This window comes from Phaseolus vulgaris, chromosome 5 (genome assembly GCF_051622355.1).
Source record: "Phaseolus vulgaris cultivar YP4 chromosome 5, ASM5162235v1, whole genome shotgun sequence".
Taxonomy (NCBI): Eukaryota; Viridiplantae; Streptophyta; class Magnoliopsida; order Fabales; family Fabaceae; genus Phaseolus; species Phaseolus vulgaris.
In genome coordinates, this window is record NC_143502.1 from 10,239,698 (window position 1) to 10,311,786 (window position 72,089).

Consider the following 72,089-nt stretch of genomic DNA (forward strand, 5'->3'; position numbering starts at 1 on the left):
ATAAAAAAAATTTGAAAGTTGTTATGATGACAATTATTAATAAGAATACAAGTCAAAGAGTTTGTTGTTTCAATTGGAATAGTAAGGATTGGGTTTGATCTTTCTCACTCTTTTGTATTTTTGATTAGCATGAAAATATTATGCTCTTTGATTGATATTGATACCCGTATAAAAATCATTTATATCGATTTCTTGCATATAAAATTATTAATATGCTTCCTAAATATCGATTCCTCACATATTTATAAAAACAACTTATCCTTAAGATCATACATTGATAGCAATTAACATTTAAAATTTATTAGCATTCAAATATGTTAAGCATTATCATTTAGGTTAAAATCTTAGAAGTACTTTCCAGTCAAATCCAAGATTCTAGATCATGGTAAACCAAGCATTACAAAAAAAAAAAAAAATACCAATTATCAATCAAGAATAGAATATTGTGTTTAGATATCACCTCAATACATAAGAGTTTGAATAGATTACTCTCAATCCCAAATGGTAGAATTAGCCACACATGATGACTATTACAAGCAAGGAGAGCAAAAAAAGAAGATCTAGGATGTTTCTCCTTGACAAATGTCTCCTCTGATGTTTCTCACACCTCCTATTCTCTCAATTGGGTTACAAGTCACTCAATGGTGTTTTCCTCTCAATCTTGCACACTAGGGTTGTGCCTTAAGGCCCCTATTTAACCTAAATTTTTTGGGCTTAATTGGATTCTCGCTCAAGCGAGATTGAGCTCGCTTGAGCGAGTAAAACATTGAAATTAACCAATATGTTGGAGCATTCTTGCTCAAGAGAGAATGGGCTCGCTTGAGTGAGATGCTCTGATGCTCAGTTGGGGTTTTGTGTGCTTTGGTGCATTTCGAGGTCTTCTAGCTTTCCTCTTTTAGCTTATATTATTCTCCTTTTGCCCAATCATCTCCATTCTCCCCTAGAACCCTGAAATTAACCCAAAATTTGGGAAAAAATTGTTCTTATTCAAATAAAAAACACAAAATATGTAAAAAGGTATAAATTCATAAATTAGGGGTTATTTTATACTTATTTTAACAATTAATACTCATAAGTGTCTATATTTTAATATGAAATATTATTGAAATTTGGCACTTATCAAATATAATGTATTGTTTTAAATTGGGTAATTGTTATATGTTGAACGTCTTGGTATTGGGTCTAGGGGTGATCGACCCTCGGCAATGTTGAACGCTTTCGTATTGGGTTCGAGGTTTAGTATGTGACTCTGAAGCATATATAATACAGGTTGGGATCCATAACTGGTGTTATATGTCCCTTCTAGAGCACATATTTTTGAATATTTTATTCAGATTTTGTTACATATTACACCGATTTTTACAAGCAGTGTTATATGTAATTGACATTTTACCTCGGTGATGAAACTGATGTTATATGTCTCCTAGAACAGAAGTTATGTGTGTTTTCTGCACTACTGGTTGTGTTTCCAATAATCTTCTTAGAGAAAAAAATGTGAAGTGTATTAGCAGACTAGGAAAGGCTTAGTATTTGAGTGATCCCCAATGATCCATCTCCCTTTCTTGTGAACCTATATATCTAGTGCATTTAGCTAAGTTTTTCTCTTTGGAAATTGTTCTAACACAAGCTTTCAACATGTCTAGTCATTCTTCTCACCATAGTTGTAGTGACTCTAGTTCCTCTAAAAACATTTTGAAACAAATTTCAAAGGATCTACAATCACTACAATTATGGAGACTACAAGATGAGAGACGTAGAGGAGAAGGAAAACATGAAAAAGACTCACATCTTGCAGTCCTAGAGGAGGAGTTGAGAATGTTGAAAGAGAAAGATGACATCATAAATCAAAAATTTAAAAAGAGTCATTCTCATAGGAGTTCTAGGTTAGGTGACTCCCCCTCTAAAGAAGGGAGTCTTAGGATTAATGATTATTATCAACAAACACTTAGAAAACCTAGAAAAGAGAATAGAAAATATGAAGCCATAGTTGACTTACCTCACTTTCATGGTAAGGAAAACGTTGAAGTCTACCTTGATTAGGAAATGAAGGTAGAACAACTATTTGTCAATCACCAAGTAAGTGAGGAAAGAAAGTACCACTCTATGCTTTCAGAGTAATGCAATGTATTGGTAGACCTCCCTTAAGAGAGAAAGACACCTCCATAATGAACCTCCAATTTTTGGAATGATTTTAGGAGTGCATTGAGGCATCACCATATCCTTTAATACTATAATGGGGAGCTTATGGATAAACTCCAAAGACTCCATCAAAAGAATATGAGTGTGGAAGAATATAGGAAAAGGATGGAGTTATACATGACGAGGGCTGGAATAAGGGAGGAAGAAAGCATAACACTTTTTAAGTTCTTAAAGTAGACTTAGTCTTGAAATTAAAGATAAAGGGGAATTGTTTCCTTACAAAGATTTGAATGATTTAGTCCAATTGTGTATCAAAATTGAACAACAAAATTTAAGGAAAGGATTAAGTCATAGAGACAGTTCTTACTCTAACTCTTATTACAAGAAAGAGTCCAAGAGGGAGGGGGTATAAAAAAGAAACACCAAAAGAAAACCTTCCTAAGGATCTAGTTTAAGGAAAATAAAATTTTGAGCCTAATTCATACATTCAATCTAGGGATATTGAGTACTTTAAATGTCTTGGTCGGGGTCACATAACATCTCAATGCCCCAATAAAAGAGTCATGATCTTAAAGGGTATAGATGAATATAGCATCTAGGATGAGGAAATTAATTAGTATGTTGCATTTATTGATGAGAGAAGTGAGGCTTCGTATCCATGTGAGGGAGATTTATTGATGATTCATAGAACCCTTAGCAATCAACCCAATGCTCAAAAGGAATCACAAAGAGAGAACATTTTTCATACTCATTGTAAAGTTTTATAAAGTACATGTTCTCTCATTGTTGATTGTGGCTCTTGTTGCAACTATTGTAGCACCAAGATGATTGAGAAACATAATTTGACAGTCATTCCCCACCCTAAACCTTATAAACTGCATTGGTTGAATGAAGATGGGGATTTGACTGTGAATAAGTAGGTGAAAGTCAAGCTTTTCATGGGCAACTATAATGACAATGTTTTATGTGATGTAGTTTACATGGAAGCTTGCCATGTCTTATTGGGGAGACCTTGTCAATTTGACAAGAAAACCATACACAATGATCTAACCAACGAGATTACTTTCACTCATAAAGAGAATAAGTTTGTACTTCTTACTCTAACACCTTCTAAGGTACTGGATAATCAAGTACAAAGGAAAATTAAAATAGAAAATTCAAAAAAAATCTAAAAATCTAAAAGTTGTCCTTAGGGATGAATTTGAGGCGTGTGAGAAGAGTGCTCATTCCGACAAGGTCATTCAGATGGAGACAAATTTGTTGAAAAAAGAAATAAAAAGAGTCATCTTATCTTATCTGAACAACCTCATAACCTCATTCTTTGTAAATGATCCTTTACATGCATTGCCACTTTGTCTGAACCTAGTATTCTACGTTCTCAAGTCCAAAATCTTTTAAAAGAATTTGATGATGTATTCCCTAAAGAAGGGCCCATTGGGCTTTCTCCTTTTAGGGGTATAGAACATCAAGCCTAGAGGACTAGAGAACAATTTGAGGTACCAAGGTCATCTCGAAACCATGCTTCTTGGAAACTTTCCAAAATTCGACATAGTCACAACACCTCGGCACCTCGATTGTCAGAACAACGCATGCATGAGATGAAACCAGATCTTGACAATGTAACTAATTAATGAGTAATGCATACTAAGCACTTTTCATAACACAATTAGCAACACTTGGGCCTTACTGGACCACACCTAATCATCCATACTAAGGCCAAAGACAGCCACTATAAATAGGTAGCATCCCCTCAAAGTGAAAGGTAATGAAACTCTAATATCTTAAGACCCTTAACTCGTGCTAATATTGACCTGAGCATCGGAGTGTAATCGCAGATACTATAACCATGTTAAGACTTGAAGATTTTTGAAGACCTGAATATCTGAAAGTTTGAGAAGTCGAGGATCAAGAAGGACACATGTAAGAAAAATCAGGCTCCATAAGAACACTTAGCAAAGGTGATGGCATTTTCATGTGTTCTTCTTGAATCAAAGTAGTGAAAATGATGCGGAAGCAATGGATGAGTGAAACAAAGCCCTCCTAGGAGTTGTGATGGCTTTGAAGGTGCATGATGAGTATGGTTTAGAGAGGTTCGGCCAGCTCTATGGAGAAAGGTGAAAGGAGTGAAGTTTATAGCCTAGATTTCTAGGAGAAGTAAAGCTAGTGCACAAAATGGGCAGCATAACAATACTCAATTAAACTTGAAAATACAAGGTGTAGGCTCCTCCTTTTATAGGCTAAGGAGGACCATAATGCAACCCTAATGCTAGCCAAATGAAATGTAAATGTGAAGCACATGGGTGCACATGGCACATGGGTGCACATGGGGAGGGGTGTGTCTAGTTTTCATGCTCACCCCCTCCATGGTCTTTCTAGAATGTTTCACACAAATATGCTTTCTACACTACTCTAATTACTAAGCACCCCTAATGGGCCTTTATGTAACAATTACAAAGGTCTTCTCTTCCCAAAACCGTAGCTTTGACCCATGTGTATGTGAAGCTAGACGGTCTAGAAGGAATCCTCATCATGGCCTAGACGCTCCTTATGTAGCCGCTCCTCATCATGGCCTAGACGCTCCTCTTCATGGGCTAGACGCTCCTTTTTGAGTCTAGACGTTCCTCATTATAGGCTAGACCGTCTAGTCTTGGAGGCTTGGCTTTCATCGTGTGGTGAGCTTGGGCCCTCCTCCATCAAAAGGGGTGAAAAAAAAACATACTAGACTAATTTTGAACCGTATTGGCATGAAAAAAACATGAACTATTTTTAAGAAAAATTTAAATGGTGTATTCAAATCAAACTATTTTGATAAGGTGGTTCAGTTTGATTAGTTAAAAGATTTGTTTTTCAAGCTTATAACGGTTTGGCTAAAGCAAATTGTAAAGTAGATTTTCATGTTAAGAAACTCTTTGGAAGAAGCTGCAATATAATGAGATATTACTTGCTGATATGGCTCAATGGACAAGGCGATCTAAATAATTTTGTTGATCATGGTTAAGAGAGTTAAGTGACAAAAGCTGAATTATACAGGTTTCACCTCAAACAAAGAAAAAACCTCACATTGGAGACAACGGAAAAAGAGAATTTTCTTTGTTTTGATCCAATTACTTCTAGGTAATTTACTTTGCTTTCAATGTTCTTTTTTGCTAAATATCGAACCATGTTGTCCTTAAGTTAGTGGAATCTTACGAATTTGTCTTTCAATATTTAGCTGCAGCATCTTACTCTCACGTTGATATTTTTGGTATATTCAAAAGCTTTTAACTTTTGTTAGGTAAAGGGCTAGAAAAAGTTGTTGGTTTTTAAGCAGAAAAATAATTTTAACAGAATGCCAAATGTAATAGAAAATTTAAATATTAATAACGTTCCAAACTTTAAAACAATCGATAACATCCTTGAGTCTAAATAAAATAAGATCGATGTCCTTGCTTCAATAACATTCTAAAGATTAGAAATATAATTAACAAATTCATAAAAACTAAATTACCCATTTTGAAGCAACAAATATTAAGGCATATATTCAAATATTTTGATAGAGTGTTAGGAATCAAATTTTCCGTAATTTGAAAAAATTATCTAGAGAATCAATATGATCCAAGTGTGTGACCTACCAAAGAACTGTATTTTGTATTGAAAGTTTCTCAGCTGACAAGTCCTTTTACTGTAACAAAATTTATTTTGCATACACTATATATATATTGCAACAACACAATTTCATAGACAAAATACATGAAATTATAAATGGCCTAATCTTGATTCCACATGATTAGAACATTTTCACTTTGGTGTCAAAAAGTGCATTTTACAAGTTGGTGGTCTCTACTTCAGCTTCTGATTCAGCCACCACAGGAACCTTTTCATAAACCTTAAACCCTTTGAGTTTTTGAGGCAGAATACAATGAGCACCCAAACGTTGCTGGAAGTAGATAATGACAGCAAAAATGATACCTCCCAATGGAATGGCAATATCCCAAGAAGTGGAGTAAAAATCTGCACTTGGATCTGCATAGATGTATGATCCATTATCTAGTTGAGCATAATTATGAGTCCGGTAAAGATCATAGGCATGTGGCAACAGCCTCACAAAAGTAGTTCCAAAGTAAAAAAAACATGAAAGAACATTCTCCCTCGTGTTAGAGAACAGATTCAGAATGATCTGTGGCAAGAGAAAGCCATCCAACACCAAACCACCATAAGATTTTAAGTTCTCCCAAGATGAATGATGTTGGTTCACTGAAGTAATCACAGGAACCTCCCCATCTGTCTTCAACTTCAACAGCAATGCAATCAATAAGCCAGCAGCATACAAGGGTAGAGTGACATAAGAAGCCTTCCTCTCAGCAATCCAGAGGCTTTTATTGCTTTCATCACTCTTTCTTGATGACCAAGTTAATTGAAGGAGTCGGAATTGCAACAAGAAAGCTACCATGGTGATTAGCCTTACAGCTATTTCATTCACTTCAAGCCACCCAACAATTCCAAACACAAAGTTTTTGTTGTTAGGATTTTGAGCAAGAAGTGCTTCAAAGTTAAGAACAAGGAGTACCATGTGGCCCAAAGTAAGCAGTGTCATCATAACAAGTGAGAGCAAAGGGAGCACATTGGGGTGTTTCTTCACATGGTAGATCTGCAAGCCCACAAAAACACATGCTAGAGTAGTAGATATCAGAACCATGATGGTCTCCATATCCAGTCTCCAAACTGCCTTTGCAGCTGCTTCACTGTAAAATGCAGCTGAAGATAACTCCAAAGTTTTGAAGTAAAGAGGATCTGAATTTTTGCGTGTGCTTCCAATGCTTCCCTTAATGAAGATTCCATTGTTTGCATCCAATGGTGGTAGCTGAAACTTCACTACAATCTCACAATCCACAGAATGAGCTGTTGGTATGAGAGGGTTTGAGAGAAGATCACGGCAACCTACCATACACAAGTTTCCTGCTCCAGCATCATAAATTCCTTCAGCTGAAATCCTCCCTGAAAAAGAGGACTGATTAAGCAGGGAATTCTTGACATTGGTTGAATTAAACCACAGTGAGATTTTGTAGCTGATATTAAACAAGCCACCACTGCTGAGTTTAACCTCAGTAGCGTCTATCATGGAGCTTGAGACATTGTTGACAGAGGAAGAGACCTCATCACCAACAGCCAAGGGAATTGAATAACCCCAGGCTACTCTTTTGTTGGACTCAATAACTGCCATGTCAAATCTCAAGTCATAAGAATAGACATCTGGATATCTTTTCCCCTTGTTCTTCACAGGCTTGTGTGTTGGGCATGACTTCTTAACTCTTTCTAGTTGGCTATACTCATACTTAGTAGCTTGAAAAATTCCCACCCTACCATCCTCTTCATTTCTAAATGTTATCCTCTTGAAGTAGCTTGTATCGTCAGAACTCTTGTTGCTCCAAATTTGGCCAACTAAGCTACTAGTGCTGTTGATTGACCAAGTTGAGGGGAATCTCAATCTTAGTCTTATTGAGCAATCACCCACATGAGAACCACCCAAGGATGATTCCTTGGCCATGATATGACAAGCCACTACACACAACATGCCTTTCTTCTCATCCCACCATCCCTCCCCTACCAACATAGCTTTGGGATTGAAACTTTGGCCAATCCAATAATCACTAGTATTCAAAAACCTCACTATAACCCGCAACCTATGTTTGTTGTCGTCAGCAAGAGAACATTCAATGCCTTTTAAAGACATCAGAGATGGCAGTTGACCAGAACTCTCACTAAAAGGAGTGCAGTTCTTTGAAGAATTGCACTCAGGAGAGAACTCTAATTGAAGCCGTCTAATTTCCCTTGAAAGGGGACGTGAACAAAAACTCAATGAATTCAATGAGAAACTGTCCTTTGCAGCATCACTCCCAGAAGAGAATTCATTGGCAACTTCTGTGGAATCCAAGGTATAACTGTAATTCCCTTTTGGAAACAGCAGCACAGAAATGGGTTCAAAGTAGCTGTCATCCTTTTGAGAACTCAAGCTCTCCAAACTTCCACTAACCAAGCTAGTGATATTGCTTACACTCAACACATTATCAAGCTTAAACACAATATCCAGATTAAGATGCTTACCTTCCTTTGAATAACCACTTCCTGTCCCTACCATGCAAACCTTCCCTGAAGACTCAGACCAGAACCCTTCAAGCCTGAAGCTTACATGCCTTCTACGGTAGCGATGTTGACGCCCATACCTTAATCTGTCACCATAACTGAAGTTCCCTGCAGGGTAGTAGTAACCCATGCTGGAGGCGAGTGATACAGAGCATTCAACTTTGAACAAGTCAGAGGACTGAGTGGCACGTATGTGAATTGGTTGGAGGGTCAAGTATTGGTACAAGGAACTTCCACCATCGATGATGCTACCACCTCCTGTGAAGTAACCTGTGTGATGATCATCAAAAGGGAAAGAGTTGCGGGTGAGTTCAGTGGCAGTTGACTCTTGAACTATGGAACCACAGTGGTCTTTGTAAGGCGGCTGTGAAGCAAAGGAGGAGACATGGCTGAAGGAAGACACGATAAGAAGAAAGAAGAGGGTGGAGAGAAGAGAATCCATGAACATGATCGAAGGTAGAGGAACAAAGCGGAAATTCAGTTCAGTGTTACATATAACAAGTTAAACTGTTCCTTTAGTTCAGTTGTTCTTTTGGTTCTAATATCAAAAACCAGTCACAATTTTTCCTTGAAAATTATAAACTATAAACTGACAAAAAAATTGTTCAGTAGTTAAAGTTACTGTTCTAGTATAAATACTAAAACTTAAAACAAAAACAAAAACAAAATCAAAAAGAATATAAAGTCATACAAGTTTTTTCCTTTTTCTTTGAAAAGTTCTAGGAAGTTTCTGAGTTTGGACATTTAACAAAACGTATTAATTGTTCATAATGGCTTGGATGGACCCACTTTCGCAGTGTTGTGTGGAGCATTCATGGTCAATGGAGATATGATGATTTATTTTCATTTAAGAAGGTAGATTCCCACTTGATTTTTACTTTTTTTAAAGGAGGGTTTGGGTGGAATTCTAAACTCTTGTCAAAAGATCAATGATGTAGTAATCTCTTGAAATAGATAAAAATCATGTAAATTCTTTTAACCATATTATTATTTAAAATTTATTAAAAAAATATAAGAAAAATTGTGAATCTTATATATTATTCAAAGAACTTCTCAAGTAATTTTATATTTTTTAATAAAAAATTGTGTTGCTGGCCAATTTTTCTTATAATTATTATTTCTTTGGTGCCGCACCATTCCAATATATGTTGTCTCTCTCTCACTAGAAGGCATTTTTTGTGCTCAAGCATTGACTTGTCTAATGCCCTCTTAAACCACTATTAATTGATTGATTGATTCTTTTAAACATGTTCCTTTCCTAATAAAAGTTAACTAATATAGTTTAAATTAATTTTGTGAGTTTAAATCAAGTTTAACATATTATAAGACTCATTCATGGTATAATCCACTTACCAAATTCAATTCAACAATATTATGTGATAGAGTATATAAAAAAGTCCTAATTTTACATTAACTAATAATAGTATTAATATAGAGAGAGATAATATTTATATATCTACATTTGATTTTTTAAGATTAGGTTTGAACTTATATTAGTGGATAGAATGGACCAATGGATTAAATTTGGAAATTTTGTTTCTTGTTTTGTGACCAATTGTGAAGTAAGAGGACAAAGGTGTTGCCGGCAATTTCCATAAGTGACAATGAAGTGATGATGTTATTGGATATTTTATAATATTTATTTCTGGATATTTAGGAAAGGAAGTCTTCTTGTTCAACCCCACAAAGACTTGGAACAATTCGTTGGATTTGTTTGGAAAAAAAATTATATGAGAATAAAAAGAATTATTTTATAAATTTAATTAATTTATGCTTTTTACCACTTCTTTAAAATTTTATCTTTTCAATTTAGGCATAGTCTAATTTTAATTTATAAAAGAATTCTTTTTATCTTCTTTTTTGCGAAAATTCTTATGAAAAATTTTCTAAATAAATTTTTAATGTAATCCAAAAGAGGGTCACATGTAGCTTTAATATTTTTTTGAATAAATTTGTAGTGCTAAATACCTTTATAGTCCATAAAATATTTAACAAATAAAGACTATTATCAAGAAATATTGTGTTACATATTTTGATGGTTAATTTTTTTTTACATATTTTATTTTTTCTATCTTTTTGGATTCTAAAAAAAATTTACCAGTCTTTTATGTATCTTATTTTTATCCATCAAAATAAACTTTTGTTGACTTAAATCTACTGTATATTTCACTTTTTTTATTCTTTTTTCATGTTTATTTCTTCTACGGTTTTATCCTCCATCCAACTATGACTATTTATATGATTATTATGGACTCATTATTATTGGGTTGGATTAGCGTTTAGATCATAAATAATAACACATTACCTATTGTTTATTCATTGGTTAGGCTTTTTAATCTTCTTCTGATCTTTAATACATTTTTAACAAGTTGGTCGACACAAATCGAGTACCGAAGCCTCTAGTATTCGTTTGGTTTTGATCGATACACTTGCTCCCCAAGCTCAAGAGGTTTAACCTGAAAAGTCTAGATGTAACCATTGCGCTTTTCGAGGTGGGATGTGACGTTGGCTAGTGGTGAACTACATTCCAAACTTAGTCAACAAAGTTTTGAAGCAGTCAATAGAGTGTGGTGGGGGAGTCTTGTAAGCCAACTCAAGGCTCCTATCTTCAACGATGTTGGGAACACTCGGCAAAAAACAACGTCGTCTGAGGTATACAAACTCATCTGAGTTGTGTAGACGTCCATAAGCTCATCAAGGTCGGTTGTCCCATCGTAATTATCGATGTTCAGCCTTTCCACATGAGTGGAAGTTGTGCTCCCATTATATAATTGGTAAAAGGATGTCTTCTGGTGACCTCTTGAGTCCCGGTCGTGTAAAAGGACTTGTTGAATCGAGACTCCTCCACTCTCTCTTGGGACGAGTGGATGAAGGATCCACCAAAGTCTTAACATAAGGAGGACTAGCACGAGATGTTCCAGCCTGATGGTCAGGCTTTAAGGATGGGGTAACCTCGGTCAGTTGCTTCTTCATTTCTTCATTCTTCTTTCGGAAAGCTTGAATCTCTTCTTCATTCTTGCGTTTCATCTCCACCATCTCTCTGTGCAAAGACATCAACAATGTCATCTTTTCAGCATCTGACATCTTCTCACTGACCATGTTCCTTATTGACACCATTTGTTCTTCTCTTCTTTCAAATTCTCTCGGCCCGGCTATGGGTGCCAATTGTTCTCCTCTAAAAGGAGATTGAGAGAACTATTACCTTCTACCTTCGATCGGTCGGTCACTCTTTCTCCTTCACTCAACTCACCAATTTCTCCTCCACCTGGTCAACCTTTGATCCTTCACTTCAGTCAACTCCTTCCTTTGTGTAGGCTCTCAGTCAAGATGACACCTGCAAAAGGTGCTCCAAAGATCAAGAAAGTATTTACTATTCAGTGTTCGGTATAATTAATGTGCGATAATGACGTACCTCTTCTCGAAACTTGTGACTATTTATATGATTATTACGGAACCATTATTATTGGATCAGATTAGCATTTGGATCATAATTAATAACACATTACTTAATATTTATTCATTATTTAGGCTTGTTAATCTTCTTCTGATCTTTAATACATTTTTAACATTTCGGTCAACACAAACTAGGTACTAAAGCCTTTGATATTCGTCCGGTTTTAACCAGTATAGTTTCCAGTTCTATAATCTGAAGAAAAAAAAAACACTAAAGTCTAATTTCTAGTAAGGGAAGCAAACATTCCAAATTTCAAAAATTTTAAATTTTACTGTTTTAATGATTTTAGGTTTTGCCTTTAGCCACATCAGTTCCTCCCTACCATATCACGGTTGTCAAGTGGTGTATATTACTGTACATGTTGGTTTCAAGATACAAGGACAAAATCATAAAACGTTACAAATTTACCAATAACAAACAAACAAGAAAAAAAAAAGTACAATACATAGACATTGTTGGTTGTCTCTGTTGATTTTGCCTTAATCCCAAGTCCCACATCGGTGAGAATTATTTGAGGAGGGAGTTTGAGGGTTATAAATTAACTTCTCCTCCTTCATTGTTAATATCCCAAATTTGTAATATCTTTTCCCACGTTAGTAAAAGCGGTTTGTTTCAGGTGTGTTCGAAGATTAGGCTAAATTGGCCGAAAGATGTATCCAGAGTTTCGGGCTCCTCGTCATCAGGTCGAGGTTCCTGGTATCCATTTTGAAATTGGCGGTGGAAATATTTGATGGCACTGGACATTTCAGCATGTGGCAAGGAGAGGTCTTGGACTCTCTTTTTCAGCAGGGACTTGATATTGCTATTGAAGAAGAGAAACCAGAAGAGGTAGAGGAGAAAGACTGGAGCATCATAAACCGGTTGGCATGCGAAACTATTCGATCCTGTCTGTCCAGAGAGCAGAAGTATGCTGTAAAAAACGAGACTTCTGCACACAAACTGTGGAAGGCATTAGAGGACAAGTTTCTGAAGAAGAGTGGTCAGAACAAGCTTTTGATGAAGAAAAGGTTGTTCCGATTTGACTACCAACAAGGTAGTACTATGAATGCACACATCATTATGTTTAATCAATTAGTAGCAAACCTGTTGAATTTAGATTTGAAGTTTGAGGATGAGGATTTGGCTTTGATGTTGTTATCATCTCTTCCTGATGAAGTTGAACATTTGGAGACTACGCTCCTTCACAGGAAGGAAAATGTGTCATTAGATGTTGTTTGTTCTGCTTTATATAGTCATGAATTGAGAAAGCAGGATAAGATGAAAACCAAATCAACGACATCAGAAGAAGCATTGGTGGCAAGAGGTCATCAGCAAAGCCAAACAAAGGGGATAAGAGGGAGGTCTAAGTCTAAAGGTTGAGCCGTTGCCAAAGATGAGTGTGCTTTCTGTCATGAGAAAGGACACTGGAAGAAAGACTGTCCAAAACTGAAGAAGAAAGGGAAGGCTCCGCAAGATGCAAATGTTGCAAAATGAAAAAGTGATATGGAATCAGATATCTCTTTAATTGTCTCACTTTCAGCATCATCGTATCTAGATGAGTGGATATTAGACTCAGGTTGTACCTATCATATGTGTCCCATTCGGGAATAGTTCTCTGAATTTCAAGAACTTGATGACGAGGTTGTTTACATGGGTAATGATAATCCATGTAAGACAGCTGGGATAGGTTCAATCAAGCTGCGGAATCATGATGGATCCACCAGAATTTTGCGGGATGTACGGTACGTGCCAAAGTTGAAGAAGAATCTCATCTCATTGGGGGATTTAGAATCTAAAGGCCTAGTTGTGACGATGCGAGATGGAATTCTTAAAGCAACTTCAGGAGCACTGGTGATGTTGAAAGGCGTGAGGAAGAACAATTTGTATTACTATCAAGGTAGTACAATGGTGGTGATGGAAACCAAGTAGAGGATGCTCAAGCCCATGAATCCCAAGCCCAACAAGGGGCCCAAGCCCATCAAGGGGTCCAAACCCAACAAGGGGCCCAAGCCCAACGAATTACTAGGAGCATGGCAAGAACTTTGGGTCAATTATTGAGATGCTTTATTTCCGGAAATCCAAGGGCTTGGGAGGATTTACTACCTCATGTTGAATTTGCCTATAATAGAGTAGTAAATTCCACCACTAACCATTCTCCTTTTGAGGTTGTTTATGGGTTTAATCCCCTCACACCTCTAGATCTTCTTCCCATTCCTGTACTTGATGAGGTGCTATGCAAAGACGGTTTTGAAAAGGCATCTTTTATTAAAGATTTGCATAACCGCATCAAGTTACAAATTGAGAAGAAAGTTGGTAAGTATGCTGACACTGCCAACCAAAGGAGAAAGGCTTTAATCTTTGAGCCCGGTGATTGGGTTTGGCTTCATTTGAGAAAGGATAGATTTCCTTCTCTAAGGAAGTCCAAACTTATGCCTCATGGTGATGGCCCTTTCCAAGTCATCAAGAGGATTAATGATAATGCCTATGAGTTAGATATGCCCTCTACTTATCTTGGTAGTAATTCTTTCAATGTTACTGATCTCACTCCTTTTGCTGCAGGTTTCCCAAATTCGTGGACGAATTCTCTCCAACCCGGGGAGTATGATGGAAACCAAGTAGAGGATGCTCAAGCCCATGAAGCCCAAACCCAACAAGGGGCCCAAGCCCAACGAATTACTAGGAGCATGGCAAGAGCTTTGGGACAAGAGTATAATAAGATGGCTCTTCTTATTTCTTTTGTAGAATAGGGGTGTGAATGTAATAAAAAGGTGTAAGTAGTAAGGGAGTATAGGGGGGAGTGTAGATAGGAGATTAGGAGGTGCCAAACTAGGAAGGAAAGTCACACTTCCTTCATTGTCTAGATTGGCGCCGAATTTCATTGCATTTGTGTGTCATTTAGCTTGCATTTTCAGCACCTCTTAGGCTATAAATAAGGTGCTTCTCTTTGTATTTTTCAGATTGGAATTTTATAGTAGAGAGACTATACTCAAATTTGGAGAGAAATTGTGAGTCTTGAGTCTTCTTCTTCCTTTGCCTTATCTTGTGAGCTATGGTGAGCTTCAAGTGGCGGCACTCCATCACTTATCTTGGATCAAGGAACCAAGTGGCGTGAAGTGTTCTTCCAATTCTCAAAATCCAGCAAACTCCTTCTATAAGTGTTCTTCCTTCATGTTCTTTCAATTCCATTCGGTAGATTAGCTTTGTTTGTTGTTTCTTTTCATTTCTACCGTTTGTTTTTCTGTTTTCCAGCTTTGTTTCTAGTTTCTGTTCGGTGCAGTAGTTTATTATTTCATTTCTGTCCAGCTTGCAATTCTTGTTCTTTATTTCTTGTGTTTTGATTCCATTTGACAATATATGGACTTCCATATGAGTCTTGGTTGGTGCTAAGTCTTGGTGAGTTCTTGAATTAGAACATTGATCCAATTCTAAAGTAAGGTGCCATTTATGACCAGCTCAAGTTGCTCCTAAGAATGTCAAAGAATCATGTATTCTTGTAGTTACATTCACATCAGGTGGGGACAGTAGCGACAACAACTTCTAGCACTAAGAAGGATGCCGAGGCTACGAAGTTGTGGCATATGAGGTTGGGACATGCTGAAGAGAAATCCTTGCAAATTCTTACCAAGCAGGGATTGTTGAAAGGTACAAAGGCTTGCAAACTTGAATTTTGTGAGCATTGTGTTCTGGGAAAACAACGAAGAGTGAAGTTTAGCACTGCAATTCACAATACCAAGGGTATTCTGGATTATGTGCATTCAAATGTGTGGGGACCTGTCAAGACTCCGTCAATCGGAGGTAGGCATTATTTTGTCACTTTTGTGGATGATTTTTCCAGGAGAGTTTGGGTGTTTACTATGAAGAACAAAAATGATGTGCTTGGAATTTTCCTTAAGTGGAAAGCTCAAGTTGAAAACCAGGTAGGAAGGAAGATTAAGGTTCTCCGAACAGACAATGGAGGAGAATACAAGAGTAATTTGTTCCTTAAGGTATGCCAAGATTGTGGCATAGTTCGACATTTCACTGTTAGAAAAACACCACAGCAAAATGGGGTGTCGGAGTGTATGAACAAGACACTTGTGGAGAAAGTTCGTTGTATGTTGTCTAATGCTGAGTTAGGCAAAGAGTTTTTGGTTGCGGCTGTGACATACGCTCAACATCTCGTCAATCGTTTTCCATCATCTGCTATAGATGGCAAAACCCCGTTAGAGTTATGGTCTGGAAAACCTGCAACTGATTATGATTCTCTGCATGTTTTTGGTTCTATTGCATATTATCATGTGATTGAATCTAAGTTGGATCCACGGGCAAAGAAAACTCTTTTCATGGGCTTTAGTCCTAGAGTGAAGGGATATCGTTTGTGGTGTCTAGAGGCAAAAAAGACGATTATCAGCAAGGATGTTACCTTTGATGAATTTGCCATGTTAAAGAAGGTAAATCCAGAAGGAGCTGATAGTACTTCGCAACAGGTGGAGTTTGAGTAGACAGTGGTGATCCCAGCACGAAATACCACAAGTGACTCTCCTATGGCAGAAGAAGATTCAGATGAGGAAGAGGTTCCTACCCAAGAATCTTAACAGCAATCAGCGCCAATTGAAGTTAGAAGACAGAGATGAGATATTCAGAAGCCTGCTCGTTTCATGGATATGGTTGCCTATGCACTTTCAATTGTTGATGACATTCCATCCACTTACCCATAATCCATCTGAGTTCAGAGAGTGGTAATTGGGCAGGTGCGATGGAAGAGGAGATGCAGTCTTTGAAGAAGAACAAGACGTGGAAGCTGACACAATTACCAAAAGGTAAGAAGGCAATTGGGTGCAAATGGGTATTTGCAAAGAAAGAAGGATTTCCTAATAAAGAAGATGTTCGCTACAAGGCAAGGTTGGTTGCTAAAGGCTTTGCTCAAAGGGAGGGAATTGATTATACTGAGGTATTTTCTCTAGTTGTTAAACATTCCTCCATTCGAATTTTGTTGGCCTTGGTAGCAAAGTTGAATTTGGAGCTAGCTCAACTTGATGTAAAGACTGCATTCCTACATGGTGATTTGAAGGAGGAAATCTATATGACCCAACCAAAAGGATATAAGGTTGCTGGTAAAGAAGATTGGGTTTGTAAACTTAGCAAATCGTTGTACGGACTGAAACAATCTCCGAGACAGTGGTACAAACGATTTGATAAGTTCATGAAGGGTTAGAAGTATAAGAGAAGCAAATACGATCACTCAAAGAGCGAAGTTGAGATTGACAGGTTAAAGGCTGAGTTGAGTAAAGAGTTCGAGATGAAGGATTTAGGGGAAGCCAATAAGATTCTCGGCATGGAGATAAACAAGGACATAGAGAGGGGGAAACTTTGGTTGTCACAGAAGCAGTATTTGTATAAGGTACTACAACGTTTTGGTATACACAGAGATACAAAACCTGTAAGTACCCCACTTGCTCCTCATTTGAAATGGAGTAGCTGTTTATCTCCGATGACTGATGAAGAACGAGAATACATGGCGAAAGTCTCATATGCAAATGCAGTTGGAAGCTTGATGTATGCAATGGTGTGTATGAGATCAGGTATTTCACAGGCTGTGAGTGTTGTTAGCAGGTACATGCATGATCCGGGCAAGGGTCATTGGCAAGCTGTGAGATGGATTCTACTGTACCTCCAAAATACCTTAGATGTTGGATTGGCATTTGAGCAAAATGAATCACTTGACTAATGCATAGTTGAATATTGTGATTCTGATTATGCAGGTGATTTGGATAAGCGACGGTCTACAACTGGCTATTTGTTTACTTTAGCAAAAGCGCCAGTTAGTTAGTTAGAAGTCTACCTTGTAGTCTATGGTGGCTTTGTCTACGACAAAGGCAAAGTATATGGCGATTACAGAGGCTGTGAAGGAAGCAATTTGGCTTCATGGGTTGCTTAAAGACTTGGGAGTTGGTCAGAAACAACTTGAGTTATATTCTAACAGTCAGAGTGTTATTCATTTAGCAAAGAACCAAGCATTTCATGCACGGACGAAGCACATTGATGTTCGCTATCACTTTGTGCATGAGATTCTCGAAGAAGAGGAGATTATTCTCCAGAAGATTCACACTACGAAGAATCCTGCAGATATGCTCACCAAGGTGGTTACAAGGGTCAAGTTTGAACACTGTTTAGACTTGGTTAATATCTTGCACATTTGAAGTTGGCGCTCGGAGGCGCAAATTTGAAGCACCACAAAGTTTGTTTTTTGTTATGTTTTGAGAATATTTGTATTAGGTGGGACTTGAGATTAAACCAAGGTGGAGATTTGTTGATTTTGGCTTAATCCCAAGTCCCACATCGGTGAGAATTATTTGAGGAGGGAGTTTGAAGGTTATAAATTAACCTTTCCTCCTTCATTGTTAATATCCCAAATTTGTAATATCTTCTCCCACATTAGTAAAAGCGGGTTGTTTGAGCTGTGTTCGGAGATTAGGCTAAATTGGCTGAACTCCGTTAACAAGTTTCGGGTGTATTTTTTTCTCTTTATCTCTTTTATTATTCCGCTCTATTTATTAGTATTATGTTGATTTCTCTTTTGTTATAGTATTCAATATTATTTGTCAGGTAGCTCTGTTAGTGTTCTGTTTTAGTGGGAAAATTACCTGTTTTTCCCAATAGTCTCTACTTATGAATCAGTAATAACAGACACCTTTTCATATACCTTAGACACTTTGAATCTCTGAAGCAAAATATAATGAGCAGCAAAACATTGTTGCAATATGAAGTTTGGACACGTCCCTTAAATGGTGTGTTCATGTCGAACACGTGTATCGGACAATGACAGGCGTACAACACTCGTATGACACGTATCAGTGAAGTGTCCAATTCAAAAAATATTTTTTGGTCTTTAACAATTCTAGCACAATTCCAACACAATTTTAAAAAAGACAAATATATTAATTTTTAAAAAACTAAAACTTATTGTATAATTTTTATTATGATTATAAAAATAAGGAACAAACCAACCATGGAAAACATCTTTCTAGAAAAAAAAAAAAACTCAGAAATACTTATTCACATAATTTTAATTGTCAAATTATATAAGTCATAATTATATAATATATAGATTTATATTTCATGTTCTACCGTTTAAAGATTACACATATCTAAGTGTTTGTGTCTCTTTCGTCTCCGGTGTTCCTATCAATGTTGGTGATTCATATTGTAAGTAGATAATAATGGCAAAAAGGATACCTCTCGATGGAATGACAATATCCTAAGCGATTGAGTAAAAGTCTTCACTTGGATTTGCATAGTAGTATGGACCATTATCTAGGGGAGCATCAGAATGAGTCGTGTAAAGATCATAGGCATGGGGCAACAGTCTCACAAAAGTAGTTCCAAAGTAAAAGGAACATAAAAGAACATTGGCTCTTTGAAAATTATTTTGAGTTTTTCAAGACACATAGTTACTTGCTATAATCTTTGTTGTGATATTAAATTAATAATAAACAATTCTTTTTTTTAAGTTGATTATAAAAATCAGTTTCATTTAACATTTTTAAAAATTAATGTCAATTTCTTTATTTATTGTTGAGATATTAGTAATGTTTTAATTCCATGTGTTCATTAGGAATGAGAGCAAAGGCCACTATATCATCTTGAAAGAAGAGCATCTTGAAACAAGAATATAAGATACTTATTTTAAGTATTTTTTTATAAAAATTCTCATGTTAAGCATCACTATGAAACTGGATATTTCAGTCAGGCTGACACTCTTAAGTATCAACAATCATCTATCACCGCATGAAAAAAGTATTATTAAAAAAATTAAGAAAGGAAATACAAACAAATATGGAGGGATTAGAGTAAGACCCATATATAAAAAACCTAAGAAAAGCCATACTTAGGTAATTTATACCTATTAATAAATAATTCTAAGAAAAAACTAGATGGACGCCTATTATATTAATGAAATTGTTCTCCATTAATAAACCCTAAATTAACAAGTTATTCAGGAAATGCAATACCTTCACGAAAAATGCAAGAAATCCTAAACCTGATTTTTCACAATAATCAAGACAAGTGTTCCACCTATTACGAAGAATCCAATGAACTTTAGTCTTAGTAGTAAATGCAGCACAAACTAAGACAAAATCACATTCAAGCCATAAACTAGTAAGACCCATCTTTTTAGCTTCTTCAATGACATGTATAACTCCATAAAACTCAATAACCAAAGTAATCTGAATATCAAAGAAAGAAGATAAGCTACCAATAAACTCTCTCATACTCACACGGATAAACCACAATACTTATTTGAAGTGAAATGTTTAAATAAAGTAATTATTTGTTTGGAGAAACTTTTCATTATCGGAGAGATATGAGTTGATATTGCAATTTGTTTAAGAAAAAGAGTAATAATATTTTGAAACCTCAATAAATTTATACAATAAGTTGATATTTACTATTTTGTCCTTTAAAATTTCCTTTATTGGAATATAATTAAATATAGTTATTTGAAGATGATATCAAGTTAAAACCCACATTTTACATTTTTAATATTGAAAACAACATCAGAGATGCCCTTATATGGGTTAAAGCTTAAATGAAACACTTTGAAGTAATCTATTTAATATTTTTCTAGGCTTTTGTAACAAGTTTGGAGCTAATGTAAGGGTGTATTCCTTTATCCATGAAAGTTTTTCCTGCACCCCATTATGGTAAAATAATCAAATGTCTCATTTAATTTATCTTCATTCTGAAATAATTTTTCCAGAACACACTTCGAAAAAAACTATTCTATAAAACACATTCCATAATGTATTATATATATTTTCAGAAAGTTTATTCCAAAAATCATGTTCCAGAAAACGTTTTTGAAATTTCTAAAAAAGGTTTTCCAGACTACATGAAAATGTTATGGAAAAAGCTTCTGCAAAAAATAATCTGTGGAAGTCATTAAAAAAAACGAAGATAAAACAAACTTTTAAAAAAAATTGATGGGATGCCGGAAGATTTTTGATAGGTGCCTAATGTAAAGAAACCCTAAACCCTAAAACAAAGTAAAAAAAAAATTTCCCATTTCCTTTTAAATAGAAAAAGAGTTGAAACAACCATAAATTAAAGCAAACTTACTAGCTAATAAATAAGCAAGAAAATTAATTTATTTTACATGTCAAACACATTCTAACATAATTTACACGTAGAAGCTAACTTTCTCAAACACACTGCATTGCTAGATAAACTTATTGAAAATTAAAAATCATGAATGAGTCTATTTATCAACTTAAACACGGTCTAAAAATTTCAATATATTTCAACCAATAATAAAATGTGTCTGACTTCAAACAAACAAACAGTTTGTAATTGGTTTTCATAATTCTCAAAATAGGCCAAAAGTTTGAGAATGTATCTGACTTCAAACAAACAGGCCAAAAGTTTGTAATTGGTTTTCATAATTCTCAAAATAGTTTAGACACAAGAAAATTTCCATAATCCATTGCCATTATCCATATTCAGCGAGACTCTTGTATTCAAAACAAAAACATAAAACTCAAAAAAGAACACGCCAAATGTGAATTAACTACTTGTGAGTTAGCCATCGTATTGAATGAGATTTTTTGCAGTTGAAGGATTTACAAAAGTATCCGTAAGAGCAGGGGAAATTCCACAGACAAAAGTTAAAAACTTGTCACAAGGCACATCACGAAGAAGTTCCATAGGCCTCCCTACAAACCATATTCACATAGTCCTACTCATGAATACGATTATCAGTGGAATTATCAGGTTTCCGGTTCAGCCTGTGAAAACAACTTAACCTATTCAGTATGTACATTTAAAGAAAATATAATATCAAACCATATAGTAGAGGGCAGATAAAACTTCACTTATGACACTTACATTTGAATCATCAATACAACCCATAGCAGGTTTTGTGGGTTCAACCTGTAAAAATAAACTCAGTCTAGTCAGATTGACAGTGTATTTATAGACTCAAAATAGAGAATACAGATATATATCAGTAAGGATTTCTCACCAAAAGCTTCTTTGAACCTGCCATGGAGGAATCCAAATCCTTCAACACAATAGCTGGCAGTTGATCAATGTCCCAACCAACAACTTTGCAGATGACCTGGGCATAGGCCCTGTGAGCTCGCTTCCTTTTTGTTCTAAGTATGGAAGTGGAGTGCTGAATCAGTGCAATGCTATCCTTAAACCTCTTCCATACCTTCTTCCGTATACCTCCACAAACCAAACAATAAAAATCTCCATCCTTATGATTATTCTCATAGTATTTCCTCAAGTCAGCATCTTCTGCAAACACCTTTTCAAAGAACTTGTACTCCTTACATTCTTTAGAATCATAACTATCTACCAACTCATCTTCCTCCTCCTCATCTTCACTCTCAGAATTAATATCATCTTTGCCATCTTCGTCACTGTCATAACCAGCATCACCAACTAAAAACTTCCGGCAAGATGCTAATGCTTTGTGCTGCAATTGCAGCACTGCCACAGCAGCTTGCTCTTCTGCTGATAGAGAATAAGTGAGAGAAGAGGATTTGAGGTCATTAAAGGAAGGCCATCCTGAAGCTGTAGAAGATAAACCAGAATTGGGCCTTTCAGATACCCATCCAGCACCAGCAACCAGAGATTCATGTGATTCCTACAATCAATTTTCATTAGTAACAACCAGTAATAAGTAAACAATGTGGGAGTCGGGATTTGCTAGCACCCAATACTAGTATTCCTTTGCTTTTCTGATTATCAGAAAACTGAAGTGTAGCCTAACACAGGTTGTGCAAGGTCAAGAAAAGTTTACACTATGTTTATAATAGTGAATGGTGAAATAAACATCAACCTTTGAAGGAGCACTAAGTTAAATCTTTGCCTCAGGGATCAATGCACTCCTCCTGTGTATCTTGGTAACTATTTATCTAGTATTACATAAATGTTTCAACCTAAAGAAGAAAGACCTTATGTTTTACATAGGTTATCTTATCAAGCAGCAATTTTTCCCTAAATAACATGATAACCATGAATAAAAACCAGAAAAATACACATAGGAGGATTTCAAAATGGAGAAAAACAAAAAGTGTAAAGGTGCACGCTTCTATTTAGCATTCAAATTTTAAAAAAGACTGCCGTTGTCTCACCTTAACTATTTCTCTTCCATTTCCTGAACTTTGTTCTGAGACCTTTTCATCTAGATTATCACCTTCCTTCTCAAAACCCTACAGAAAGAACCATCAGAACCATGCCAAAATAATTTTACCTATTCGCATCACTATGTACTCATAAAAAAGACTGCCGTTGTCTCACCTTAACTATTTCTCTTCCACTTTCTGAACTTTCTCCTGAGACCTTTCCATCTAGATTATCACCTTCCTTCTCAAAACCCTACAGAAAGAACCATCAGAACCATGCCAAAATAATTTTACCTATTCACATCACTATGTACTCATAAAAAAGACTGTCGTTGTCTCACCTTAACTATTTCTCTTCCATTTTCTGAACTTTGTTCTGAGACCTTTCCATCTAGATTATCACCTTCCTTCTCAAGACCCTACAGAAAGAACCATCAGAACCATGCCAAAATAATTTTACCTATTCGCATCACTATGTACTCATAAAAAAGACTGCCGTTGTCTCACCTTAACTATTTCTCTTCCATTTTCTGAACTTTGTTCTGAGACCTTTCCATCTAGATTATCACCTTCCTTCTCAAAACCCTACAGAAAGAACCATCAGAACCATGCCAAAATAATTTTACTTATTCACATCACTATGTACTCATAATTTATTTCAAGCTTTTTTATTTTCCTTAAAGAGGCAGTATTGATACATAAAGATAATTAACCTTGCTAACATTCTAAAAAAAACATTTTAGAAGCTCCCTCGGCCTCTTTTATGCCATCCATGATCTATTTCAAAGTTAAAAAACCATGCAAAAGCAACATGCAATCACAAAAATATGCAACAAATATACTTTATTTAAACTCAAAAGCAGATGCAAGATTTTTGGGTTCAACCTGTAAAAATAAAATCAGCCAAGTAACCATTAACAATGTATTTAAAGACTCAATAAAATATACAGATATATTAATTAGGATTGCTCACCAACGGCTTCGTTGAACGTTCCAAGGAGGAATCCAAACCCTTCAACACAATAGCTGGCAATTGATCAATGTTGCAACCAACAACTTTGCTGATCACCTGTGCATAGGCCCTATGAGCTCGCTTCCTTGTTGTCCTTAGTATGGCAGTGGAGTGATGGATTAGAGCAGTGCAATCCTTAAACCTCTTCCATACTTTCTTGCCTATACCTCCACAAACCAAACAATAGAAATCTCCTTCCCTATGATTGTTCTCATAGTATCTCCTCAAGTCACCATCTTCAGCAAACACTCTTTCAAAGAACCTATACTCCTCACATTCTTTAGGGTCGTAATTATCTACCCACTCGTCTTCATCCTCATCATCACTATCATCTTCACCACCATTAGAAGCAGCATTGCCAACTAAGAACTTCTGACAAGCTTCTAATGCTTTGTGCTGCAATTGCAGCACTGCCACAGTTGCTTGCTCTTCTGCCGATGGATAATAAGCAAGAGAAGATGATTTGATGTCATCAAAGCAAGGCCATCCTGAAGACGTAGCAGAGATTCCAGAATTGGGGCTTTTACATACCCATTCGGCATCAGTTACCAGAGATTTATGAGATGCCTACATTTAATTTTAATTAGTAAGTAGTAACAACAAAACAAGATGTAAATATATGCAGGAGTTGGGATATGCCAACACCCAATATTAAATTCCATAGCTATTTCAACTTTTACAAAATTGACGAAAGTGCAGCCTACCACAGGTAGCGATGGTAGCCATGAGGTAGGAATAACCTTCATCGTTTTAAATTTAAAAAAGCTACCTTTTAAAAGCTAGCTCTTTATATTTGATCTAGCAAGCATGTTCAGGAAATTTTCACACTATGTTCATAGAAGTGAATGATGAAGTTTTGAAGGAAAATACAAGTTCCATTGCTTGTCGCTTTGCCACAAATCCAAAACTGCAAATCTTCCGTAATGCTTTTACAATTTCAACCAGGAGAAGAAAGACCTTAGGTTTTTCATAGATTATCATATAACAAAAATTTATCACTAAAATAATTAATTAGCTGACAGCATTACAGCCGCAAATTTTCTCCAAATAATACCATAATTTGAAACCACAGTTGTCCCACCTTAACTACTTCTCCCCCATTTCCTAAACTCAGTTTGGGGACCTTTTCATCTGAATTCTCACCTTTAGCATCAGAACCAGAACCATGCAAAAACATTTCAACATCTCTCCATCACTATCTACCCATAATTTCTTTCTTGCATTTTCTCTCCCTCCCTTAAAAATACTGAAGTTCATAAAAATAATTAACCTAGCTAAGATTCTAATGAAACCCTTTTAAACCCTCTTCCATGATCATCAAGATGTACAAGTTTACAAACAATTTTTGTAACATTAACATTGTGGTTAAAAGTTAAAACCCCACAAAGCCAACTTATGCAATCACAAAACATGCAACAAATATGTTTCAATCAAACTTTAAAACACCATTATTTACCTCTGGGTCAGTTGGCTCCATCTCCACAGAGCAGAAAATTGACTGTGAAAGTGAAACGACGTGATGGTATATACTATACACTCTTTCTTCTACCCAAACTTTTTTTACAAATACACTCCTTCTTGGGTCTTGTCCTAACGATAAGGAGGCCCATTTGGCCCATCCAAGTTCCCACTTCTCTTTTACATTTTTTTCATTCAATAATTAAATTAGTGCTATAGTATTTACAAAAATACAAAGCAGTTGTTAATATTTGAAATATGTAATGTTTCACATTAAAAAAAATGTATTTACTTGAAAACAAAATTCTATTGTCATTTTGATTTAAGTGTATTTTTAGTTATATGTACTGTAGCTAGGTGACTTTTGCTGCACAGGTTTGGATTAAGTGATTTTCTTAATTATGTGATTTTACTATCTCTGTTCATTTTAACTTCGAAATTTAATGAAATTTACTAATATAGTTGGATGATTGAAAAAATATACAAAGTTAATGCATATGTTGATGTGTATGTAACATGATGTGGCATAAATAAAGGTGAGTTTCATATTATTTTTAATTTTTAAATTAATATTAATAGAAACGCAAGCCCATATGCTTATGTGTGTCTAATTTAATTGATAATAAAAATAAAAATATGATTAAAATTAATTATTATATAAAATTGATTAAAATATATTAATAAAATTTACATTAAAGTTATAAAAAATTAAATAAATATAAAATAATCATTACAATACATTTTTTATTAATTTTTATAATGTTATAATTATATAATAAAAACCCTTGCAAATTTCTATGGAAATAAAAAGAAAAATTACAATGAAATATAATATATATATATGTAAAGGAGATAAGTTTTGGGATATGATTTTTCCGTCGAAAAGGAGACTAATCTGATTTCAATTTCAAATTATAAATGAGAGTTAACTATTTAAAAATAATAATTTAATGGCAATGCATAAGAAGTCTCAATCTCACCAAATTCTTGGATGGTGCATCTACTCCTCCCCGGTTTTCCTCCACTGTAGATGAATCTACTTCCACCTTCTCTCCTGCTTTTCTTGCTTTTGAACGTCAAGATCAGGCCATTGTAGCCTGGCTCCTTTCTTCCATTTCTCCTCCTCTTCTTATCAACATGGTGGGACTCTCTTCCTCTCATCAAATCTGGTCCAATCTTCAGATTCACTATGCATCAAAGACCCGAGCATGTGTCAAGAAATTACGCATGCTTTTACGCACTCCCAAAAGAGAGCGTTTCATCTTTGTTTATCTTCAAGACATCAAGAAATTTGTTGGTTGCCGCTAGATCACCCATCTCCATAGAAGAACACATTGAAATAATTCTTGATGGCTTGTCTGAAGAGTACGATGCCTTCATTACCTCTGTTACATTTCGCACAGACCCTTACACGGTAGAAGAAGTTGAGGCTCTCCTTTTGGCCCAAGAAGAACGCTTAGAAAGATATCGCAACAACAACGATCTTCTTTATCAGGTTAATGCCACTTCTTTTAATCATGTTAAATCTTCTCAAAATGCGCACAAAAACACTCGTGGCTTCTCAAGATCCAAGTTCAGTTCCAAGTCTTCTCGGTTTGCCGGTGACAAATCAACACCAAAACCATCATGGCTCTCTTTTTCATCTTCTTCCAACTTCACTTCTCCCACCAAGATTAAGTGTCAAATTTGCTGGAAAACTGGACATTATGCATCCGATTGTTGGCATAGGTATGACAGAAAACCTCCATCTTCTTTTTCTGCTAACCATTCACAGTTTGCTCCTCCATTACGTGACAATGATGAACCATCCATTCTCGGTTCTCCTCCCTCTACCCATGAATCTCTTTGGTACCCTGACAGTGGTGCATCTCATCACTTTACGTATGATGCTTCCACTCTCCATGACAAAATCCCTTATACTGGATCCGAAACTGTCGAAATAGGTAATGGTTATGGCTTATATATTAAACATATTGGTTATGCAGATTTCATTAATCCAACAAATCATCATATATTCTCTATGAATAAACTATTACATGTTCCTCATATCAATAAAAATCTTCTTAGTGTCTCTCAATTTGCTCATGATAATGTTGTTTTCTTTGAATTTCATCCTCACCATTGTCTTGTCAAAAAGCAGGACACCAAGGAGATACTTCTTCAAGGAAGGCTTAGAAATGGTCTATATGTTTTCTCAGATTTTGTTCCTTACTCTCCATCATCTGCTCATCATACTACTGTTTCATCTACTACTGACACTTACACTCTATGGCATGCATGCTTTGGTCATGCTAATGACATTATTATTCATCGTATTATCAAACATTGTAAACTTCCCTTTTCTGCAAAAACTGGTTTCTGTGATTCTTGCATTCTTGGTAAAGCTCACCAATTACCTTTTTCTGATTCTCACATTGTTTACACTGCCCCCTTACAACTTATATATATTGATATTTGGGGACCATCTCCTACTGCATCTTCTAATGGATCATATTACTACATTGCCTTTCTTGATGCTTACTCAAAATATACTTGGTTTTATCTTTTACAACGTAAATCCCAAGCTGCACCTATTTTTAAATCTTTCAAAACCTTTGCTGAAAAGCAAACCAGGTATCAACTTAAAGCTATTCAAACAGATAATGCAAAAGAATTTTTATGCATTAAACCATATCTTGTTGAACATGGCATCCACCACGGTTTAACTTGTCCCTACACCCATGAGCAAAACGGTTCAATTGAAAGAAAGCATTGTCACATTACTGAGGTTGGTTTGACTCTTCTTGCTCATGCATCTCTTCCTATTAAATACTGGGGTGAAGCCTTCACCACTGTTGTAACCATCATAAATGTTTTACCATCACCAGTTCTTAAATTTGATAATCCTTATCACTTGCTTTTTAACAAACAACTTGATTACTCCTTTTTCAAGATTTTTGGTTGTGCATGTTACCCTTTACTGCGCCCATTTTCCAAAAATAAACTAAATTTTCGCTCTGTTATCTGCTTATTTCTTGGTTATAGCCCTCAATACAAAGGGTATGTATGTGTCTCCAACGAAGATAAGACATATATCACACGGCATGTTGTTTTCAACGAATCTCTTTTTCCATATTCACAATTCTTTACCTTACCCGATACTAACCCCACACCCTTGCATAACTCTTCATCTCTACCCTCATTAACTGTTTTGGATTTTGCTTCCCCTTCATCTCCTTCATCATATCCTTCTTTAGACATTATTTCTTCTCATTCTTCTGCATCACCATCCCATAATTCTTCTCCATCTCCTATTGACACACCACCCAAGCATCCACCTATCACTCAAAATATTCACCCCATGATCACAAGAGGAAAGTCTGGTATCTCTAAACCACGACTATTTTCATCTACTGTTGATATCGAGGTTGTTCCTTCCACAGTCAAAGAAGCCCTCAAACTTCCTAACTGGGTTGCTGCTATGAAGGAAGAGTATGATGCGCTTCTCGCTAATCATACTTGGACTCTCACTCAGCCATCACAAGGCATTCAACCAATTGGTTGTAAATGGGTTTTCAAAAACAAGTACAATGTTGATGGCTTCTTTCAACGTCACAAAGCTCACCTAGTTGCTAAAGGCTTTCATTAACATGCAGGAATAGATTACACAGAAACGTTTAGTCCTGTAGTCAAGCCGGCAACCATCCGCATCATCTTAACCATAGCTCTCTCCAAACAATGGCCCATCCATCAAATTGACATCAACAATGCGTTCCTCTATGGTGATCTCCAAGAATCCGTTTATATGCTTCAACCTCCAGGTTTCTACAATGATCCCACTCTAGTTTACAAACTTCACAAAGCAATATATGGTCTTAAACAAGCACCCCGTTCGTGGTTCCATAAGCTAAGTCAAACTCTCTTTTCCTTTGGTTTCTCTGCAACTAAATCAGACACTTCTTTATTTATCAAAACTGTTACTTTATTTGTTTTAATTTATGTTGATGACATCCTAATCACTGGTAGTTCTCTTGTTGCTATACAGTCCCTAATCTCTTCCCTACAACAACACTTTTGACTCAAAGATCTTGGTCGCCTTCACTACTTCCTCGGCATTGAGATCTCTTGGAAAACTCATGGATCTCTACATTTATCTCAAACGAAGTACATCACTGACTTGCTACACAAATCTGGAATGCTCTCATCCAAACCACAGTCTACGCCCATGATATCTTCCATGCGTCTCACTCGTGATGGCACTACAGCAGTTGATGATCCCTCTCTTTACAGGTCCATTGTTGGTTCACTACAATACATTCTAATCACCAGACCTGAGTTATCCTACAGTGTCAACAAAGTCTGCCAGTATCTTCATAATCCTCAACTTCACCATTGGAAAGCTGTAAAACGCACTCTGCGATACCAAGCTGGAACATGGTCTCATGGTCTTCTTTTGCAGCCTTTACCTCATCTCACCATTGTCGCCTTTGCCGATGCTGACTGGGGGTCTGATCCAGATGATCGTAAGTCCATTTCTGGTTACACCGTGTTCTTCGGATCTAATTCTGTTGCCTGGTTTTCCAATAAGCAAAAGACGGTCTCCTGCAGTACAACTGAAGCCGAATATAGAAGCATTGTCGCTGCCCTTGCAGAGATCAAATGGGTTTCCAATCTGCTTCAAGAACTGAGCATCACTTTTTCAACACCAAAGATTTATAGTGACAACTTAGGAGTTGTTCTTCTTGCTGCTAACCCCATTATGCATTCCAAGACCAAGCACTTTGACCTTGATCTACACTTTGTGCGCGACTCTCTTCAACAACACCAACTTCAGCTCTCTCATGTTCCCGACCACCTACAACTTGCTGACATTCTCACCAAGCCTCTCACTGGGTCTTCCTTTCACAAGTTTATGGCTAAACTAATGGTTGTCTCTAAACCCACCATTAGTTTACAGGGGGATGCTACTTAGTCTCTGTAACCGCTTCTGTTACTCTGTTATACCAACCACTGTACTCACACCCATATATAAATATACCTATGCATGGCACTGTAGTTGCAATTAGTTTCATATAGAGAAATAATACAGAGCCTCTCTCTTCCCACTTATTCTCTCACTATATTCTTTTTCTCTCTCTCCCCTTTTACTCACAATACATATTATTTATTCATATATTACATCATATTCAATAATAATAAATTAGTCTCATTTTCACATATTAAAAATACTATATAATTTTTTAGGCTAATTCAAAAATTATTTAAAATTTGTATGAGCTTTGATGGATAGTAATAATAATAACAACAATAATATACTAACTTTAATAAATTTAATAATAATAAAAAATAATAATTTTGTAAGGTTTAATTAGGCTTAAATTTCAATTTTTAAGAATTAGAAACATTTTTTAAAATAAAAAATATCTATGCATTTCCAATAAAAGAATAAAGAATTTTTTTTTCAATTACATTCATAATTATTTTAAATATTTAAAAAGGTTAATGATAATAAGAATATGCTACTAAACATTATTGTAAAAACTCCTTCAAAAACATTTTTATATAATAAAAATTAATTATATAAATAAAAAACCAATACAAAATATATTATATGAAAAATATATAAAAGTTAAAGGGAAAAAATTAGATTAAAATGTTTTAATAATTAATGATAATCGTACTTATTTTATATATGTACTCTACAACTTTATTGATTTATTTTACATGTACTCGTCAAATTCCTACAAAAAGTAGTTAATCAATTGAATGAACAATTAAAATAGAGTGTATGTCCACATATATATAAAAGAAGATGATGGAGAAATTTTACTTCAATGAAATGAAAAGATGAAAGAGTTTATTAGAAAATTAAGGTCATAGTGATTAATATGTGGACAATTTGTGAATTCAAGGATCCTTAAGTGATTTCAAGTTCAAAGTATGAAAGTAATACTTATTTTTGAGAAGATTATATTTATTTCAAAACATATTATTTTTTAATTTTTTGTGTCTTTATAGTTTGTTGGTGATTTTGAATATGTATTTGGTCAGAAAAATGACATTTAAGAGAATGACAAGCTAAGAAAAAATAATTATTGATATTGTTCTTGAAGATTTGAAGAAATTGGTTTCTCATTAACGTGTTTTAATTTTTTTTTTAGTCTTTTCACAAAATTTCGTCTAGTAAATGCTTTACCGTTATTATTAGATACACTTTTAACTTTGAGAGACACATTATTAAAAATACTATTAAGATTTGTTTTTCTTACATCTATCTTTTTTATCTATCTTTTTTAACTTAGATGAAGATTCATATCATACAATAATACAATCTAAAGAGATAAAGATGAGAAAGATTTACTTAAGTTATTTTTATATTGGTTCATTTATAAACAAATACATTACATTAAATTTTCAATAAATTAATTGAGTTTTACTAAGTAAACTGATGCTAAAAAGATACAAACGAGTATTATTTTGATCTTGGATTTTTATTGACTAAAACAATACAAGTATTATTTGAACACACAATCAATCTTGATTAAAAACTTGGCTATTGTTTGGAACACTGTCACTCTTGACTAAAAACTCGAGTGTTATTTGAAACACAATACTCTTAGTTAAAACCTTGGATGTTGTTTAGACCTCAGCCACTCGTAACTAACCCACTAAGTATTGTTTGAAACCCACTCATTCCGAGCTAAAATAGATTATTGTTTGGAACGCAGCTATTCTAGGCTAAGATAGTGAGTATTCTTTGGACTGCAACCATTATTGGTTACACAATCCAATCTCCTAATCAACCAAGGACATATGAGGTGTGTAGAGAAACCCATTATCCTGGTCAATCTTCCTATGACTTCATAACAATAGAAGAAGTTCAGTGCATGATCAAGAAAGGCAAAGTTGGAGGAGCAATACAACACATAACTTTGGATGGAAACAAGACAGTGTTTCCTACAACAACAATCAACCCTACCAATAATAACAACAACGTTATCCTTAATAAAATGAAAGAACATCAAAGTTAGAGATTATGTTGGAAAAATCCATGCATGGTTCCTTGACAAATCAAAAGAACACTAAAACTTCAATTAGGAATCTGAACACACTGATGAGTAAGGTGATCCATCACATAGTCAAACAACAACAAGATCAAATGTTTGTTGAAGAAGAAATCTACAACAAAAAACAAATTACTACAGGAAGTGGTTGATGACTTTTTACGGGAAGTACATTGATCGGTACTAATGAGAGTGAGGAACACAGGTTTCATCTCCTAGGCCTTGTTAGTAGCAGGTATTGCAATGCTACAAAAATGTTTAAGCCCCTGGTACATGGCGTAATCTCCAAGAGTCCTCGTAGGAGGTGGTGCTTCTTCCTCCGCCATGTTGTTATCCTCTTGAAAAATATGAATGGAAAAAGAAGAAGTTGTTGAAGAGTCCTCTCTAGTGACTTGTTGTTTCTCTTTTGCCTTTAATTTCCTATTTCTTCTAGCTAACCTTTCAATTTCTGCTTCAAATAATAATTGGTTTTTTGGAATCCGACCTCTATATATCATATAAAAACAACTAATTTAAAAGTTAGCATAAAGATTCAAAAGCAACAACAATTTTTTTAAAGAAATAACAAAAAATTAAATTCTAATTAAATAAAACAAATAAGAGAAAAATCAAAATAAATAAGAAAATAAATAGAAACAAATAAAAGCAAATAAATTCAAAATAAGAATTAAAACAATAAAAACAAAATAACCAATCTGGAAAAAAAAATACAATAAAAACAAATCAAAACAATTAAAATATTCACAATATTTAGGAAACTATACACAACAAATCAAAATTGTTCCCCGACAACCGTGAAAAAAACTTGATGACTTTTTACGGCAAGTGCACCGTGTTGTCAGAAGTAATAATTTGTCCTTAAGGACGAATATCGATCCCACAGGAAACAATTGAATTATCAAATACCATACTCGCTAAATATAAAATAGAACAATAAACAGTGTGTTGACAATGGTTGTGTTGGCGATGATTAATAAGAAAACACACAAAGAATTGGTTGCTTCAAGTTGGAAAAATAAGGATTAGGTTTCATCCTTCTCACTCTCATGTATTTTGATTAGCATGTTATCATTAAGTCCTTTGATTGAAATTTATGTCCCCTATAAAATTCATTTATATCGATATCTCACATATAAAATTATTAAGAATGTTTCCTAAATATTGATTTCTCGCATACTTATAAAAACAACTTAGAGTCCTACTCAGATGTTAATAGCAATTAACATTTCAATTCTATTTATAACACTCAAATATGTTAAGTATTGTTGTTTAGGTCAGAACCCTAAAAATACTTTTCAGTCATATTTAAGATTATAGATCAAGATTTAGAAACAAAACAACAATACCAAATCAATCAAGAACAAAATATTATACCATATTTAAATATCACCTCAATACATAAGAGTTCGAACAAACTACTCCCAATCTCAAAGCGTAGAATTAGCCACGCATCTTCTAGTACCTTCTTTTCTCCCAATTCGGTTACAAGTCACTCAATGGTGTTTTCCTCTCAATCTGGCACACTAGGGTTTAGCCTCTAGCTCTCTATTTAACCTAATTTACTAAGGTTAGGTGACTTCCTGCATCGCGTTGATGGGCTTAATGATAAAAACTTAAAATGGCCCAATTTGTCTGACGCATTCTTGCTTAAGAGAGATGTAGCTCGTTCTAGCGAGATGTAGCTCGCTCAAGCGATAAAGGCGTTGATTTTCGAAAACTTCACTGGAGCGTTCTCGCTCAAGTGAGAATGAGCTCGCTTGAGCGAGAAACTTCGTTGCTGAGTGAGACTTTTTTTGCTCTTTTTGTGCGATCTAGGACCTTTTTGTTGTTTGGAAATGCTTGAATTCAAATTCAATGACTTTAGGAATGAAAACAACTAACTAGGTTTATGTTCAAGGATTGAAATATTATCTTACTTTCTGCATGTGGATTGTTTACTTTAAATGTTTGTTTAGGATTTAGTAATTCTATTAGGTTTAATGTGTTTTTATTAGTTAACTTTTAAATTACTATTATAAATAGAATAGTAGAACATGTTCACCAAGAAGTTTTGATGAATCCAATTTGTCTTTAAGTCTTGTTGGTGTGTATGTGTGTGTTTGGTTAGGTAGATTTTGTTGTATAACTTTACATTATATTATGATCCAAGTTACTTGAAAAGTAATCTCCTTGTAATGTTTTGTTTTCAAAATCTTTGTATTTTTAAATAAGTTTATTCATGTATTAATTAATTGAAATTGCTTATATTCAAGTCCATTGACTATAATAAGTATTTTTAACAAATTGATTTAGTTTGAAAACACTTAAAAGTTTTTAAGGATTTAAAAAATAATTTATTTTCTATTTTTTCTTTTATGTTAAGTGAAATTAGCCAATTATTTCGATGAAAAAACTGGTTTAAAATATAGTGATTTCTTATGTTAAAGAAAACAATCAATTATTTCAAAAATCAATTAAATGTTTTTAACATATTTTTATTATAGTAACCAATCAGATTTTAATTGATACAATTGTTTTCATTAAATGATCAAACTGTTTTTACAATCATTATATCCTTATATAAGGATGTAATATGATCATTTTAAACAACAAAATTTATAAGAGAGAAAAATGGAAAGTTTTAAAATAATTATTGGAGATTGAGTTTGCTTCTTGGAGCATTCTTGTTTTGTAAAAAAGGTTTTTGGGTTTACAATCAGGTAAATGATTTAGAATCTTGAATTGGTTTTGTGTTGAATTTTAATTCAAAAGCTAACACATAACATGGATCATACAAATTGGCCCTAAGATGTTCTCAAACCCAAAAGCCCATAACAACCAAAATAAAAAAATCTTGTGAATTGATTCATACATGAGACTTAATAGAATCATGGAAAAGAAAGTAGTATGAGCAGAATATTGGCTGAAAAATAAGGGACATCAAGTGTTGTGAAAATTAGAAAAAGATAGACCATCAAGGTCTTAGTCGAAAAAAATTGATACACCTACCTTATCCAGAAACACCACACTAACTAATTCATGCTTGTTGTGCTATCTTAAGAGCATCTTAAGAGCTATAAATGAAATACAAAAATTGTTTGAATTTTAAATTCATTTGAGTGTAAACAACTAGTTGGGTTAGGATTGTGACTAAATTGAGAAAGTTTATAGGACTTAGAGTCTTATATGATATACATTGCATATGTACTACACTTAAGTATGAAACATTTATGCTAAAAGCATAAGTAATGACATCTCTTCAATTCTGATCTAACTCTGACAATCCCAGCTAACCATTGTAGATTTAAGATTTGTATCTCCAAGGGCTTTACTTGAGGGCAAGCAAATAGTTAAGTTAGGGGGATTTAACTTAGTGGTGGACTAAGTTAAGTCCCACTTCTTTTACTCCGCAAACAGACCGAGTCAATTGTAGTACAATGGAGGGTTGTCGAATCCACATGGAATTAATGTTATCACTATAAAATTATCTTTCAAGATGAAGTGAAACAAAGATTGGAGATGGTTTGCATATAAGTTTTATAATTAACTAACTAATAATAATAATAATACTAAATATTTAGATTGAGAGGTGAAGTTAGGACAAATAATTGAAGCAAGGGTGTAACAATATAGCACAGATGTTGAGATTGAAATAGCTTTGTAATTTTTTTTGTTATTGTTATTTATAAATGCAATTTTTATTCAAACTCCATGTTTCTTATGGTCAAACCAAGTCGATTCCTCGTGGAAGGTTACCTCAAGCAATAAATCATTGTTATGGCTTATCTTTGGATTAACATCAAACAATTCATCATAGTTTGAGCTCTACGTTCTACAACCATTGAACCTTATGACTGGCTTAATAGGGTCCAGGTACATGAAATCGCCTTCCGACCTCATTCATGCTTTATAGAAAATCAACGGTCATTCCTCACCATTGAGCATTGAGCACGCTACCAGATTCAAGGAATTTAAATTTCAAACATATACATGCATCTATAAGCAAAAATAACTCCAACAATATCATATTTCTATTAAATCTCAAAAAGATAGATTTAGCAACTCATAACAAGAACTTACAGTGAGAGTTCAAGTATGAGAAGCTAAAGTACAAGAAAGATGGATCCTTGAGTGTTGTGGCCAACTTAGGCTTCAAGATTTCCTCCTCCAGAGATTAGTCTTCACTTTTTTTAGGTTTGGCCCTATAACTTGATTGATTCTGAAGATCAGACTCTCTGAGCCTAAACAAACAAAACCTCTATATCTAAACCTCTTTTTGGATTTCACTTGATTGCCTTAATATCTATGTTTCTCAATGTCTCTCGATTTCTTGAGACCTCTCGATGATTTGAAAATTTCCCTAAGGTCCCTATTTATAGGTTTTTTGAATGAGACTAAAAGGAAGTAAAAGGGATTCAACATCCACTCAATGTAGGCTAATCCTTTCATCTTTAAGCAATCTTCGTGCTTCTTGAGATTTCTAGAGATTCACTCCAAATCTTGATCAACATTGACATTTCCTAACCATGAAGAAAAATTCACTTGGCTTAGGCTTCAAAAGGAATCCTTTTGTTCCCAAACTTGGTGCAAATTGGCTTGAGCCCTATCTGAGCGAATTTGGGCTTTCTTCATGATTAAGGATGCTAATTCGCTCAACCTTCTAATATCTCGATTCCTTTGGTACTTCTAGCCTAAATCCGCTAAGCGTATGCATATGCGCTTAGTGTTTTTGAGTGTTTGTATGGAGTTTGCTCTCTGGACTCAATCCACTTAGTCATTCTTCATGCGCTGGGCATATCGACTCTTTTGCTTCATTCTTGTTTGCTTGTTTTTCTACAATTTTTTTTTGCAAATTCCTTTTTTTCCTCTTTTTCTTCATGTGCAACTGGAGTTGGAAGGTTCTTGGCATGCTTTTCACTAGTTTTTATACATATTCTACACAAATTACATGTTTATTGAACTATGAATTTTACTACAATTTAGCACTTATCAGGGGGTCCAAATACATTTCATATCAGAATGTGCTTAAATTTGAAAGAATGTGAAGAATGCAGATGTGTACTAATCTTTTCATACATAGGGTACTGTTGAGCATGGAAAGTCGTATATATAAAAGTGAAATGAATCTCAATTCCAAACTTATTCTTAAATCAACCAATGTCTAAATGGTGTTACTATTGATGCTAGAATTCTGAAGTGTTCTTTGTTTGAGGGCAATCAAAGAGCTAAGTTGAAGGGAGTTTAAAATATACTAGATTCTCATGATATTACATTGATTTAGGAACTTAAGTGAATTGAAGTGAAAATATCCTTAAAATGGTCATCTTCCCACTTAGAATTATAATGTTAGTAAATTATATGATCTTATATGGACTTTGAGTTATCTTGCAAAAAATAGAAGGACAATAGCAACTAAATAGAGGTGAAGCAAAAATAGAGCTTCCATTGAGCATTAGCATGACGTGTTGAGCAAATTAAAGGCAAAAAAGGCCTACACAAAGTTCCTATAAATATCGAGCATCTAAAGAAGCGTTGAGCAGATCTACTCCAAAGAGAAGTATAATTAGAGATCATGATCTGTTGAGCGAGGCCATGAAGCACTGAGCATAGAGAAAACCTTGAGCCGAAGTAAGCTAATTAGTTGAGCTTAATAAGAGAGGAGTTGAGAGTATAATTTTTTTGAGATGAAGAAATGTGCTGAATGAATTTTAATAACATGCAAGAAAGGAGTTAACTCTATAAATAAAAGACCTTCTAACTTAAGAAAGAGAGGAGAGGAGATGATAAGAAAAAGAGATCGATGTTTACATTCATATACCCTTATGCTCTCAGTTGTTATCTACTTAGGAATTTAGTGTATTTCATTCACCATTATGAGTAGCTAAGTTACTTCTAATGGGATTGAAGGATAATGTAACATATATGTATTATTTTGGTTTATAAGCGCATGTATATTTCATTCCTATTTGATTTGATTTTTTGCTTAATGCTTGACAAGTGATGAATCACTGTTGTTGCTTTTAGAACTTGAATGATATTAAGAAATACTTTCATTTTCTGAACTAAATCAAATCTTCCAAAGATTTCAATATTTGGGGATGAAGTTGAATCAATAATGCAAAATCAAACTGTTGTAACTCAAGAGATTGATTATGATAATTTTCTTTCTAGATAACCATGATTAAGGGATTAACTTGGTTTGTCCTTGAGAGTCATGGAACTGAATTACACTGCATTTATAATTGAGTGCAGATCAATTACAAAGTCTATTCAATCCCAACATTTTTTTTTTCAGATTTGAAAACCTTCTCCTTTCACATCTATTATCAATTTATCTAAGACTTATGCTTGTTTCATTTCATAATAGAAAGTGCATCTACTAAATTTACACCTAGTCCTTGAGGATACATCAACCCCCTTATCAATTGTACTATAGTTGACTAAATTCACTTATCGAGAGATATAATTTAAAGTGTCACACCATCACAAACTGAAACACAATTAATGTTTCTCGATCACAAATCACACATTGAATTGATGAAGCCAAACGAAACACAATTTTAGAACAGTGAGAACAAATAACAACAACAAAGACAATCACAATACCATGAAGACGAAGAACATGAGAAGAAGAAAAAGCGTAATGAATGATGACTCTTTTAGGCAAGTGTACCGAGTCAGAAGTAATAATTTGTCCCTAAGGACGAATACCGAACCCACAAGGAACAATTATTTTAAATCCTAATAGTAACATTTAGTAAGTATAAAAATATGTACAATAATTTGATTTGACTTGATATTAACAATAGTTTACATGAAAATTAAATAAAAGCAAAGTAAAAAGTTGTTGATTCAATTGAGAAAATTGAGATTAGGGTTCATCTTTCTCACTCTTTTGTATTTTGAAAAGCATAATAATATTTTTTATTTTGATTGATATTGATGCCCATATAAAATTCATTTATATCAATTTCTAGCATATAAAATTGTTAAGAGAGTCTCCTAAATATTGATTTCTTGCATATTTGTAAAAACTCTTTATCCTTACGATTAAATGTTGATAGGAATTAACATTTCAAATATATTCCTAACATTCAAATATGTTAAGCATTATCATTTAGGTCATAAACTTAGAAGTACTTTTTCAGTCAAATCTAAGGATCAAAATCATGATAAACAATCTTACTAATAAAATGACAATACCAATCATCAATCAAGAACAAAATATTATATTTAAATATCACCTCAATACATTAGAGTTTGAACAAATTACTCTCAATCCCAAAGGGTAGAATTAACCACTCATGTTGGCCACTACAAACATGGAAAGCAAGAAAAGAAGATTTAGGATGTTTATCCTTTACGACAACCTCATTTAGGATTTTCTATCACCTCCTATTCTCCCAATGAATGAATAGGGTTGTGCCCTAGGCCTCATTTAACCTAGTTAGGCTTGGGCTAAGTGATTTCTCGCCTGAGCGTGATTAGGTTCGCTTAGGCGAGTTGGACAAGAAAAAAATCCAACTTCTCTGGAGTGATCTCGCTTGGGCGAGTTCCTCTGAAGTGCTTCTGGCTTAGGTGAGTTTTGAGCATTTCAAGCTTTACTTTTCACCTTGTTTATTCTCATTCTAACCCTTTCATCTCTATTTTTTTCTTAGAATCCTGAAATTAATACAAATTTAAAAATCAATCGTTCTTATTCATATTATAATAAAAAAACATATAAAAATTTTAAATTCATAAATTAAATTATTAAATTATAATTATTTTATCAATAAATATTCATAAATATTTATATTTTAATATAAAATATTACTAAAATATGATATTTATCAACAATGTCCAAGTATTGAAGAAACTGAATTGTAAAAAAAATAAAAATTTCTAGATAAATTTTATTAATTATGCAATCATGAATGAAATGAATGTTACAAGTATATATACCGTTTCCACAATTGAGAAACTATGTGCTATACCTTCACCACTATCAGCTAATATAAATATTATAATACAGAGTACCCTAATAATTTTCAGCTAAACACCTATATATTAACATTCGATAAAGAAGCTGGACAGTTTTACACCAAAAAACTAAAGACAATTATGCACTAACAATTCTTAATAACAAACATTATAATTACATCTTATGAAAAGTCACAATTTTTAATTTGGGCGAAATAGAGTAATTTTTTTTCATGTCATACTAATCAATTTGTTATTCATGAAAGATAACTTTTTTTATTTCAACGTGTACCTTACAATGCATACGTGATATAAAGAACAAAATTGTGAGTTGGCGCGTGGCTCTCACCCTGGTGCGTGTCCCTACCGGAGAAGAAGAAGAAGAAGAAGAGCAGCTGATAGATAAGGAAGCGAAACTCAGCAAAACAATTAACAAAGGACTCGTCTTTCCTCTCTGCCAATGGCTACTTCCATTAACAGGTTTTTTTTCCATATCTATCACACGTGCGTTTTTTCTCTTCATGAAATTCAATTTAACATGTGAATTTCTCTTTTGAAGCACTGTTCTTGGGTGGAAATATTCCTCCTTTTTCTCACAATCTAATGCCTTCAACGCGGTTTCGCCTCCTTTCAAACCAAAACCCCCACTCTCCAAGTTTTCTCTCACTTGCTCTGCCGCCTCCTCTTCCTCTGGTACCTTCCATTTCTTCCTTCCCTTTGTCTAATCAACTCAAATCAGGAACTGGGTTCATCTCCTTTTTTGTGTTAACTGTGCCCTATTTAAGTTGGGGATTTTGGGGCAGTTGTTTTGAAGGGAAATGTAGTTGCTTTATCTAGATGTGATACATTGCAATATTCCAGCACTTTTCACTGTGTGGTGCTAGAAAAGGTATTTCTATGAATTATTTGTAGGATTGTTGAATTTGACTCAAGCAATAAAGAGGAAAAGAAAATGAATGTTGTTTTGAAGAATACATTTATGTGGCTAAGGTTTTAAATTATATTAGCCTGTTCCGGTAGTGGTGTTTTTTGTCTATCCTTGATTTTTGTAGAAAATTGTGGATAAATGCAGCTGATGTGGCTTCAATTGCTGCTGCAGATACCCCAAAAACCTATTGCAACCACAATTGAGTTTGCAAACTGTTTTTAATAACCTTGTCTGAAGGTGTAACTTAGTTTCACGAATTTGCAAATTCTTCAAAAGGGAGGAGGAACTTTATCATTCAAATAATCCTGTTGAAGAGTGTCATGAGCTTCTCTTCAGCCTTTGATTTTTGTGTCTTGTGATAGACACGTCCCTGCAAACATGCAGAAATTGGTTTGGATGATTTTTTTTTTCTATTTTATTTAGATCCACTACTGGTTAAGGCTGCCAGGGGAGATCCTGTTAGTCGTCCTCCAGCATGGATGATGCGACAGGCAGGAAGGTACATGGCTGTTTACAGAAAGCTTGCTGAGAAATATCCATCCTTCAGAGAGAGGTCAGAGACAACTGACCTCATTGTGGAAATTTCTTTGCAGCCTTGGAAAGCTTTCAGGCCTGATGGAGTCATTATCTTCTCGGACATCCTTACACCACTTCCTGCATTTGGAGTTGATTTTGACATAGAAGACATAAGGGGACCTGTTATACATTCACCCATTCGTTCTGAGGAGGACTTGAAAACTTTACATCCAATTGACTTTGACAAGCTTAAATTTGTTGGAGAATCACTTAAGATACTGCGCCAAGAGGTAAAATTTATATTGCCACCTCATTCATGTCATGACCATCCTGCTAATCATGTGTTTCCCTTACTGATTCTATTTTATTCAGGTTGGTGGTCATGCAGCTGTTTTGGGTTTTGTGGGAGCTCCTTGGACAATAGCAACATATATTGTGGAAGGGGGTACAACACGCACATATACAACCATTAAGAGCATGTGCCACACTGCTCCACATGTATTGAAGACTTTGCTTTCTCATTTGACGCAGGCAATAGCTGATTATGTTATTTTCCAAGTAGAGTCTGGGGCTCACTGCATACAAATATTTGACTCATGGGGTGGACAACTACCACCTGCTATGTGGGAACGCTGGTCAAAGCCTTATATCAAAGAGGTATGTTGGAAAAATATCCTCATTTCTTTCTTGGCTGATGAAATTGTATTTTAGTTTTTTAAACTTTTCAATTTGGGATTCTTGTTATATTAAGCCTCCACGTTTGTTTTTAACTTATAACAACTTTGACTTTAACTTAGTTCTTTAGTTGGAGAAAGGAAAACAATATGTAACTTCCTGAGGTTTGCAACAATTAGCAGATTTTATGGTAGACTAAAGCTACACTGCTCCATGCCTCCTTGATTTTTATTGTTTGGTTGGCTTGGTTGAAATATGATCAAACTTAAACATCTTAATTGTAATTTTTCTGGGCCAAACAAGAAAATACTTGTAATGTGTTTGAGAATAAGTTCAATGGATTTCAATATTATGGTTCTTGAGATTAAGTTCAATGGATTTCAATAAATGGTTCTTGACTTTCTGGGAGGTGGGAATCCAAATCAGAAGATGCAACTTTTCTTTTTCCTTTGAATATTTTATTGAGATTACTATTTCTGTCAGTATATTTTTACTATACACAAACACAAGGTTGGATACTATATTACCCTTTTTTTTAGCTTTTTGTCATGTACTGCTTTCTGAATTTCCAGATTGTACATTTGGTCAAGAAAAAATGCCCTGAGGTACCGATTGTTCTTTATATAAATGGAAATGGTGGCCTTCTGGAGCGTATGAAAGACACTGGAGTTGATGTTATAGGGCTAGACTGGACAGTGGATATGGCAGATGGAAGAAGAAGATTGGGTAGTGGGATAGGTGTGCAGGGAAATGTGGATCCTGCCTACTTATTCTCCCCTCTTGCTGCCCTGACTGAAGAAATTCAGAGGTTGGTGTCATGATTTCCCGGAGCTTTGGTATTCATGACGAAATTCCATATGTTGTTTTGCATATATAATATAACTAGACATAACTTAACCCTAAAGCCCATAGAAGCATCATTCACTGTAGCTTTAAGTTTACATATAGTCATTCACTTTAGTCCTTTTTGTTACTAGCAAATGTCTATGTTGCATATTTTCTAGTCATGATGTGGTGTCTAAGATGTGGAGCTGAGCCACCCCCAACATTTGCTTAATTAGGCGGATTTGAAAATAATTAAACAGAAAAGGCAGCAACTAACAAAGAAGCAGAGAAAAAAACACAGTTTACATAGCTATGTTAGTGATCTTATAGTTTCAAAATAATGAAGTAATTCAATTAGACTTGGTGGCAGACTCTGATGTCAGTTGTGTATGAATGAATTATCTTGACTTTTTAATGATAATTATTTGTCAGGGTTGTGAGGTGTGCGGGGCCCAGACGGCACATCCTTAATCTTGGGCATGGTGTCCTTGTTGGCACACCTGAAGAAGCTGTTGCACATTTCTTTGAAGTAGCTAGGAGCTTGCAGTTTGACACACTTTTTCCAAGCAATACTGCAAAAAACCCTAATCTAGTAACATAAGCACAATGCTAAGTGTTGCTATTTGTTCTACTTTATATTGGAGTTATTTCAAGCTCTTCTCCAAATGAAGGGTGTAGGTTAGTCCTTTCTTTTTCTTATGCTGCTATGAGATGATCAAAAGTCTGAGCATTTGCACATTTCTGTACCGGCTAACTAGATGAAGTTGTGATTAACTAGAGTATTTATAATTGATTTGATAAATTAACTAGAGTATTTCTTCCAACTGCATAATCTCGGTAAATTCCTCATGCTTGGGGTGACACCTGCCTTTGTACTATTATTTTATTTCAAAGAATTAATTGATTTAGAATTTGTTATGACTTGACTGTTCAAATTGTACTTGACATAGGTTTTAACATTTGTTAAAATTAATTTATTTGGAACTGAAAGTCTTCAATCCAAAACTTCCTAATAAAATTTTGAAATAAAAAGTGATTATTTTTATTTAGTATTTTCCAACATGCACACTTATGTTTCTGAAAATTTTGTTATTTTTCTGATCTGAATAAACTTTAAGTTGTTTAGGCTTGTGATATTTGTTTTTAACTTTGTTAAGAAAAATGTTTTTTTAACAAGTTATATCACTTAAGATAAGTTTTTCGATTTGCAAAAAAATAAAAATGGCGTTTTAAAAAAAAAAAAGTAAAATATAACAATTTCACAGACACACCTTACTAGAAATTAAAAATAGAGTATTTTACTGAGAATGGAATGATTCATGTCTAGAGAAAAATATATTCAATTTGTGTGCTTTCAGGATCTTGAGGGTGTTATTATTAATTTTAAGAAAATAGGCTTTCAAATAAATTGGAACGTTAGTTCTCTTAAATATAAAAACACGGCAAAGGGTGCTAGAAGAGTTAGCTCATTGTGTTAAGTTCTGTTATGAGCAATTTCTTTTAGGTACATGCAAATCCAAGAGTAACTTTGAGCACATAGGTGAAGTGTTACTGCATGGACACAGGAATGGTTGTTGCCTTATGCTTCAGAGCCTCGTTTACTGTCTTGAGAGCTTTGTCATATGACAAAAATCCCATAAAATTGAACTCATAGCCATCCGTTGTGATAACCTTCATGCGTTTTTCTGATGGATTCAATCCATATGTGAGAGGAGAGACTTTGCTCAACTGATCCAGATTCACTATCACCTACATATTCCACACTCAAAATTTAGTACTCCTTAGCAGAAAGTTCCTCTCATTGTAATGATGCAAAATCATAAAAGCTGGTGTTTTATGGTCTCAAATTATACAAGTTAATTAGCACTTGTCTCACTTTGATTAAAAAATTGGTATGAATCTTCAAGTTTAGTTTAAATGGGGTCTGTTTTTTTTAACAGAATGAACAATGTATGAACATCAATCCTGTAAAGCTAATAAAAGTGAATTGCTTTGAATTATGACTGAGCAAATGAGGTAAACAAGCACCTTATAATAAATGCATTGATGCTGCTGCTGCAGGGAGAATGGATGATGGCACAGTGGATGGTCACTGCAAAATGCTAATCTTTTTGTTGATATATAAAGTGTTCCAATTACAGGCCTAGAGTCTGTTGATAGGTAGCAAGCATATGGCTGTAAGAGCTTCTCTCCTGGGAAAACCCCAAATGTTTGCTGAAATAGCTTTTCAGGCCCTCCTGATGCAATTACCTTTGTTCCTTGAATAAGTTTAGCAATTGCAGCATCAGCTGGTCTAGAACTAACTTTTACTGGAACACAAAATAGATTAGCTTTAAGTCAGGACAGGATTTCAAACACTTAAATGGGTCTCATCATAAGTAAATAACCAAGGTCTAGGTTAAATTGGCTCCTATCTTTTGTCAGCCAAATTAAGTATTTCATTCTTACAGGAAAAAGCTTCATAAGTTTATAAATGATGTTTGAAAATTACATGAGGAATTTCAAAAAAAATTAAATTAACTTTAATTCATGTGAGTTTCATAACTGTGGAAAAGGTTTTCTTTTTACAAAGAAAAGATTTTTCTTTTGTAATTTGATACATACTCTTAGATATTATTAGATATGATGAGATATTATAAATATTGTTAGATATTTCTATTTAGGTAATGGACTTAACCCATATGTTTCTTTTCCTATATAAACATAACCCTATGTGTTTAATATACACCAAAGATTTACCATATTTTTCTTTTCCTTTAATATGGTGTTTAGAGCGTAGGATTGAAGTCAATTTTTATTGGCGAACCCACTGTTCACTGAAATTTTCTAGCCACTGTCCCACCGCCTCGTCGTAGCCGTCGCCGGACTCTTGCCAGAGTCGCCGTCGGAGATGCTGTTGGAACCGCTGTCGGAGCCTTCATCAGTGTTGATGCCGCCAATTGACTAGTGACTGGATTTGTCCTTATTTCTATGGCTTCTTTCGTTCCCTCTTTTGCTTCCGCTGCTGCTGTTGCTTCTTCCGCTGCCGTTATGCTGTATCCGTTTATTTATACTAATTATGTCAATATTCATCTCCATTGACAAATTGGATGGAACCAATTATAACACTTGTGCCTCAGATATTAAATTATGGCTTAAGAGTCAATGTTATGTTGATCATCTTACTCGTCCCAATGTTGTTGAAAATGAGGTTTCCCGTTGGTTGAAAATTGATGCTCAATTATGCATTGTTATCAAATCTACCATTCACTCATTTTTAAAACAATTTTTTCGTACCTATGAGACATGTTCAAAAGTTTGGGAACGAGCAAAATTATTATACACCAGTGATACTCAACGTCTTTATGGTGTGTCAAAATATCCTCACATTTGTTGCTCCGAAACGTCTTAATGGTACAATGGTAGAATATCTGGGTAAAATTCATGCTCTTCTTCATGATTTTAATGAGTTATTACCTCCTGCCCCTACTCCTTACAAGAACTAGAACAAAGATCAAAGTTCTTCATGTTATTTGGTTTACATGGCCTTCCTGATGATTATTCTCATGTACGTAATCAAACTTTGGGATCCCCTATCATGCCCAATTTTACTTCTTGTTCTACCCTTCTGTGTGTGCCAGGTAAACACACCACTATTATAACGCCTCATGTTAATGACTCTTCTTTAGTCTCTCAGCATAATGATCGTATTCGCCTTCACAAGTCAGACAAAGGGCATCACAATTGTGACCATTGTGGCAAACTTTGCCACAAAATTGATAGATGTTATGCCTTACATGGTCGTCCTCCTAAATCTGTTGCGGTTACCCAAACTACTTTTGTGCAACCTTCTATTGTGGACCATACTTCATCTTCATTTGATACCCCAGGCCAGCTTGTTATTTTCAATAAATTTCTTAAATAGTGTGAGGATCGGTAGAACACTGGTTCCATTACTTCTGTTGCACATTCAGGTACATCTTTTGTTGGCCTCACTCCTCTAATTCCCTTGGTCCTTGGGTTCTAGATTCAAGTGTCACAAATCACATTACTGGTACTCAATATTTTTTCTCTTCCCTATCTACTACGGGTTATTTACCTTCAGTTACCATGGCTAATGGATATAGGGTACCATCACATGGTGTTGGTACTATTAATCTTTTTTCCTTCTTTATCTATTGATAATGTTCTTTATGTCCCTAGGTCTCCATTTAACTTATTATCCATTATTCGTCTCACTCGTTCCCTTAACTGTGTTCTTTCTTTTACCAAAGATTATGTTTCTTTACAAGATCAAAGTTCGGGACGGATGATTGGCATCAGATATGAGTCTCATGGACTTTATCAACTACAGATATCTGCACATGTTGACGCGATTATAGATTCTCCATCTCTCATTCATGCTCGGTTGGGTCATTATGCTCTTGCCAAAAAGCAACAATTTGTTCCAAGTTTGTCTAATGTATCTAGTTTATCGTGTGAGTCGTGTCAGTTAGGGAAGCACATTCGTAGTTCTTTTCCTAGTAGTGTCTCACAACGTGCTTCATCTCCTTTTGCCTTAGTTCACTCTGACATTTGGGGACCAAGTCGTATTAAGTTTAATTTAGGATTTCACCATTTTGTTACTTTTATTGATGATTGTTCAAGATATTCTTGGGTGTTTTTAATGGAAAACCGTTCTGAGTTGTTTTCAATATTTCAAATATTTTACAATGAAATTAAATCAATTTGGAATTTCCATTCGAATTTTGAAAATTGATAATGGATGTGAGTATCTTTCTCATTCTTTTAAAAATTTTATGGCTTCTCATGGTATTCTTCATCAAACTTCATGTGCTTATACACCTCAACAAAATGGGGTAGCTGAGCGCAAGGATAAACATCTTGTTGAAACAACTCATACTATTTTAATCCATGGTGATGTTCCTCAATGTTTTTGGGGTGATGTTGTTCTTAGTTCATGTTATCTCCTTAATCGCATGCCATCTTCAGTTTTAGATGACAAAATTCCTCATCCTATTTTATTTCCACATGACCCTCTCCACTCTTTACCTACCAAAGTTTTTGGGTCCACATGCTTTGTTCATAATTTTAGTCCTAGTCTTGATAAATCATCTCCTAAGTTACACAAATGGTTTTTTTAGGGTTCACTAGATCATAAAAAGGATATAAATTTTTCTCATCTTCTCTAAACTGTTATTTTATTTCAACAGATGTCACCTTTAGTGAATCTTCCCTTTACTTTAATTCTTGTCCTTCTCCTTTTATGTCTTCATCTAATCAATTTAATATTCCTCTTGTTGTGCCTAGTGCATCTAAAGATTCACCACCGCCACCAACTCTTCAGGTGTATAGTCGCCGTCAACCGTCTCATCGTCCATCAGATGACTCTCTTCTAGTGTCAACACCTCATCCCCCTCCGGCTCCAACAGTTGAACATTCGACATTTGAACCTGATCTTCCTATTGCTATCTGTAAAGGTATATGTTCTATCCGTAATCCCTCTCCACATTATACTTCTTTGAGTTACCATAAACTATCTCAACCCTTTTATACCTGCCTTTCGTCTATTCCTTCTATATCCATTCCAAAATCTGTAGGTGATGCCTTAGCTCATCCTAGTTGGCATTAGGCCATGCTTGATGAAATGAATGCGCTTTAGAATAATGGAACTTGGGAACTTGTTCCTTTACTATCTAGGAGATCTGTTTTTGGTTGCAGGTGGACTTTGCTATCAAAGTTGGTCCTGGTGGTACTATTGATCGTCTCAAAGCTTGTTTGTGGCTAAGGGTTATACCCAAATTTTTGGTTTAGACTATGTTGATACTTTTTCTCTAGTGGCAAAGATGGCTTCTGTTCGCTTATTCATAGCCATGGCTGCTCTTCAATAATGACCTCTTTATCAACTAGATATCAAAAATGCCTTTCTTAACGGGGATTTGCAGGAAGAAATTTATATGGAGCAACATCCCAATTTTGTTGCTTAGGGGGAGTCTTCTAAATTGGTATGTCATATTCGCAAATCCTTATATGACCTCAAGCAGTCTCCTAGGGTCTAGTTTTGAAAATTTAGCAATGTTGTTGAACAATTTGGTATGACTTGCAGTGAAGCGGATCATTCAGTTTTTTATCGTCATTCGAGTGCTAGGTGTATCTATCTTGTAATATATGTTGATGACATTGTTCTTTCAGGCTATGATCACCATGGCATCTCACAAGTAAAACAACACTTTTGTCAACACTTTCACACCAAAGATCTTGGCAAACTCATATATTTCTTGGGGATTGAGATAGCACAATCCAATATTGGTATTGTTATCTCTCGAAGAAAATATGCATTGGATATTTTGGAGGAAATTGGGTTGATGAATTCGAAATCTGTTGATACTCCCATGGATCCCAATGTCAAACTTCTACCCAATCCCAGAGAGCCTCTTTCAGATCCTGAGAAGTACAGGAGATTAGTTGGAAAATTGAACTATCTCACTGTTACTCGTCCTGATATTTGCTTTGTAGTTAGTGTGGTGAGTCGATTTCTTAATTCTCCATATGAAGATCATTGGAATGCAGTCATTCGTACACTGAAGTACATTAAAGGCTCTCCTGGAAAAGGTTTGTTATATGGTCATAATAACCACACTAAAGTCGTTTGTTATTTAGATGTTGATTGGGCAGGATCTCCATCTGAAAGAAGATCAACTTCTGCTTATTGTGTCTCCATTGGTGATTACTTGATCTTTTGGAAGAGGAAGAAACAAAGTGTTGTGGAGAGATCCAATGCAGAAGTAGAATATAGAGCTATGGCCTCAACTAGTTGTGAGCTTATTTGGCTTAAACAATTACTTAAAGAATTTCAATTTGGAGAGGTCACTCAAATGACACTTATATGTGATAATCAAGTTGCTCTTCATATTATCTCAAATCCAGTTTTGCATGAAATGACCAAACATATTGAGATTGATTGTCATTTCATTCGAGAAAAGATTATATAAGGAGATATCAAGACTGAGTTGGTTAATTTAAATAATCAATTAGCAGATATTTTTACTAAACCCTTACGAGGGCCTAGGATTGATTACATTTGTAACAAACTGGGTATATATGATCTATATGCAGGGGGAGTGTTAGATATTATTATATATAATTACATATTATTAGATATTATAAGATATTATAGATATTGTTAGATATTTATATTTATGTAATGGGATTAGCCCATATGTTTCTTTTCCTATATAAACATAATCCTATGTGTTCAATATACATAAAAGATTTACCCTATTTTTTCTTTTTCTTTAATACATACCATTACTCAAGAAGTTCTGTTTTTTCATACAAATGAATTGTGTAGCATTTTTTTATGAGGTCTCAAAACTAAATTAGTATGTTTTATCAAACCAAGACATCTCAAGTACGTCAACTTTTAACTCCATTTCATTAAACAATTTATAAAATAAAGTTTATATTCCCTTATATATTATAATTTAATGATATAATTAATGTGAGATGTTTATCGTACATGAGCACGATTATAAACCTTTGTTTTGTTATTTATTGAGTTAAATATATTTTTCGTCCATGTACTATAATGTAAAATTTGTTTTTGTTTATAATCTAAATTTTAGACCTCCTGAGTACTTGTAGTAAGGAAAATATTAGAATATATTTTTACTAGTTTTTTTGTGTAACAAACGAATTTTCAGTGTGAATTATATTATAATATTATAACATCCACGATAGTGATGAATTAACATAAAATATTTTAACATCTTAGTCCATACTGAAAATTCGTTTATCATGTAAAAGAAAATCTAACAGGAATCTATTCCAATAGTTTTCTTACTACAAATACTTATGAGGTCTAAAGTTTTGACTAGTGACCAAAACCAATTTTACATGAAAATATAGAAAAAAAAACAAAATTAACTGTTAACCCTTATTTATTTAGTGTATGTATGATTTGGTAAAGTTAAAAATATCATGTATTGAACTTCCAAGTGATGATGGTCCAAGTTTATATTTCATGAAAGAAACAAATATTACCAAGATAAAAGAGGACAATAATCTTTCCATCATGGTGACAGAAGAAAAGTTAGAAGAAAACTCACAGTGATGAAGTATATTGTCAACCATGACCTCAGCTTGTTTAGTTGCTTCCTGAACCTTCTTGCCATAATTATTTATTGCACCATATATTTTATCCATTGAAATGGAACCTGAAATCATGGTGGGAAAATCAGTGAAAGAAGAATAAATTTAGTTACAGAAACAACCTCTTGAAAACTACTCACGTTTGTCAGCTGCAGGGGAAGGGGGAGCAGAGGAAATATAAACATAAGGATTGTTGCTTTCTATGCTAGTTGTAGTAGCAGTAACAGTAATCTCTGTGTGATAACTCTTCATTTCCTTGTTCAGAGAAGCAAGTGAGTTTGATAGTAGAAGGTAGAGAAAGTTTGATGGAAGAGGAACAAGTAAAATATGGTAGTGTAAGAAAAGATAGAAAGGGTAGAGGAAGAATAGTTAGAGAGGAATATGGGGCCAATATAGTGGTGTGAATATGAATAAAATTCTGGAGAAGAATATGAGAGTGATAAAGAGAACAAAGGAATCATAAGAAAATGTTGTGGAAATATACTGTAAGAATAGAATAATGTGGTATAGAATTCTATTGTCTTTTTCTTAGTCAGTGTTACACCAATCTCTCCTAATATATAATTATTCCATACTTAATATTCTTTTATGTGGTCTTCCATTTATCTTTAACATCCATATATTTCTCTACTTTAGTATCTTATTATTTTTTAAATAAAAGTATTCTTTATTTTTTAAATAAAAGTGTTAGAAAATAGATTTTAAGCCTAACTCAATCCCATAAAATCGATTTATGAAGTTGAGGTTTGCACCCACTTATATAGAATGAAATGTCATCATCTCTAGTCGATGTGAGATCTTAAAAAAAAAAAACTTTTATGTTATTTATTTTCCTTTTTTATTCTATATATATATATCGTTTCATAATTATTCATGTTAAAATTTGTTGAAAATTAACAAAAATAACAATATGATAAAATAATTTATATTTTAGTATATTTTGAAAAGTGTGCGTTTGGTTGATTTTTTTGTCACAATTATAGTAACATGATTCTACATGAATTCTAATATGGAAATTTCCAGTAAGCACAGTAAAATTTAGGTTTTGAAACAAGTATAAACAACCATAAAAAAATAAGTAAATAGTAAAATTACATTATACAAACTTTGAAACAATTTAAATTTCGTAATATCATTCTAACTAAAAACTAAATATATAAAAGTATTGTGTGTTTATTTATTTCTAACTTCTTAAAGTTCGGTTGCCTATCTATCTATATATAATATTAACAATCGTTTTTATAAACAATTAATGTTTATTTTTCTTTAAACAGCTGGATTATGAATATCATGTAAAAGTATATGTAACTGGTCAAAGCAATACCATTATCTTACTTGGTTCCAATAATTTATAGCATTGCCTACCACATCATATTATAGTAAAATAAAATATTATGTGGATTAGATGTTTAAAATAATTGAATTAAATTTATGATATGGAGATTGTAAATCAGTTACATTCGTCATAATCCACCATGATTTGTTTTCACTTATGTGTTTGCCATCCATTGTATTGTAAACCTTTAAAACATTATTCACCTCCAACAAATGGCAAAATATTAGTGTAGTTGAAGACCAATAATAAACTAGCAAATAATATTGTTCTTAATAATTAAGGTATAACTAACAATTATTTTAATCTTTTTTCAGATTTTAAATGCATTATCTAAGTAAGAGGGGATTAATAATGTATATAGTTTCTTGGAGGCTTTTCACAAAAAAATTAAGAAATAAAAGGAAAGAAATCCAAAAGTACATTCAAACATGGCTCTATGGCTCCTAAAGTTAAGTAGAGCTATTTGTTAACACTTATTTATTTTAATAAGTAAATCATAACAAGTCTTCTTTATTATTATTCTTTACAAAAAAAATATTAAATAAAAACTTATTTTAAAGATTAAAATAATTAGTTACTATTTGACCAAATTATATGATTGAAATAGAAATCATTTTATAAATTAAAAAATTATTAGTATTTAAAGTAGTTTCTATTATTACTAAAAATTTATAAAGTAGTTTTTAAATTGATTGGTAATTTAAATACCAATTTAGAATCCATTTTACAATTTTTATTAATAATAGAAACCACTTTAGATTCAAATAATTTTTTAGTCTCTAAAATAGTATCTAATTTAGTCAATATAGTGATTAATTATTTTTGGTCTCTAAATTTGGTTGTTATTTAATAATTTTCTTGTAGTGAATATTCTAACGAAGTTTTAAATTATACCAACATCTTTAGCAAAGTGATGTGATTCCAATAACATGAAAGAGATATTATATGGACATGTTATGGATTCAATAAGAGATGGAATATGATTAGGCACCTCTAGAATTGGATCAAGATTCTTTACCCATTCAAGAACTTAATCAAGAACATAAGAACCAAGTCAAACTCACATAGAAACCCATTTTGAACAACAAACCCATGGATAGAAACTCAAGAACACAACATATAGCATTTATACCTATGGAGGATGTGACCAAAACAGCAAGAACAACCATTTTGCACCGATTAAAATTGAATATAAGTGCAACAAATGAAAGAGGACATCATAAGGAAGAGATTGCAAAGATTGAATGATGAGAATCAAATAAAGGTGGCTTTTATTAATGAAGGGAGAGGTCATTCACCTACACATTTGAAGTTCTTCCTACTAGTCTTTTCAAAATTAAAAAGAAGACATAAAATAAAGAGAGGATCAAGCCATAAAGCCAAAGAAGTCTACAAGCTTTCAAGAATAGGCTTCATTTAAATATCTCTCTTTATAGTTTCTTTTATAAATTTGTAAATAATATAGAATGTTTAAATACATAGTTTTTAGGAAAGGTGCTTAGAGGGAAACCTTAGATACCTCTTTTGTAAAAGCATCTTTAGGCATTAGTTTAGAATTTTCTAGAAGGTGACTCTTCATGCTTCACTTTAGGTGCTAGAAGTGAGTAGCATGCAAGGGACTTTTGGTTAGCTTGTTTTGTAAGCTTCATGACCAGCCCTTGCTCCTATAAAAGGAGGGCTTAGGTCCTTCATAATGCAGATTTGGAATTTGTAGTATCAAAACTCTCCCAAATTGGTGATTGAGTGTAGTGAGAACTTGTCTTCTCCTCTTCCTAGTCTCATCTTGAGTGCCTTGGTTCTCTCAAGTGGCGGCATTGCACACTTATCTTGGAGCATTCACACTTCAAGTGGCGTGTTCATCAACCAAGAACTACAACCACATAAGTCCTCTTTCTTCTCCATCTTCTCATTCCATTTCCGTGCCTATTTGAATTCCTAAACATGTCTTAGGTTCCTTTCTTGCTTTCTATTCGGTGTTCTTGCTTATTTTCATGTTTCAATCGGTTCATCTTCTTTCTCCTTGGATTTGTTCGGTGCATTTCAGTTTTGAAGCATTTTAATCGGTTCATTTCATTTGTTATGCATTTTAATCGGTTCATTTGCATTTTTACATCTTTTAATCGGTTCAATTGGCAAGAAATGGGTCTTCCATGTGAGTTTGGTGTTTGGTGCAAGTTTTGGTGAGTTCTTGAAACATAGAACATTGATCCATTTCTATTAAAAGTGCCTATTCATTCTCCAACTCAAGTTGATTCCATAAAATGTCAAAGAATCATCTATATCTTGCTATTGGAATCACACCATTGAAAGTGAAAACAAACAAGTAGAACAAAAATGGGTAATTTGGAATGAAGGAAAAATGGACTTATGTGGATGAAGCTCTTGGAATGTATATGCCACTTGAAGGATGGTTGGCTTCAAGATGAGTGTTGTTGCCGCCACTTGAGGGCCCAAGAATTCACTCAAGATAAGACTAGAAGAGAAGAAGAGTACACAAGTCCCTCTCACTCACTCACCAAATTGGTAGAGGTTCTTTACTCTCTAAAATCAATCTTATTATTGAAGGTGTCTTTCATGCCTTTATATAGAGACATAAGACCGGCCAAGAGTACAAGGGAAGGAACATTTGAAGAGTCACCTTCTAGCCTATTCCTAAATTGGCGCCTAAATGAGCAAGAGAAGGAAAAGTCACTTCTTCTAGCTCTTTCCTAAAAACTAACGCCTAAGGTACTTACAAAAGAGGTGTCTTTTTGGTTTCCCTCTTAGCACCTTCCTAAACACTACTCCTATATGTTCTACAAATTTATACAAAAGAAATTACAAAGAAAGATATTAATTGGAGCCCATTCTAGAATGCTTGTAGTCTTCTTGTTGGCTTTGGGTTTGATCCTCTCTTTACTTAATTCTTCTTTAACTTTTGAGAAGACTATAAGGAAGAACTTTAAATGTTTGGGTGAATGACCTCTTCCTCCATTAGTAAAATCCTCTTTATTTTGATCTTCATCACAAAGTAAAAATTAAAATGTACTTAAATGGTCTAGAATAGTAAAATTGTCATGTTTGAATATTGATAGATCATTGTTATTTTCAAGGAATTAGTGTACACAATTGTTAGAACAAATTCAAGAGACCCTAAATTTATTTTGATTAAGTTCTTACACTAAACATGTCTTTATGAATTATTAGATCAGATGCATGTATTTCATCTATTAGATAGACACAAAGTAATTTGTACTTGCATAACTTTGTTGGATAAGCGAAAAACTTGATCAAACGATGTTGATTTGTAGCAAAATATTTTATGCTTATTCTATGTATGCAAGGAATGTTCAGTTCTTCATTCTTTCAAGAAGATCTCTCTTTTGAAGTGACAACACCAAGATCTCTTGAAGAACATGCTAAAAGTTGCTCAATGATAACAACTCCTCTGATGTGTCAAAATGTGTTCTCTAAAAAGACTTTCAACCACACATAGTCCTTGCTTTTCTCCATTTTAGGAAAAAAGTTATCTAACCTAGGTATGATAAGTGATGGCGTACATTAGAGTATTTCTTAAAAAAGATATGTGCAATTAATAATTAGTAAAGAACATTTAATGTGTCTCTAAGCTCCAAGACCGAAAAAATGATAATTGAAGGAGAACTTTAGTTTGTCTCATAACAACTTTAAAAAGATTTGTAACGACTCTTTTGTTTTTGAACTTCTGTATAAAGAAAATCTCTTTGAAGAACAAAGGTTGACTGGCGACCACGAAGACAACAATCACGACAAGAATGTTAAAGTTCTTTAACAATCCTTTAGCCTTAGTGTCAAAGTTATACCACTGAGTGTCTTCATATCAACCTAAAAGATTGTTTATCATTTTGTATTTGACCTTCATACTTCGTCTAATTACTTGGGTATACACAAACCATCTAATACTTGCGCTTGCATGGATCGTTGATGCTTTTCTCTCTTTGCATCTATTCATACACTATTATATTCTCTTGTTAATACAATTTTCTATTCTTTTTTCTCTCTTTAATTTCTTGTTCATTCTTCTTCTTCCATTTGTCATTACTCACAAAGACTATTAGACTAATCAAAGGCGCATGCTCACCATCAAACAATTCTATCTTGATATTAATATTAGATAAATGAAAAAGAGATTTTAAAGATAATATCTAAAGAAGAAAGGACATATAAAACGATATCAAAGAAACACACAAGACAATATTGAGAAACTATGTTACCACTGGAATGGACTAGACGAAATGAACTTCTTGGATAATACAAGGCAAAGGATATTAAAACCATCAAACGAATAGTGAAAATTGCATATATTAGACAACACCAGTATCTTCAACTTGTCAGACGAATAGGGAAGACTATACATATTTGATTATAGAAGTATCTTAAACTCATCAGATGAATAATGAAGAATGTACATATCAGACAATACAAGTATCTTCACCTCACTAGACAATCCGTAAAGACTGTACATATCAGATGATACAAGCCTCTTCACGAAAACTTATTTAGATTGTCTAATACCTTTTGAATGGATCGTCTATTGTCTCCTTGATCATCTAATGCTTTATTGAGACCATATAATACTCTTTTGGCATTCTATGATGATTGACCATCTATTCTAATACTTGTTTACATACGAAATTTAATTCCCGCTTCATGGCGCCAAATTTACATACGGATATAATCCGTATGTAATTACCTTTGGTTTACATACGAAATAAAATCCGTATGTAAAAATTTGCATGTAATGTTGATATTACATACGGATTTTGATCCGTATGTATATAATTCGCGTTTTCTTGTAGTGGAAGAAACACAAAGATTTTTTATATTGGTTCACTATTTCTTAAGAGTTACATCTAGTTTTCTAACTACATTAGTTGAGATATCACTATAACAAAGATTGTTTACAATCAAGACTCACAAAACAATCACTCTTGAATCTTACAAGAATGACCTATACCAAAAGCAACACCCCAAATAAGTTAGAAACCTTATTCAATTTCTATATAAGAACCTTAAAAAAAAAAAATAATAATAATCAAGGAACAATTACACCTGCAGAAAATTGAGGAAGACTCATTGAGTTATGGTGACAACACTCATATAAACTATTCATTTTTATAGTAGTTTCTTAGTATTCCCTTATTCACATTACTTAATTTAGGAATTTGATTAATACCTACTAACAAAAATGACAAAGTTAAGATCAATGTGTTTAAAGAAAAAGTCATGACCTTAACAACATATAGTAATAAACATGTCATAAAAAAAAGATGCAAATCTGAAATAAAAGATTTGTAGTTTTACCATGATAAAGGAATATATTTATGTTAAAAAATATATATTTGAGTTTATATAAATAAAAATTTATTTATTTTGGGATATTACTCAATACAACAGTAAATAAATAAAAACTCTCTTGCTTTTATTGGATTCTTACTTAAATCTTGTCTACTTTCACAAAAGAATACTTCAACTACCGAAAGAATAATTTGAAAGCTTAAAAGAATTTACGTGAAAGCGATTAATGAATTTTGAACTATGTGAAATAAAAGAAAATATTGAACTAATTGGAAATAGTACGTTATATGGCTCATTGTGGAGGAAGTGAGAAATAAATTAATTATAAAGTACTGCTACAAATGCGATGACGAATATATTCAGTATACAAAGAACACAATATAAAAGAAAGATGCTGCCTATGCGGAATTTGATGGTACACAGCAATCTCAAAGTTATAAATTTTATAGGTTTTTGCACTTATAATATTTTTGATGTTACAACTCATTATAAAAATAATATCTTTTTATATACACTAAAAAAATTATTAAATATAAATTTTATTTTAAAAAATAAGAAATAACCAATTATTATATTATTGAAATATATACTATTTTAAACATCATAAAAAATTTATTAAAAATTTAAAATAATTTTTATTACTAATAAAATTTATAAAATATTTTTTAAATTAGTATCTAATTAGTTACTAAGATTTTAGTTATTGGTTTTAAAATTAATTTTTATTAAATAATTTTTTTAGTAACATATAAGGTATGTAACTTATGATTGATTGTAATTAAAGTAAATTACAAATAAAGTTTCTCACATGTTGTTTGCTTGATGATAAATTATGTTGGTGGAACATAGAAATTACATCAGTTAAAAACTTAAATTATTAAGATGAGAAAAGGTTGACAAATAAACTCTTTGAATTCAAAATGCTAGTGTATGCCAACAAAGGTAACTTTTGCTTTTAGTTAGTTCCTATTCTTTAGTCAAGAAACCATTTTGTGTTTAGAGGAATTCCTAATATTAACACTTCTTCTTGAATCAGAACTCTATTGCCCCCATTTGTTAAAAAAAGTAGATGCCCAGAAGAGCAACTTGTAGTTGTCATTTTGTTTTATGTATCATCTTGAAAGTTAGTAGCATAGTTAAAAGGGCTTGAGCAAGTATATGAGCATTGAGTTTTTCAGGTTTGTGTTGGAGTCTAGGGGTAAGTTAATATGATTAATGTTGAAACATTTTTAAGGTTGTTTAGTGTGTGTTTTGTTCTTTAGTTGTTCGTAACTAAATGCTAATTCACCATCCAAGTTTCATCAAAGTTTTTGTTTCGGTAAGTGATAAAGCTCAGTAGGACATCCAAGTTTTATATTACACATAGAATGCATTATGAACTTCAATGTATGCATGAATTATTTTTAAAGTTGGACAAGTAATTAGAATATCATATATTTATTTGATAGTGACTATCGCAATCTATTTTGTGTCTTATTTGTTTGTCCCCACTCTCCCTCGAGAGTCTTCAATCAGAAAAAAGCAACAACTTCACGTAACCTTTAGACACAAAAATAACATGCGTGCAGAAAATAAAAAAGGCTTAATAAAAGTAAAATTGAATAATGTCTACGATGAAAACATAGTCACGTGTCTTAATGACTTATTTAACCCTTATTAATCCATGTATCATCGGTACTAACGGTCGAGTGGTCACATTTGATGTGGTTGAATATTTTATGGGTGATGTGATCAGATATCTAAGATAACATGATCGAAACGATTATTAGAAAATTAATGATTAATTTTCTGTACGATATTATTAGTATAATCAAATGTATAAAATCTTATTTTTAATGTTAAGATTAACTTTGAGTTCTATCTTAATTTGAGGCCATCTTAACATAGATATGAAATTGAGGTCTATTATAATTCTACAAATATAAATATGCATACACATCCAAGATAAAGATATACATTATTGAACAATATTTATTGTTTTTACTTACCACGTATTGAGTTCTAATTTAGACATCAAAGTATCTTTTACAGGTATCCTGCCCTCCCCATCAGATACTATTAAGAAGGATTAGGAGAACACTTTCCAACCCATACAAGAACAATCCATAATAATAACAAAAGAAAAGTATGATAAAATGACACAAATTAGTATAATATATTGCTAAAGTTTCTATTGAACCAATTATATGCATATGGATTATGATAGAAAAGAAAACTACGCATGAAGTTTGCAGAGAAAGAATCATCCTTCTTTCTTATTGTCTTACCACGAATTAAAATAGTAATTATGTTTTTTATCAATAAAAATGAATAAATAATAGAAGTATTTCAGAGATATCTCAACTCTTATACTAGAAGTGTATACAAATCAAATCGGTAACATCCTCTACCCATGAACAAAACTGTTATTCCCTACCTCACCACTAACCTTTATATTTTTTGATGGACCTCATATAAACCAAAGGTTCAAGACACCAATCAGAGTAAGAGAAGCAGGCTAAGTGTACATTCGATGTCACCCAAGACCAAACCTTCAACAATGCCATCAAGAAAATCTCCGAGTGGTCTATGTGCCCTTTCCTGAAGATCTTTTTATTTCTATGCTTCCATAGTTCTCCTATAACTGTTATCCACACACACAGCCAAATCTGATTAACGACTTCACTTCCCTTAATCAGTCTAAACTATGAGAAATGCATTTTCAACTCCTGATGCACTAAGGATGTTAGTCTCACCTACTCATAACACTTAGACCAAACAAGCAGACAACTTTGCACGTACAAAAGAGATGAAACGTGGTAACCTCACCCTCCCCACACATACTACAGACACTACTTTCCACTCTTATCTCCCTTTTCACCAGATTTCGTTTAGATGCTATTTTATCCTCTAACACCCTCCATGTTGTTAACTACGCTGATGATTGAACCTTAATCCTCCAAAACTCCTTATACATAACAACTTCTTCCTCCTGGCCTTCACTTCTTAAAACTCTGTAAGCCGATTGGACTGGAAACTCTGGAGCATCACTTACTTTCCAAAGCCACTTATCCTCCTTTTCTTCAATTATGCTCTTTGTATCCAACATTCTAACCCGCTAGCTCTAATTAAATAGAGAATCAAAGGGATTTCTAACAATATTGCATTTTTTATGTTTCTTTTCTATTTATGGTGTACCGACCAGATCATCAGGTGTGATGACGTGTCTAGCACGTGGACAAGAGAAAGACGAATGGTTCAGGAGTGAGCATAGTCGCCGTTCGTGGAAGTGGCGTTTTGCAGTGTACATAGTCGGTCGTCGCCGGGTTTGTGTGTCATCGACGTATTAGATAATGGAAGATCAGGTGGTCTGACATCACCATAAGGAGCACATCGCCGGATCTCCCAGTAAACTTAGTTAAAGCTGTTGGAGGCTCAGAAGAGTAAGTTCAAGCGTGTAAGTTCAGTAAGATGATTGTTACGCCAGCATGGGGCGTGAAGGTCGAGTGGGTTGGAGGAAACAGCTTGCTCATCAGCGACAGGATTCCCAGAGTGGACATTCGTTGGTGGCAAGGTTTCCTCAGCTAGAACATGCATGGCGTAGCAATAGGGAGGGTTGCACTTGCGACAAGCGATATCACAGAGATGGTGCACTTTGTTGCATCCGATACTCGCCTTGTCCGGTGGTATTCCAGAGCGTATTACGTGCTAGATTACTCCTTGAATAGGAGACTTGGCCGTGCGACTGGTTACTACACAGAAAAGACGCTCAAGTTACCCCAACCCAGATGACGACACGTGTAGGGTTGGATGCTACCTATTACTCCAACCCAGATGACGACACGTGTAGGGTTGGATGCTACATAGAAGTGACGCTTAAGTTACCCCCGCCCAAATGATGACACGTGTAGGGCTGGGTACTACCTGCTACCCCAGCCCAGATGATGACACATGCAGGGTTGGATGCGAGCCACGCGTCCAAAGCGTAACTGCCTGAAGAGAGAAAAAACCTAGGTATAAAGGTAAACTTAACAGAATTTGCAGAGGTACGTTTTCATTACGGCTCATTGTTTTGGGTTGAGTGCACTTTAGTACGGTTCTACAGAGTATAGTTTTCTCTCAGTTTTTGGGTGTTCTTGTTATTGACTTGAGCGCCGGAGTGCCACCGGCCGCAGAGGCGCCATCTAGTGTTCCAGGTTCTTAGAGAGACTATCTGTGGTGTGGACTTGAAGGGCACGTGGTGTCAAGCTGGTGAGGAAGATCATGACGAGGCAACGCTCTTGAGCTAGGTCAACCGGCAGGATCATCTGGCGCCCACCGTGGGGCCGTATAAAAGGTGATTCCCAACCACAGTTCGAGTTTGTTGAAGTTTTGGTGTTTTCTGTTCGACTGCTTGCTGTCGTAGTCGGTTTTCGGAGTTTTCACCGTTCGTTTGGAGTTTCTTTGTGTTGTTGAGTTTGCTGAGAAAGGATGAGGACAACGCGGTCCAGTTCAGTCGCGCCGTCAAACGAAGAGGACGTTGTGTCTGTGACGCAGGTGATGGAGATGATGAGGACGTTGCAAGAGAACGTAGCTGCATCGCGTTCTGAGCGAGAAAGAATGCACGAGGCACTAGTGGCCTCACAGGCTAGGAATGAAGAGCTCAACAGGATCAACGAAGAGCTGCGTAAAGCTCTTCAGGGACGGGAGGAGCGTGCGATTGGGGACAGATTTGCACCCCCATCCCCACCGCGTAGCTTTCCCATGCCGTTTTCTTAGGAAATCATGGACACGGTGGTCCCTGCAAATACGGTAGCGGTGAAAGCATTTTTCACCGGGGTGGAGGACCCTGAGACTCATCTCATGGCGTTTCACACTCAGATGATGCTCTCAGGGGGTTCAGACGCGGTCTACTGCAAGGTGTTCATGAGCACTCTCAGTGGAACAGCGCTGGACTGGTTCGTCAGTTTACATACTGGCCACATTACCACGTTCCAGCAGTTTTCCAAGATGTTCGTTGAGCAGTACATAGTGAATAAGGCACCGCCGTTGGTGTCTTACGACCTGTTCGACGTGAGGCAGTATTAAGGGGAGTCTCTGAAGGATTTTCTGAACAGATTCGGAGCTCAAATCGTTCGCTTGCCAGGTAAGGATGAAGAAATGTTTGTGCATGCCTTCAAAAAGGGCGTGTTGCCTGGACCTTTTAGTGAATCGCTGATAAGGAGTCACCCCGCCACATTCGTTGAAACGACGACGTGCCGTGGCTCACATTGCCGCTGAGAGCGAAGTTTCCGAGAAAAGGGGAAATGTGGCCCCTGCTAAGCCACGCGCTCAGACGAGGATTCAGCCGCAGAGGGTGATGGAAGCTGTGGCAGGGAAGAAGGGTCAAAGGATGCATCATCCTTATGACCCGAAGAAGAGCAAGGGGAAGGGGCCAGGGCGGCCTAGAGAGCCCAATCGCCCGCCAAGATATGAGTTCGTGATGGGGTTGGCTGACCTGATCGCCATCCCGAACATTGCGGCCAGGCTCAAAGTGCCTGAGAAGACAACATATAAGGTGTTGGGACCAAAACCAGATGCGTGGTGTGAGTTCCACAAGAGCTTTGGCCACTCTATCAACTCGTGTTTGGCTTTGGGATACCAACTCCCCGAGTTGGTCAAATGTGGGTTCTTGAAGGATTACTTGCTGGAGAAGCAAGCAGGCCAATCATCAGGCTCACAATCGGCGGGCAGTGAGGGACAACAGCACGAAGTACCCATCCACGGCGAGATCCACACCATAGCTGGTGGATTCTCGGGTGGTGGGTGTACTGCATCGCAGCGAAAGAAGTATGCAAGGTCTGTGATGTCAATGAAGGTCTTTGAGGATCACTCACCCGACGTGGACATCACGTTCACCAAAGAAGACCTTAGGGATGTCGTGCCTCATGACAATGACCCTATTGTAATCTCGCTTGTTACGGCGGGAAGGACAGTCCATCGGGTGCTGGTCGATCAAGGAAGCTCGGCAGATGTGATGTTTTGGCCAACTTTTGAAAAGTTACAGTTATTCCCTGACCAGCTGAAGCCATATGGGGGCTGCTTGTACGGTTTTTCCGGTGATCAAGTGGAGGTCAGGGGGTACATTGAGTTAAGGAAGACGTTCACAGATGGCTTGGCCTCGCGCACAGAGAAGATTAGGTACCTTGTCGTGAACGCTCCATCGGCATACAACATCCTGTTGGGAAGGCCAACACTCAACAGGACAGGAGTTGTGCCTTCAACAAGGCACATGAAGGTCAAGCTACCATCAATGGAAAGGATGATCATCACCATCTGTTCTGACCAAAAGGAGGCGAAGAAGTGCTATGAAAACAGCCTCAAGAACAAGAGATTTGTATGCCACATAACCACAACGCCGCCCCCTGGTGTGGGGCTCGAGCAGGAAAGCCGGCGAGTTGTGGATACAGCGTTGGAGGTGGCCGCCGAGGGTGACGTGGCAATGGAGGATGTCGAGGCGAGGTTCGAGAGCGCCGCTCGGGTCGAGGAAGAGAAAAACTGCCTGGAGACCGCCAGGGAGTCGGGTATTGCGAGAGCACTGATCGCCAGCAAGAAGAGGCCTCAGCCGGTCAAGGAGTGGCTTGAGAAGAAGATCAACGGCAAGACGTTTAAACTAGGGAAAACCTTAGACAGCGAGACACAAGACCAGATCGCCAAGGTAATAAGTAGACACCTGGACGCGTTTGTATGGTCTGCCTCAGACATGCCGGGGATTGACCCCGATTTCTTGTGCCATCGTTTAGCAATGGATCCCCAGGTCAGGCCAATCCGCCAAAGAAGGAGAAAGTTCAACGAGGAAAAGAGACAGGCGATCAAGGACGAAACGCAAAAACTCCTTGTAGCAGGCCATATCAGGGAGATCCAATATCCAGAATGGCTCGCCAACGTCGTTTTGGTCAAGAAGAGCAGTGGGAAATGGCGGATGTGTGTTGACTTCACAGATCTGAATAAGGCCTGTCCAAAGGATTCTTATCCTTTGCCAAGTATAGATGCCCTGGTAGACAATGCGTCAGGGTGTAAGTTGCTCAACTTCTTAGACACCTTCTCAGGATACAACTAGATTAAAATGCATCCTATGGATGAGGAAAAGACTGCCTTCATGACGGAAAGGTCATGCTATTGCTACAAGGTGATGCCTTTTGGGCTGAAGAATGCGAGGGCAACGTACCAGAGGCTAATGGACAAGGTGCTCTCCCCTATGCTCGGGAGGAATGTGCAGGCATATGTTGACGACATGGTCGTAACATCTCTGGAAAAGAGCAGGCACGTCACTGATCTGGAAGAGTTGTTCGTTACAATAGCCAGGTACAAGCTGAAACTAAATCCTGAGAAGTGTATTTTCGGCGTGGAGGCAGGAAAATTTCTGGGATTTCTCTTGTCGGGGAGGGGAATCGAGGCAAACCCCAACAAATGTGCCGCCATTCTGGCGATGAGGAGTCCTGCCACTGTAAAGGAGGTGCAGCAGCTCACGGGCCGGATGGCCGCTCTGTCTCGATTCGTATCCGCAGTGGAGAGAAGGGCCACCCGTACTTCCAATGCTTGAAGAGGAATAACAGGTTTGTCTGGATGAAGGAGTGTGAAGAAGCTTTTGTGAAGCTCAAAGAGTACTTGGCGAGCCTGCCGGTTCTGTGCAAACCTTAAGTGGCAACGCCCCTCGGATTATATTTTGCCATAACTGAGAGGGCAATAAGTGCGGTGCTTGTCCAGGATCAAGATCAAGTCCAGAAACCCATCTATTTTGTTAGCAAGGTGTTGCAGGGCCCAAAAGTGAGATATCAGGCCTTAGAGAAAGCGGCGCTGGCGGTTGTGTTTTCGGCGAGGAGGCTGCGCCATTACTTCCAGAGCTTTACAGTGTTGGTAATGACTGACTTACCCATCCAGAAGGTTTTGAAGAAACCGAATGTAGCTGGGAGGATGGTAAAGTGGGCGGTGGAGTTGTCGGAATTCGACATCAAGTATGAGCCCCGAGGACCGATCAAGGGGCAAATCTTCGCCGACTTTGTGGTCGAGCTATCTTCTGGAACAGTGTAGAACGCTGGGGACGATTTTCGTTGGGTGCTCTCGGTGGATGGGTCGTCTAACCAGCTGGGTAGCGGGGCTGGGGTTATTTTGGAAGGACCCAACGACGTGTTGATAGAGCAATCTCTGAGGTTTGCCTTTATAGCTAGCAATAATCAAGCGGAGTATGAGGCTTTGACCGCTGGTATTTTGTTCGCAAAGGAGATGGGAGCAAGGGTGCTTATGGCCAAGAGTGATTCGTTGTTGGTCACTACGCAGGTAACCAACGAGTTTTAGGCCAAAGATCCGCAGATGGCAGCTTACCTGGAGTATGTGCAAGAGTTAAAGAGGTCCTTTGTTTTATTCGAAGTGGTGCACGTGCCAAGAGAGCAGAATGCCCGAGCTGACTTGCTGGCCAAGCTTGCCAGTTCAGGCAAGGGGGGCAGGCAGAGGACCGTTATACAAGAAACTTTGAAGACACCTCGAGCATTTGTGGCAGATCACCAGGTTCTTCAAGTGTGCAAGTCAATGGAAAGGACGGCGAGGAGTCATAGATCCTTGACTCAGGAGACGTTGAGGACATCGAGAGTTAAGGCGCATCCAGCGGGAGTGACAAAAATGACGCAAGTTTGCGCTTTCCATGAGCCAGATACATGGGTAACGCCCTACCAACGCTACATGGCGGATGGCGTGCTCCCAATGGACTCGACAGAGGCCAGAAAGATAAAGAAGAACTCCAACAGGTTCACTCTCATCGATGGCGAGTTGTACAAGTTTGGGTTTACGCACCCTTTTCTGGTATGTGTACACGGAGAGAAGTGCGTGAGAATCATGGCTGAGCTCCACGAGGGGATCTGTGGGAGTCACATCGGGGGTCAAGCTTTGGCATCAAGAACCCTCCGTGCAGGTTATTACTGGCCCACAATGAGGGAAGATTGCAAGAAATATGCCCAGCGTTGCAAGCAATGCCAGCAGCACGCCGATTGGCACAAGGCGCCCCTAGAGGAGCTAAAGTTGATTTACAACCCCTGCCATTCCATACGTGGGGAATCGATATTCTGGGACCCTTTCCGTTGGCGATCAGGCAAATGAAGTATTTGGTTGTGGCGATCGAGTACTTCACAAAGTGGATTGAAGCAGAACCAGTAGCCTAGATCACCGCGTAGAAGATTCAGAGTTTCGTGTGGAAGAATATTGTGTGTCGGTTTGGTGTGCCCAAGCGTTTGGTATCAGATAATGAGACTCAATTTGCGAGTCACCTATTGAAGAAGCTGTGTGGGGATGTTGGAATACAGCAGGTGTTTGCTTCTGTGGAGCACCCACAAACGAATGGGCAAGTGGAGTCAGCCAATCGGGTTTTGCTGAGAGGCTTGAAGAGGAGGTTGGAGAAGGCCAAAAGGTCTTGGGTTGAGGAAGTTCCCCGAATAGTATGGGCATATCACGCCACCGAGCAATTGGGAACCCACAAAATCCCGTTTAGTTTGGTGTATGGGTGTGATGCAATGATTCCAGTTGAAACCCAGGAAAGCTCGCTGAGATTCCAAAACTTCGTGGCGGAAGACTCGAACGAAGAGAGGAGGATGAACTTGGATTTGCTGGATGAGGTCAGGGAGGAAGCACGGGTGAAGGCTGAAGCAGTGACGAGAAGAGTTGAACGCAAGTACAACTCTAGAATAAGGCCAAAGCAATTCAGAGATGGCGACCTGGTGATGAGGAAGGCCCACCAGTACGGGATGGAGAACAAATTGTCACCCAAGTGGACATGACCGTTTAGAATAACCGAAGCACTTGGGAACGACGCCTACCACTTGGAGACGCTGGAAGGAGGGGCACTTGGAACGCCACCCATCTCAATTTTTATTACAGTTAAAGCATTGTAAGTAGCAATTAACTCGAACAGTTTAAGATGTTTCAGTTAAAACAGTTTTTCAAGGGGGCACTCTTTTTTTCCCTAAGGAGGGTTTTTAACGAGGCCACCCAATAAAGAAGGTTTCGAAGTTTATCAAAGTTTCCCAGTTATTAAGTTTGCATGCTCATCGTTTTTTAAGTTCTCGGAAAGAGACTTTATCGCCCTTGTGTAGTTTTAAGCAATGGTGAATTCAGATCGCATGCATCCAGTACAAAGTTTTAAAGTATGAAGTTTTAAACCCTCATCGCCACCCGGCGATCGGAGGTGCAAGTTAAAGTTTTAAGTCCTCATTGCCACATGGCGATCGGAGGCACAGGAATAAAGTTTTTTAAGTCCTCACCGCCACCCGGCGATCGGAGGCACAAGTATAAAACTTTTTGATCGCCATCTGGCGAGAAGAGATTAAAAAGACCTCCTCGCCTCGAGCGAGTGTAGGCGAGAAGAGATTAAAAAGACCGCCTCGCCTCGAGCGAGTGTAGGCGAGAAGAGATTAAAAAGACCTTCCTCGCCTCGAGCGAGTGTAGGTGAGAAGAGATTAAAAAGACCTCCTCGCCTCGAGCGAGTGTAGGCGAGAAAAGATTAAAGTCCTCCTTGCCCTAAGCGAGTACAGGCAAGAGCAGATTACAAGACCTCTTTGCGTAAGCAAATTGAGGCAAGTTTGAAAGTCCTCAGTGCATCCAGGGGAGGAGGAGATGTAACCCCTGGGCAAGTTGAGGCATCGGGAAAAGCCCTTCTCACCCTCGAGTGAGTTCAGGCAAGATGAAGCTGAAAAGTCAGGGGTGCTAATGATCTTAAGTATGGGAAAGGAGGGTTGATGAAAACGCTTTTTCCCTTGAGTGAAAAATCAATATTGACCTAGTAAGACCAGTTAAAAAAGAAGTTAAAGGGTGGCTGGGGGAGGTTCGCAGAGGACACCTCACCACCTAAATCATTGTTCTAAAACTCAGGGAGGTAGAGAAGGATCCGAAAGGCGGCTCTACCCCCAGATGAGGGAACAATGATTTAAGCTATCTTAGGTTAAAGACTCGGGGAAGGTAGAGGGAGATTCGAAAGGCAGCTCCACTTCCAGACGAGCAAAGATGAAGTCATGAGGTGGCCCCGTAGGGGACGTTTTCAGTTAAAAGCAAAATGGCGTCGCCAAAAGCCTATGGCTTTGAGATTGAAATAGAAAGAGGATTACACGGTGAGAGCCAGATCAGCGAAGTTTTGGGCGATAACATAGAAATACGCTTGTCCTTTGGCAGATCAGGCGTGCGAGATTTCAGATACTAAGATCGACCTACACCCCTACTGCCAAGTAAGTGATTTCGTGTTAAACGTTATTGCTATAGACTAACAGTTTGTTTAAGTTAAGGTGATTTCCAGAGAATTAAGTACCAATTTGTGCGAAGTACATTGGGTTGAGTAAAAACCAGCCAGTCATACCAGGTGATCGCACAACAGATAAAATTAGAAGCCATATATATATATACACATGTATATCAAACAGTTTGAGCAGAATGAAAGTTATTACATATAAATCAGAGTTAAATACAAGAAGTTTCAAGTTGATAAAATTGAAGTGGCAGATGGGAGCAGTTAAGTCGGAGGCATGATCTTGCCATCCACCACCTCGTTGTACACCGAAAACTCGGAGAGGTCAAGATCGGGAAATTTGCAAGCGAACTGCTCCAAAGCCGGAGGTAAGAACTTGGGCAACTTCAAGCTGATGCTTGCCGATCTTCATCTTGAACCCACTGTTCTCTTCACGAACCTGGGCAATTTCAAGCTCGAGCTCGTCGACCTTCTTCTTGAACCCGCTGTTCTCTTCGCGAACTTGGGCAAGCTTGGCAGCAGTTTCGCTCAGTTCTCTGGAGGCCTTGTCCCAATCTTGTTCAACTTTCCCCAGAAGGGTTTCCCTCTCGGTCGACCTCTTCTCCAGTTTGGCCATCTTTTTGGCGTCGGTTTTTCGGGCCTCCTCCAGCTCTACAATTTTCTCCCTCATAGGGACGAGCTTGCTCTCCAACTCGACGGCGTCCTGAAGTTTGTCGTGCAGTTTCCAGCACAGTTCAGTCTTGTCCTTACGCAAACTTCGAAGCTCTTCGTTGAGAGCGTTTTCCTCCCGCGAGAACTCTAGCCCTTGCATCATCATGTCGCATTTGACTTTCTCGGCTTTGGCTCTCGTGGTGCTCGCCACCTCCTGATGGATGCGGTTATCGAGTTCGAACTTGTCTAAGGAGCCTTTCAGACCTGCACCAACGATTTGAGGAAGACATTCGTCGACCATGGCGTTCAGGCGCACTGTGATGGACTTCAAGGCTTCCTGGAGAGGAGCTGGAAGGCCTGGAGTTGAGGGAGGAGGTGAAGGTTGGTTCTCACCACCACCCTCGCAAGGTTGGATGGCGAGGGGAGCCTCAAGGCGTGGTGGTGAGGTGGGGAGTTCTGTTCCAGCTTGAGAGGAAGCTTGCGTATCAGCAAGCTGTTCAGGTGCAGCTTCAACAGCTGAGGCGTTTGAAGCAAGAACATCCCGAGCGGATTCGAAGGGCATGGAGACGCTGAGGGGGTTCTCGACGTAGTCAGGAAGGGCGCCCTCAGCTGCTGGTGGTTCAGTTTCAACTCCCCACTTTCTCTTGCAGATCAGCCCGTCCTCGGTGCTTTCATCTGCTTCGTCGTTCGATACAACCCTGGGGGCCTTCCTCTTAGCCCTTTTGGGTAGTAGTTTCCTCCGCTCGGGGGCAGGAAGAACAGCGGCAGTGGACGGGCCGACTGGCGGAGATTTGCCTTGGGCGACGGTGATCTCTGCAACAAAGTTTGGGACGGTTTGAGAGCCTGCCGCCAGATTGTGGAGTTTGGCTATGGAGCGCAGCTCAACCATCCTTCCTTTCCCCAACATCATATCTGCACAAAGAAGCCAACAATCACAAACCAGTCCAACTCGAGCAATTGATAATGCACAAGAAAATAAGCAGTGTAAGTCAATGCATGGAATAACTAGTTAAGACTATGCGCGAATCAGAACGGCAACATCAATGAAAAAGACAGGATGATGCGAATTCAAGCTAAGGGGACTCGGAGATAGGACTTAAAGACAAACCTATGTGAACGTCCAGTTGACCTTCGTGGAACTCATAGGCGATGATGGAGGAGGTGGCCAAAGTCACGTTGGAGGAGGCAACTCCTTTTCAGAAGTTGCATAGGTCTTTGTCGAGCTCCCCCATCTTTTATGGCCCCCTAGCCCTCCTGAAGCTGGTCTCTTTCTTTTCCTTGTTCACCCAATACAAGGGAAATCCGTCGAGAAGAGTGGGGTCTTAGTCGTTGCAGCAGACGCGCACGAACTTCCCTTTCCAGTCTTTGTAGGATTCCTGGAAGATGGAGAGGATGGACCTCCCAGCAACCCCGTTGAGGCTGACCCATAGACGATCGCCTGGGTTCTTGGCCTCGAACAGGTAAAGGAACACGTCCACCGAAGCTGGATGTCCCAAGTGCGCACAGATGATTTGGTACGCCCTGACGAACGCCCAACTGTTGGGATGAAGCTGGGCGGGGGCTATGTCAAGCTCAGTCAAAAGCTCCCTCTCGAAGCGAGTGAAGGGGAAGCGGAGCTTGACTTTCTTGAACATCGTGGCGTAGACAAAGCAAAAGGGTTCGCCGTTGCTTCCCTGGTTGTCAGTGCAAATGGGTTCTCCGGGAGGACAAGGACGAATGGACACCTTGTCATCGTGTTCTTTGCTGAAAGAAAGGTGAGCTTGATCACCTTTCTTGAGGCAGAGGACGTCGACGTCGGTGTTAATGGAGGAGGTCTCACCCAGCAAAGCCGAAGAGGCCCAGGGGTACAGTTGCTTATAGTCTGGGAGGGGTCTCACAACCGTGCTGGCGTGAGGTGGGTTTGGTTGCGGTTGGTTGGGTCGAGAAGACGCAGGCCTCATGACCTGGCTCGAAGGGACATTAGGATCCCTTGGTGGATTGTGAGAGGAAGAAGGGTTGGCCCTACGAGTTTTCGTCGGAGGGTTTTGAGGAGATGGAGGAGGGTTTGGAGTGACTTTGGAGCGAGCCATCAGAAGAGCTGCAAAGAAAATGAAAAGGGAAGAGATGAGAGTTTGAAAACAGAGGGACCCAACCGGAGAAGACAGAGAGGACAAGGGGGGCTCACAGAGAAAAGGCTAGAAACCCTAAACGCAGGAAAAAGCGAAGCAAAGAAAACATCCCACAACGTATGCTCCAGA

At 36.3% G+C, this 72,089-nt stretch overlaps 4 protein-coding genes across 14 annotated transcripts; 1 reads left to right on the plus strand and 3 right to left on the minus strand.

Moving 5' to 3' along the window:
• Positions 1-5,742: 5,742 nt before the first annotated feature.
• Positions 5,743-9,001, minus strand: LOC137833956 (uncharacterized). The gene is made up of 2 exons (XM_090302700.1): positions 8,221-9,001; positions 5,743-7,113 (listed from the first exon to the last, which is right to left on the minus strand). Exons 1-2 carry the CDS (start codon positions 8,705-8,707, stop codon positions 5,942-5,944), a joined length of 1,659 nt encoding a protein of 552 aa, XP_090158826.1. The 5' UTR covers positions 8,708-9,001; the 3' UTR covers positions 5,743-5,941.
• A 12,230-nt stretch (positions 9,002-21,231) lies between these two features.
• On the minus strand, positions 21,232-25,398 carry LOC137835127 (uncharacterized). Of its 8 annotated transcripts, none has more exons than XM_068643480.2 (9): positions 25,272-25,398; positions 23,777-24,382; positions 23,311-23,388; positions 23,145-23,222; positions 22,979-23,056; positions 22,813-22,890; positions 21,693-22,322; positions 21,557-21,601; positions 21,232-21,456 (listed from the first exon to the last, which is right to left on the minus strand). In XM_068643480.2, the coding sequence occupies exons 1-9, from the start codon at positions 25,290-25,292 to the stop codon at positions 21,439-21,441; spliced, it is 1,632 nt and encodes a 543-aa protein (XP_068499581.1). In that variant the 5' UTR covers positions 25,293-25,398; the 3' UTR covers positions 21,232-21,438. The 8 variants fall into 8 exon arrangements, with proteins under 8 accessions (XP_068499581.1, XP_090158870.1, XP_068499578.1 ...); XM_090302744.1 differs by lacking the exon at positions 25,272-25,398 and adding an exon at positions 24,870-25,218; XM_068643477.2 differs by lacking the exon at positions 25,272-25,398 and adding an exon at positions 24,897-25,217.
• Positions 25,399-40,528: 15,130 nt separating this feature from the next.
• On the plus strand, positions 40,529-44,025 carry HEME1 (Uroporphyrinogen decarboxylase). 4 transcript variants are annotated; one of them, XM_068643483.1, is made up of 7 exons: positions 40,598-40,737; positions 40,817-40,950; positions 41,609-41,684; positions 41,779-41,991; positions 42,074-42,358; positions 42,949-43,184; positions 43,634-44,025. In XM_068643483.1, exons 3-7 carry the CDS (start codon positions 41,661-41,663, stop codon positions 43,800-43,802), a joined length of 927 nt encoding a protein of 308 aa, XP_068499584.1. In that variant the 5' UTR covers positions 40,598-40,737; positions 40,817-40,950; positions 41,609-41,660; the 3' UTR covers positions 43,803-44,025. The 4 variants fall into 4 exon arrangements, with proteins under 4 accessions (XP_068499583.1, XP_068499588.1, XP_068499585.1 ...); XM_068643482.1 differs by having other exon boundaries at positions 40,529-40,737; positions 41,609-41,991; XM_068643484.2 differs by lacking the exon at positions 40,817-40,950 and having other exon boundaries at positions 40,596-40,737.
• A 634-nt stretch (positions 44,026-44,659) lies between these two features.
• LOC137835130 (GEM-like protein 2) lies at positions 44,660-51,713 on the minus strand. Its single transcript, XM_068643488.2, is given in 6 exon segments — positions 44,660-44,840; positions 44,842-44,874; positions 44,876-44,950; positions 45,230-45,510; positions 51,289-51,396; positions 51,472-51,713. Coding segments are annotated over 6 exon segments (630 nt in total). The 5' UTR covers positions 51,584-51,713; the 3' UTR covers positions 44,660-44,819.
• Between the last annotated feature and the right edge of the window lie 20,376 nt (positions 51,714-72,089).

Excerpts from the sequence above, each read along its gene's own strand:
- HEME1 (XM_068643482.1), top strand. The coding sequence starts at position 40,718 with ATGGCTACTTCCATTAACAG. Across the intron at positions 41,992-42,073 it reads TTAAGATACTGCGCCAAGAG|GTTGGTGGTCATGCAGCTGT; the intron begins GTAAAATTTATA and ends TATTTTATTCAG. Across the intron at positions 43,185-43,633 it reads CTGACTGAAGAAATTCAGAG|GGTTGTGAGGTGTGCGGGGC; the intron begins GTTGGTGTCATG and ends ATTATTTGTCAG.
- LOC137835127 (XM_090302744.1), bottom strand. The coding sequence starts at position 24,992 with ATGTTTTTGCATGGTTCTGGTTCTGATGCTAAAGGTGAGAATTCAGAT. Across the intron at positions 23,223-23,310 it reads ATGGAAGAGAAATAGTTAAG|GGTCTTGAGAAGGAAGGTGA; the intron begins GTGAGACAACGG and ends TTCTTTCTGTAG. Across the intron at positions 23,057-23,144 it reads ATGGAAGAGAAATAGTTAAG|GGTTTTGAGAAGGAAGGTGA; the intron begins GTGAGACAACGA and ends TTCTTTCTGTAG.
- LOC137833956 (XM_090302700.1), bottom strand. The coding sequence starts at position 8,707 with ATGTTCATGGATTCTCTTCTCTCCACCCTCTTCTTTCTTCTTATCGTG. Across the intron at positions 7,114-8,220 it reads AAGTGGTTATTCAAAGGAAG|GGAGGATTTCAGCTGAAGGA; the intron begins GTAAGCATCTTA and ends CCTCTTTTTCAG.